General features: G+C 38.4%; 2 protein-coding genes and 1 non-coding gene across 4 annotated transcripts; 2 read left to right on the top strand and 1 right to left on the bottom strand.

Annotated features, from left to right (window-relative positions):
• Positions 1 to 6,650: 6,650 nt before the first annotated feature.
• SPDYA (speedy/RINGO cell cycle regulator family member A) lies at positions 6,651 to 42,013 on the top strand. Its single transcript, XM_029232657.1, has 7 exons — positions 6,651 to 6,730; positions 10,690 to 10,942; positions 12,954 to 13,012; positions 15,338 to 15,423; positions 19,917 to 20,088; positions 27,979 to 28,276; positions 41,702 to 42,013. The coding sequence occupies exons 2-7, from the start codon at positions 10,708 to 10,710 to the stop codon at positions 41,788 to 41,790; spliced, it is 939 nt and encodes a 312-aa protein (XP_029088490.1). The 5' UTR covers positions 6,651 to 6,730; positions 10,690 to 10,707; the 3' UTR covers positions 41,791 to 42,013.
• TRMT61B (tRNA methyltransferase 61B) lies at positions 41,670 to 60,394 on the bottom strand. Of its 2 annotated transcripts, XM_029232656.1 has the most exons (7): positions 59,621 to 60,353; positions 54,937 to 55,039; positions 51,741 to 51,931; positions 43,897 to 43,988; positions 42,962 to 43,188; positions 42,179 to 42,256; positions 41,670 to 42,099 (listed from the first exon to the last, which is right to left on the bottom strand). In XM_029232656.1, the coding sequence occupies exons 1-7, from the start codon at positions 60,332 to 60,334 to the stop codon at positions 42,056 to 42,058; spliced, it is 1,449 nt and encodes a 482-aa protein (XP_029088489.1). In that variant the 5' UTR covers positions 60,335 to 60,353; the 3' UTR covers positions 41,670 to 42,055. The 2 variants fall into 2 exon arrangements, with proteins under 2 accessions (XP_029088489.1, XP_029088488.1); XM_029232655.1 differs by having other exon boundaries at positions 41,966 to 42,256; positions 59,621 to 60,394.
• Positions 57,239 to 57,311, top strand: TRNAG-UCC. The gene has a single exon. It is a non-coding gene; the product is annotated as a tRNA-Gly (tRNA).
• Positions 60,395 to 61,183: the final 789 nt, after the last annotated feature.

Below are 61,183 nucleotides of genomic sequence, written 5' to 3'. Positions count from 1 at the left end.
ACCCAGATTGTTCTGGGTATCAATAGAGTGGAAGATTACAAATGTGTTGTGAGGTGTGTGTTGTATGTATGTGAAAGGGAGCGAGAACAAACTGCCTGAAGCTCACAGATTCAGCATTTCTTTTTTTTTATTTTTATTTTTTTAATTTTTCTAAAATGATTTTATTTAAATAATTTTGACTCAAACTTTTAGCATTCATGGTAATTTGTATTTTGCCTTCGAATCTTTTTTTTAACATCTTTATTCGAGTATAATTGCTTTACAATGGTGTGTTAGTTTCTGCTTTATAACAAAGTGAATCAGTTATATATATACATATGTTCCCATCTCTTCCCTCTTGCGTCTCCCTCCCTCCCACCCTCCCTATCCCACCCCTCTAGGTGGTCACAAAGCACCCAGCTGATCTCCCTGTGCTATGCGGCTGCTTCCCACTAGCTATCTATTTTACGTTTGGTAGTGTATATATGTCCATGCCACTCTCTCACTTTGTCACAGCTTACCCTTCGCCCTCCCCATATCCTGAAGTCCATTCTCTAGTAGGTCTGTGTCTATATTCCCATCTTGCCCCTAGGTTCTTCATGACCTTTTTTTTTTTTCCTTAGATTCCATATATATGTGTTAGCATGCATATACACTGGAATATTACTCAGCCATAAAAAGAAACGAAATGGAGTTATTTGTAGTGACGTGGCTGGACCTAGAGTCTGTCATACAGAGTGAAGTAAGTCAGAAAGAAAATCAGCATTTCTTTGATACTGCGTGCAAAAAGGTGGGAACCTAAGATCTATCCCTGGAGGTTTTCAGTCAAGCCTGGCCTGGGCTCACCAAGTAAGATGTGTTTTAATTTTTGCAGCTTCTTAAATCTGAGTTATTCAGTAGATGTACAGGCCAGAATTCTTCCCGAGAGAGCAATGACACCACAACTAAACATGTGAAGCTATCAGACTTTTACACCAACTATAATTATTATTACAATAGTGTGCCTTTTAGCACACTATAGTCTATCATGTATAAACATGATTATTGACAAAGTCACAAAGACAGAATACAGTACAACAGGAAAGAAGTAGTCCAGAGGAGTCCTTAATGTATGTAATACGTTTAACTGGAATAACTTAAGTCTTAAATCTCCTAGTGTATTTCTTAGGAAAAAAGAGCCGAGGAAACAAAAGCGGGGTGATGAAACTTTTTTTATCCGACTGCCTCCAATATGTGATTCTCAAACTGATACTGGGGGCTTCCCTGGTGGCGTAGTGGTTGAGAATCTGCCTGCCAATGCAGGGGACACAGGTTCGAGCCCTGGTCTGGGAAGATCCCACATGCCGCGGAGCGGCTGGGCCCGTGAGCCACAACCGCTGAACCTGCGCGTCTGGAGCCTGTGCTCCGCAACAAGAGAGGCCGCGATAGTGAGAGGCCCGCGCACCGCGATGGGGAGTGGCCCCCACTTGCCACAACTAGAGAAAGCCCTCCCACAGAAACGAAGACCCAACATAGCCATAAATTAATTAATTAATTAATTAAAAAAAGAAATTGAATACAATATTTTTTTAAAAATTGATATTGGCATAGTTTCTGAAAATGCTGTCACTTACCAACAGATTATTAACAGACTGATACCTACCCCACCATTCTTGGGGTAAACATGAGCTCTGTCTCTAGCTCTCTTAGTGTAATAAGGATTATTGAGAATGCAGGCGTGAGGGGCGGAATCACTTGAAAAATCGTATTCCGGTCAAACTCAGGAAACTACTCAACTTACCAAATTAAAAATTAATAACCTACTTCAATACCTCAGAAGAACTTATGTGAGGCCGAGGGTCCCATTCTCTGTTACACATCTGTTATGCAGTATATGCCTTAAGTTTTAGAAACAAATCCCTGTCTCCTGGGATAATTGCCCCAGGTTTTTGTAGCCCATCTCTAGCTGGGGCCTGGTAACACCACTGAAATTAATTTGATAATATCAAAAATCTAGGTTAAAAGCTTTCTATTTAATAGGGCTTCCCTGGTGGCGCAGTGGTTAAGAATCCACCTGCCAATGCAGGGGACACGGGTTTGAGCCCTGGTCCGGGAAGATCCCACATGCTGTGGAACAACTAATCTCGTGTGCCACAACTACTGAGCCTATGATCTAGAGTCCGCGAGCCGCAACTACTGAAGCCCATGCGCCTAGAGCCCGTGCTCCGCAACAAGAAAAGCCATTGTAATGAGAAGCCCACACACCGCAACGAAGAGTAGCCCCTGCTCGCCGCAACTAGAGAAAGCCCACAAGTAGCAACAAAGACCAAACGCAGCCAAAAATAAATAAATAAATTTAAAAAAGAAAACACCACTTTATAGCAGTACACCATATATACTCAATAAATATGTTTAAAAAAACAGCTTTCTATTACTGTACTGTACAGCCTGTTTTTCGTGGGGTGCCCTAATCTTTTATTAAGTGAGTATCCTAAACTATTTGGGTATCCTCACTGACAGGTTAACACAAATTGTGATCTATTCCATTTTTGAAAGAAAATCAATTATTTGCTGTACAGATCCGTTAATATGTTGGGCGTTCCTTCAAAAAGTTGTTCCATTTGGTCCTTAGAAGCCTTTGGGTCTAGATCAGTCTAATTTTGACTAGAATGTATGGACAGAGATTTTTTGTCTCTTTTGTTCGCTGATGTGTCTCCAGCTTCTAGAGTAGTGCCTAGCACATAGTACGTATGCAAATGTTGGTTTAATGAATGGCAAATGAGTTTCAAAAATCACTATTACTACCACTATTTTGACACTGTGACCTTTTGGAGAAATTAGCAAAAAATAATATAGTTGCAGTTTTTATTTATCTTCATCTAACTGCTTTTTGTCTCGTACAAGAATGCTGGAATAGTCTCAGGAGAAAATTGATCTGGGTCTATATGGCAAAAATAGTTTGTTGTCAAACCTGTAATCCTTATTTGGTAAAATATTGGTAAGTATGAGAAGTCAGTGTTCAGTTAGTTGAAGGAACGTTTCTCAGCTAGCTGCTGACAGGCACACTGAGGAAGTTGCCTCTTGTTCAGAATCAAACTTTCCAAGATCCTTATGGGTACTTTCTTGCCTCCCCTTTGCTATAGTTTATTTAGGTTCTGTTTTATTGACCTTAAAGTCATCTTTGTTGTGAGCCACTTCGAATATTTTTAGGAAAGTGATATAGTTTTGTGTAACATTTTGTGTTTCAGAAGTCACTTAGTACATATGAACACTTAAAACCAGGAATCAAAACTTGAAAGTGGAGAGGCTATTGCCTCATTTTAACAAATAAGGATTATGTCATAGGCAGCAGCAAGAATGGGGAGAAATCAAGAAAGATATTTTCATTAATGAGCAAAAAAATGAGGTACAGTGGAGAAAACTATTCTAGAGAGAAATTTTATAAAGTCCTTCTATCTAACTATTGTTCTATCCTAATACTTCTGAAGACTTTATCTCTACCATATAAAAGAGCAGTCAGCCAGGCTGCATTCTTGGTCATAGTGCAAAATTCCAGGAAGGGAATTTTGCCCAGCTTGAATCAAGGGCCGGCCCTTATGACTCCAGTGAGTGAGGAAGGAGAGAGATGATATTGCATGAATATAGCTGCTATCTCTACACCCAAGTGGTTTGGGAGGTTCAGTAGAACATTTCCTAGAAAAGGGGTGCTGAAAATAAAGCTGTCCTCTACAATACACCTTAAAAGATAATCTAGTCACAAAAAGACTGAAAATATGACATTGGCAAGATGTCGACTAATGGAAACTCTTACTTAAAACTGGTAAAACTACCTGGGAAATGAATTTAGCATTGATAATCTTGTATAGTTGAAACTGTGCATACTCTAAAACCCATCAGTTTCACTTTAAAGCATTTATGGAAAAACTACATGAGTGCACCATGGGGCATACATATATAAACAGAAGTATTGTAGTATTCAAAATATTTGACTTTAATACATGGGCACTGACCAGACACCAACTCATCAGAGCCTGTGCAAGCTATAAATAACTAATTTGGCTTTACAGAGGCATAGCAGCTGATAACCAGGTCTGTGCATGGGAATACTCAGAGCATTCATAGCAAAAAATAACACAAGTGACTTGACAGAAGCATTGATTCATTATGGTATATTTACAGAATAATCCTACACAGGAATGAAAATGATTTACTGTCATTCATTAGTGTGTCTAAATCTTGAAACTATGAAGAATACAAAGAGTATTAAATTTTCAAACAAGATTTGTGTTTAAGAATACGGTAAATCTAAAAAGAAAATGGAATGGGGGAATTAATTCCCTGGCGGTCCAGTGACTAGGACTCGGCACTTTCAATCCCTGGTGGGGGAACTAAGATCCTGTGAGTTGGGGAGGGGGGGATGGGAAAAACAAAAGCCACCTCTGCTGAGAAGTAAGGGGAGGAGGAGGAGCATACAGAATCTCAACAGTATTGTTTAATGTTCTATTCCTTGGATCTTAGGTTCATGCTTTTTGGGTGGGCAGTGGCTTCTTGAGGTTTTGTTTTATGCTAAGCTTGCATATATGTTACTAATATTCTTTTGTACATATCAAATATTTCATTTTTTATAAATTTATATGCAATCCCATTTATGGAAAAGAGGCCTAGCTTTTTTTTTTTTTTTTTTTGCGGTACGCGGGCCTCTCACTGTTGTGGCCTCTCCCGTTGCGGAGCACGGGCTCCGGACGCGCAGGGCCAGCGGCCATGGCTCACAGACCCAGCCGCTCTGCAGCATGTGGGATCTTCCCGGACCGGGGCACGAACCTGTGTCCCCTGCATCGGCAGGCGGACTCTCAACCACTGCGCCACCAGGGAAGCCCAAGGCCTAACTTTTGATTTAAAGTGAGAGACATGCAACTCTTCCTTTCACTTGAACCCTTAGGAGCCACTGTAAGGTTACTAATTGGCCTGATTTCAATTTCATTGTGTCTCAGGGAATAGGCCTGAGGAAAGGGAGTGAGACAAGAGAATGGCCAGTTAGTGGAGCAATCAAAACACACATTTATAGATGCATTAAGTTTGCTTTTATGGCCTCCGTTTGTGGTACCCCAAAATAATTACAATAGTAACATCAAAGATCACTGATCATGGATCACCATAACAAATATAATAATAATGAAAATGTGTGTAATGTTGCAAGAATTAGCCAAATGTGACAGACATGAAGTGAGAAAATGCTGCTGGAAAAGTGGCGCTAATAGACTTGCTCTACGCAGGATTGCCATAAACCTTCAATTTGTAAAAAATGTAGTATCTGCGAAGCACAGTAAAACAAAGCAGTATGCCTGTAGTAGTCATTCATTGTTCAGTAAACATTCTGTGTACTCAAGGCTGGAAATTAGTAATCACAATAAACCCTGATACCTTGTGGAAAAGAGAACCACCAGGGAAAGAGAGAATGAGGCTCAAAGCAGTGTTTTCCTAGGAGAATCAGTATTTAAGGTTTTCACAACCAGTTTATGCTTCTTGGTTCATTCCCCCATTTAAGGGCCATGGGGAAAATATCCAAAATGCTTATAAGGAAAAATGAGTTTGCAGATTGTGTCCTCTTTCACGTAGGTGATTTTTTGCCATCATCTAGCTGTGTGAGAGCCCGAGAAAGAAGGGAACTAAATATTCATTCTTCAGAGTTGCTGACTGAGGAACTAATTGCTAGGAAGTGCCACAAATACGCAAGGCCAAATTGCTTTTTAAGTGTGATAGTTGTGGTAACTGAAAAATCTAGAAGCAATGCAAATATCAAAATGATTTACATTTGGTCCATCCACTCTGGACTATTATGCAGTCGTTAAGAATACTCAGAAAGACTGTAGCAACATGAAAAAAGGCCATGATACGTTAACAGGGGAAAAAAAGCAGGTTATACATTAGATAGAAGAGAAGTGAAGAGTAAAAGACGTCACGTACAAAATTTAAAAGCTATGAAGAATCCTTTTACTTATTCATTGAACAAACATTTATTAAGCACCTTACATCCCAGGCACCAGGTCAAAAAGAAAAGGTTCCTGTAGAAGAAATTAGTTTGGAACAACAGATTTAACAGGATAGAATAACATTACCCTTTCTCACAAAGAGCCACGGTGCTCACACCTTTCTTTTTTGGTTTAGGTTGTCTCTTCCTCTGTTTCTACAGTTATTTTAACGTAGCAGTAATTTACAATTGCTGCTGCGAAGTTCACCTCTGATTCTTCGTCCTCCTGCTGTTGACGTCTCCGTTTACCGCGTTCCTGCCAGTGTGTGTGTCCGGTGCGGTGGAGGAGGGGTAAGACCTGACGTCCCAGCCCGGCAGGGCCTCTCCATCTCGCAGCAGGGAAGATAAATGGCTCTAATCCAAGCCTGACTTTGGTAAGTGTCCAAGGGTAAGGCGTTACATTAGAAGGCAAGAAGCGGTCCGGGAGTGTCGAGGCGTTTTACCAGGACCTTGCCGGGAAGGAAAGCAAGGCCGGGTAACGAGACAAGGTGGGCAGGCGGCTGAGGCAGCGAGTGCAGCGCGAGGTGGGAGGGGAGGCGCGCGCGCCTTGGGCTGGCCCCGCCCCCCGGAGGCGGGCTTTGCGCGCTGATTGGCCCGCGCCGGCCTCGCTCCGGGTTGGCGGGAGGTCTCCGAGCCCGCAGTGCCGCGGTGGAGTAACCTGAGAGCAACCGTCTGAGGCCTGGGGCGTCTGGGGAAGGCTGCGCGCCGGCCCGGCCCCGGCTCACTAGCCTCGGTTTTCCGCAGGTACTCTCCGCTCGCGCCCTGGCTTCGGGCCTCGCCGGCAACTCTCCAGTTTTGGTTGTGCCTGGTTCCTCCGTCCCCTCTCTCCCCCAACGACGCCACCCTCAGTGTGTGAGGTAGCGGCGGCGTCTTGGCCCCTTCCGCCCGTGAGTTCCCTGCCTCAGGTGCCGGCGGGGAGGAGGGGCGTCGCGGTCGTACGGCGCCTGCCGGCGCAGGGCCGTGGGGCCGGGGACGGAGGCGAGGTAGAAAGAGGGAGGCGGGGCGCCCCCCTCGGCCGGGTTTGTCGTGCTTCGCCGGCACAGTGCTCTTTGGCTCAGTTGGTCGTGCTCACTAGTGGGCGGGGGAGGGGAGGGGACAAAGGGGTTGGGGGGAGATGCGTCCCCAAGTACTAGCCGTGCCCTCTCCTCAGCGGGCGCTCCCCTCCTCGGGAAGGAAGGCCCTTAGGAAAGGGCTCGTGCCTTCCCGCAGCACGCCCGCCCACCTGCCTGTTCCCTGCTGGGCGCCGGATAGTGGTATTTTGAGTTCGTCCTGCCTCTTCTCGCGTCCCATTAAACACATCTTTTTTTCGCAGGAGCATCTGCACCAGAATCCTGAGACCTGAGCTGCTGTATCTCGGTGCTATGCCCTTGGCCCATTTATCAAAATTTACTAATGTCCCTTTCTTACATTTCCAGTACGACTGGAGGCCAACTAGCTTCTATTAAAAAATAAATAAATAAAAAAACTTTAGAAGTAATTTAACATTTAAAGACTGATAAACCCATGCTATGTTAAAATTGAGATCCTGTCTCTACAAATTTTATTCTTTATCATGAGCACATTAAAAAAATACCTATGGTCTCTGTTACCAATAAAATTTTAACATTTAAGTTACATGTACTAGTTGAGGTGAAATTTGGTTTTCTGTCATATTGGGACTCTTCTTTCTTTCGAAGACACCCATCCTGTAAAAAAGATACAATAATAGTGCTGCCATGTATTGAGATTTTGCTAAGCATTCAGCACTGTGTATTATCCATATAGTTCCTTTCCTCACTAAGCCTACAAAATATGTATTATTAACAATGCCTAGTAAGTAACTTTAATTGAATACTTACTATGTACCAGGTTCTAAAAAAAAAATAGCTGCTTTTATTATCTCAATATCACAAGTGAGAAAATGGAGGCTCCCAGAAGTTAAATAGCCTAAGACCCAATCGCTAGTGAGAATCAGGTCTTAATCCAGGTCTATTCTCCAGTATTTTAACGTATATTCTCAGGTGGCTCTGTCCCTCTGCCTTCTGTTGTGCTGAAAAATCCTCTGTCTTAAAAAAAAAATTCTTGGGAATTCTCCTGCGGTCCAATGGTTAGGAATCGTCGCTTTCACTGCCAGGGCCCGTGTTGGATCCCTGGTCGGGGAAATAGGATCGGCAAGCCGCGCGGCCGGCCAAACTCAAAAAATACTACTAATAATTTGACTGTTGTCATTCTTTTAGTATGTCTAAATGAAGAGCAAAAATAGAAGTTACCTCAAGTTGGAATTTGACCAAAATGTTGCATTGATAGCTTCTCTCCTTAAGGTCCTTCTCCATAACCCTCCTGCCAGTGTTTGGTTATTAATCTCAGTGAATCTCTATTTGAGGAATTTCCTCCTCTTTCTGTTTTCTCAAATTTTATATGAAGCAGAATAATGTAAAACATATTTATTTTTTTGATTGATAGAAAATTTGCATTCTATTTCATGATATATCCAAGGTTGTTTTAACAAAGCAACACTTTTAAGTTACTTAACATTAAGTAACGTTAAGTAAAACTGACATCCTGGGAGATATGCCACAACTATTCTATATTCTGGCACATCTGTCCCGCACTCCCCCAAGCCTGCCCCCACACCCCAATGTGAGAAGCCTGACTATTTAGTTTTTTCCATCTAGATTTGTACGGTTGCTCTTTCTTTGAGGGGAAAAAAAAAAAAAAAGATGCAGATGAGACCTCCAGCTGTCTCCCAGATGAGGTGGGCAGGAAGTAGCAAAACGTTCTTAACTCAAGTCTCAAGGCACAATTAATCACCCATTCCTTTTTCTATGGAGTTTGTAGCACTCCCCCACCCTCAACTCCATAATTGCCTTCTACTTGCTTGGACCTTAGGATCTAGGAAGAAAGATGAGAGGAGAGGAGGGAAGCAAAATAGAGGGAGGAGAAGCAATTATAGAATTAATTTAATATAATTTACTCTGCCTAGCTCTTCATAATCTAGCCCTGTACTGTCTAATATGTGGCTGTTGAGCAGTTGAAATGTGGCTGGTGCAACTGAAGAATTTTTACTGCAACTGAAGAATTGAATTTTTACTTTTATTTAATTCAAAATTAAATACTGAAGGAGTGTAAAATATTTTTCCCTTATGTATACATCATTGTTTTGGTAAGACTACATTTCACTTTAACTGTTGGAAATTTAGCATCCAAAATTCAGATACACTGTAAGTGTAAACACCAGATTTCAAAGACTTAGTATGAAAAAAAGAATGTAAAGTATCTCATTAGTTTTTATATTGATTACACGTTAAAATGATATTTTGGACATACTAGGTTACATAAAATACATTCCTAAAATTAAATTCACTTGCTTATTTGTACTTTTTAAATGTAGCTTTAGAAATATAAAGTGACTCACATTATATTGGACAGTGCTGATCTAGCCCCACTATATCCAATCTTATTTTCCATTCCTTCCTTCAGCAGGGAAGTTGCTGAGGGTCAGGAAGGAGAATCTGTACCTGACTCCTTGAACATCAAGGGAGGCATGGCTGCCTGGGTCACTGTGAGTTATGGATTCAGAGGTTCTCATTAGGGTCTTAGAGTAGTTTCCTGCTTTGGCTATTCATAACTACATTTCCTATTACCCTATAAGTACTTTGACCGTAAAAGTAATGCTAACTAGTAATCACGTGAACTAATTACCACCAAACATGGTAATGATTATGCATATTGTTACATATTGATGGATTAACTTTGTTTCAATTTTTATTAGTCTATAACAGTTTACATTCATTCACACTGGTAATTGGCCACTCAAATAGCATAGTCATATACTCACAACTTTAGAAATTAAAGTGACCCTACCAAATGTAAAATAGATAGCTAGGGGGAAGCAGCCACATAGCACAGGGAGATGAGCTCGGTGCTTTGTGACCACCTAGAGGGGTGGGATAGGGAAGGTGGGAGGGAGACGCAAGAGGGAGGAGATATGGGGATATATGTATATGTATAGCTGATTCACTTTGTTATAAAGCAGAAACTAACACACCACTGTAAAGCAATTATACTCCAATAAAGATGGTAAAAAAAGAAGATATTAAAGTGACCAATTTATGAGAATCCCTCAATGCACTTTATACCATGCATTTCTTTGCTAGAATTGTATTTAACTTTTCAATAAATAACAATCAATGCTTGTTGAATCAGTGAGTGCTATAACATATCAAGGAATTAACCAGTTAGAAAATATGCTTTTTTGTGTGTGAGATTGCTTTTTAATATAATAATTGATGTTGATAATAATTTAGTTCTGGAAGTAGTTTGCCTTATTGTATAAAAACTTTGACCTAATAATATGATAAAATTGTCAATACAAGCAGAATAAAAATTATCAGGGAAAAAGAATACCACAAATAGATTATAAACTCAGCATAGTTTCTATAATTTAAAATTTGGTTTTGAGTTCTCTAGTATTCAAAGCAAAATAGTATGCAGGGTCTTATTATTTGGGAAGAGAAGGCATATCAGTTACCCAAAGGAAGCATAGCTTTTCTTGGTACTAAATTCTAAAAGCAGTTTCTCATGTGAGTCATTGTCATAACTAACATTTTAGTAGCAAGTTCAGTAACATTTCCTATGACTGCATCTGATAGTGTCATCCAATCTGTTGTTTTTATATAGAAGTGAACAAGAGTGTGATAAATAACTGTGTTTTATTTTTACAGGAATTGTGGGAAACCAAAATGAGGCATAATCAGCTATGTTGTGAGACACCACCTACTGTCACTGTACATGTAAAATCAGAGTCAAATAGATCACATCAGCCTAAAAAACCCATTAACCTGAAGCGTCCTATTTTTAAAGATTGTTGGCCAGCATCTGAAAAAAATGCACATAATAGCGACAAGTCTAAACGCCCCAAAGGACCCTGTCTAGTTATACAGCGTCAGGAAATGACTGCTTTCTTTAAATTATTTGGTAGGTTTAAAATATTGTAATAGGGGTAATTATAGAGTACTTAAAAATAAGAATATAAGATCTATTTTATCATTTTTATAATAAAGAGGATACTGTTATTTTCTATGTCAGGTTTTCTATCTCCAACCAAATCTGCCTTTTGTTTTCCTTAGTCCTTTTTTTTTTCCCCCTCAATGCTGGATTTTTGTTTGTTTTGATTACTTTTAGAGTAGAAATTCATCATCTAGCTTTTAGACTACTTAAATTCAAGTGTCAAATGTAAATTCTGGGCAGTTCAAGGTCATAGCATGAGTTTTGTTTGACCTAAAGTATAAATACTACATAAAGTCTCAGGTGAGCCAACTGACCCAGTGTCACTGGGCCTGAGGGGTTTCCCAGGACTTTCAGTGCTGAAACTGAGCAAACTGGCAAGGTTAGTCAACCTAGAGCAGTTTCAGTATTATATCTGGGGAATATTATTAAAAATTAACTATGCTTTATCATCATGCTCATATAATGAAATTGAGTTTGAATTTGTTCAGATCATGAAACAGTGCTACTTTGCTAATAAGCTTCTTAAACATAGCCAAAAAGAAACTTCTTTATAGTACTTCTACTGGCCAAGAAAGAGGATTGGTTTTTGTTTTTTGAGGTAAGGCAGTAAGGTAGATGGAATAAAGGGTTGGATAGATGGATTCTGGTAAGTATCTGCGGGACTGAATCAAATCAAGTAGCTATCACAGTCTGGTAGATACAGGTAACAGCCTTCCTTGCTTATAGAGGAAAGCATATGCATAAAGGAGGAGAGAGTTGGGGACAAGAGTGTTTGCCCTGCTGAGAGGACAGAAATCTTTAAAAAAAAAAAAGGGCAAGCTGGTTAAGATTTAAAGAAAAGCAAAATAAGATAATAGAAGACAAAATGTAAATAATACAGGTAGAAAATGTTGAACTATAAAGATGTTCCTTGTCAGGATCTAGAATGCTGTTAATAAAAGTTTCCCTCTCTCTTTATTAAGAGTAGAGTGAAGTTATTACCCACAAACTTTATTATTATTCGTAACTGAATGTGAGAAATAAGAGAAAATACATGGCTTTACCATTTTAGGTAATTTAAGAAATAGAAATGGAATTAACAAGGCAGAAATTAATTATTCTCAAAAAAGCAGTACTTATACTTGGAACTTTCCATTTATTTGACTACATTGATGATATTTCTAGGATATAACAAGAAGTTATGCTTATTTAACTTAAAATGCAGGGGGAAATGGAAAAAAGTAGATCTTTCTCAAATTATATTCTGACAGCTACCCATATATTTTAGCCTTTTAAAATTGAAATGAGTGTTTCTGACCTATTTTTTGGATGTTATTCATTTTTTAACAGTATGTTTGTTGATCTTTTTGTCATACTCAGTTTTTTCCAAAATTAAATGTTAGTTATAAATAACTAATGAATTATGAATCTCCTTTACATAGATATTTTCATGTGTATTTGGATAATAGATAATTGGACAGAGATAAGTAGGAGAAGAGAAAACTCAAAACTAAAAATACCCCGTACCTAAAAGGAGAAAGTAGTTAAAAAAAAAAAAAAAGTAAAACATATTTAGAAAACAGAGTATTCATTGAGTCATTATGTCTTAAAGACTTATCTTTTATCAGATTCCATTTCCACCTGTTAAAGATTGATTTTGGAAAACAACAAAGGCTCATCTAGAGCTACCCAAGACATATTTCTAAAAGAGCTATAGAAATATTCAATAAATCAAACAGTTCTATCATTCTTCCTCCAGTCTGGGCTATATATTAAGGCAAATCAGATGGGAAGCCAAAGAATAAAGCAGTAGCTTTTTGTACAGCGCTTGCAATGGCAAACACACTAAAGAACTGAAAACTACACCTTGGACAACCCTGGTCCTGCCATTTTTGTTTGATTTCTAAGCATCATTTGTCATCTTCTTATGTAAAAATTAATTCTTCAAAAGGAAAGCACCTGTTTTCAAAAGACAAGTCATAGCTATCTTTTGTTGTAGATGACGACTTAATTCAAGATTTCTTGTGGATGGACTGCTGCTGTAAAATTGCAGACAAGGTAAATTTGTTAACAGTATAATCATTAACCAGCATTATTATGTTACTAGGCTATCAGGACTTTAATGAACCTTATTAGGATTTTCTATCTTATTAATTAAGGTTAGGAAAAGAACTAGCCTACATTGCTCCTTCAAAGTGGAATCCATTAGCATACAACATAGATTCATTCTATCTATACTTGAGGCATTGTGAAATATTATTGATGAAATGACCTTAAACCCATATCTGTTTGATTTAAAACAAGAATCAATATAGACTTAATATGTTCTTTGTTTGGGTGGTTGGGGGGTTTTTTGTTTTGGTTTGGTTTTTTTTTTAATTGAAATTTAGTTGATGCATATCAGTTACAGGTGTACACTAGAATGAAAATTTTTAAAGGTTATACTCCATTTATAGTTATAAAATATTGGCTATATTAGGCTTAATATGTTTTGATCAGAATTATTACTTTTTATCAGGTAATAATATCTGAGATTCATTCCACTAAGGCAGTGTGTTACACATTTTAATATTTTGTAGATAATTTAGATAAAACAGATCCCAATAATCTTGTAAAGTAAAATTAGTTTATCATGTTCTTTATTTAGGAATCAGTGTTTCATAAAAGAACATCATGATGCTGACTTATATACTAGGGATTGTGATGTTTCTATACTATTTATGTTTAGCTGATCAGTTAGAATTTCAGCTTTATAAATGTCATCTTAGACCAGTTAGTCATATCAGAAAATTCAGCATGACTTCGTATTACATTTAAAATAACATGCTATGGGACTTCCCTGGTGCCACAGTGGTTAAGAATCGCCTGCCGATGCAGGAGACATGGGTTTGATCCCTGGTCCGGGAAGATCCCACATGCTGCGGAGCATCTGGGCCCATGTGCCACAACTGCTGGGCCTGCGCTCTGGAGCCCGCGAGACACAACTACTGAGCCTGCATGCTGCAACTGCTGAGGCCTGCATGCCTGGAGCCCGTGCTCTGCAACGGGAGGGGCCCCCGCAGTGAGAGGCCCGCGCACCACAATGAAGCGTAGCCCCCCCACGCTGCAACTAGAGAAAGCCGGCACGCAGCAACGAAGACCCAAAGCAGCCATAAATAAATAAATAAAGTGCCAACCAACAGAAAAGGGAATGAACAGAAGACTAGCTCATGATTAAATACCCACTAATTTCATATTGATGTGAACTCTTATTTTAAGCTTAAGATAAAAATAAAATCAGAGGGTTTTTTTAATTTTGAAAATTTTTAGAAAATTTCAAACATACAACTTATAGTAGAGAGAATAGAACAAAGACCCTCCATGTGCCTGTCATCCAGCTAAAACAATGATCAACTCATGGCCATTCTTATTTCTTCTAATCTCTCTCCCCAAACGTGGATTATTTTGAAGCAAATCCCAGACATCCTAACATTTTATCCATAAATATTTAAAGATGTACTTCTAAAAGGTGAGATCTTTTTAAACATAATCAGTGTCACTGATGCTTTTAAAAATTGACAGTAATGCCTTAATGTAAAATATCCAGTTCATGTGGAGTTCTAAAGTTTAAAATTTTACAATTTTAAGCACCTTACAGTAATTAAAGTTGTTGGACAGCAGGGGGCAGTGCCTTTAAAGTAGCCAGGAGTACTGTATCTTAACACTCAATATATCAAGAATCCTCTACTGAAAGTTACCTTGAAAATTTGGAATCACCTTTGTGGCCAAACCTGTGAAGGTAGCATGAATTAGGCATTTTATGAAAGGGAGTCTATTATCAATATATCAGTATCATAACTTGTTTTTAACTTGAACAGGCAGAACCTGGCATGGGTCCTCATAGCAGGCTAGACATATGTCTTCCTAATAGTACATTTAAAACACTTTTATTCCAGTGAAAATAGAGCCATGTTGTTCTAATTTCTGGTTAGAAGTTATTTTTCAAAAATTATTTTCAAAAGTGAGTATGGATGTCTGCAACTAACTCAAAGGGTTGAGGGGAAAAATTTTTGCATATACACATACATCAAGCCAGTGAAGGATGTATGGTTATTCACTTGATTATTATTTCAGCTTCTCTATAGGTCTGAATAGATGGTAATAATAAAATTTAGAGGTTAAAATTATAATTATAAAATTATAATTTAATCATAAATGATCCAGAACTATTTCTCACTGTTCATATGGATTAAAGAAAGCCAAAAAATAAGGACTCAAATAAATAGCTAATTCTATAATAAGGATAAATAATGCTTTATTTTAGCTTATAAACATAACTATTTTAAAGCAGTTTTACTATGAAAGCAAAACATTAATATTAACTTTTAACTTTTTTCCCTATAGTATCTTTTGGCTATGACCTTTGTTTATTTCAAGAGAGCTAAATTTACTATAAATGAGCATACCAGGATAAATTTCTTTATTGCTCTGTAAGTATGCTTTCTACTAAGTGATTTTTGTGCTAGTTATTTATAATATATACAATACCTTATTTAAAATAGAGGCTGTTTAAAACCTGATGTATATCTTTGAATAGGCCTTCCTGTTTAAAAGCTATATGTTTTTTTACTTTAATAGGATATTCTTATGTTCTTTTCACTGGTCTTATCCTGCCATATGCCTAACATTTATTATTCAGTATTCCACTTGAGTTTGTATTGTACCTTTCACATTTCCATAATTTATATAGTGTTCCACATAAATTATCCCAAATTTTCCTCTTTTGGACTTAGAGATTTTTTTAAAAGCCAGAATATTCTCTTTGAAATTTAATGTATAGTAAAAATTATCATTATTGCCCTTTTACACTGAACGGCTTGTGGGAAATGCTCTAGACATCTCAATATCAAAACCTTTTCTACCTAGTACCTGGATATAATGCTGCAGTTTGGAATATATGAATATAATTTTAAGTACCTAACTAGGGAACTACATATAAAAATATTTAAGTTGAATACCACAACAACCGTTAGCACTGAAGAATTTATTTAAAGTCTGTTTAATTCAGAATCAAAGAGTGATTCAAGAAATAGGACTAGAAGAAATTATCTCTGCATGTTTTCAGCAAACACATTCCCCCATGCATAGGAAAATATGAACTCAATATAAAATTTGAGTTGATGATTGCTAAATGGGGGGGAATATAATAGTATTAGCTAATATTGATATCATGTGCAAGGTACCACAAAAATGTTTTCTATAAACTCGTCTAATCTTCCCTATAAGATACATTTTTTTTAATTATCTCCATTTTACAGATGGGGAAATTGAAACTGAGGAAGATTAAGTACTTTCCAAGGTCACAAAAGTTAATCAGCAAATTCAGGTGTGACTTGCCAATGGCCAAATTCAGCCATTTAACACTAAGCTGCTGTTTACATGTCTCTTAGTATTATATCTGTATGTTGATGCAATATCTATTTTATAGTTTTTTTCTCACGTGAAAATTGAAAACAAACCAAAAGAAACTTTATTTAAATCTTACCAGGTGCCCCAAATTGGATTTGACAAGTTTTGTAATGTTATTACCAGCAAAGCACTGTGTTAGCTTACACTGTGTAGTAGCATGTCAGGTTGCGTTGCATGTTGTATTATAAGCTCCATATGAAAAGTAGCATGAATTATAATTTACATTTTTATATCTAATCATTCTTTTGATACAACCTCACTCAATAGTTCTCATTAAATATTTTCTCAGCCATGGTTCTAACTCAACTCCTTTTCCTTTCTATATATTCTTATAACACTCTGAACTTCTATTATCATTTTCCTTTATTCTCTTTCAGTTATGTATTTATTTCATACTTGATTGCCTTTTCTACTTGACTGTAGACTCCTTAAGGGCAAGGAATGTGTATCTTACTTTTTTTGCATACTTCAGTGGCTGACATAGGAGGTTCTTAATTCTTTATTTGAATAAACATAATTAACCCTATGCAAAAGAAATGGACTCTGCTCCAAGAAAAATCTATTTCAAATTAGAAGACAACTTACATGTGTAAGAGACAGATATTTCATTACCTTGAGGCTGAAAAATTGTTAATATAGAGTAGAATAATAATGTGGTCCTGATACTGGAGTACCATAGTCCATTATAGATTTTTCATAATCTGCAAGCATGAAAGGGGCCAACCTCCAGCTCTATCTACAGTTTACTAAGAACTCTCAGGGATACTTAAGTGAGAAATTACTTTATGTAATTTCACAAAGGACATGATTTGACTCATAAAACTGAATGGGTTTAACAATGAGGTGCTTTATAATAAGGTAATATATATATATAATGTAATATAAGGTAATATTAAAATAGTTATTTTAAGGGAGGATAAAAATATGTACGTACTCATTTTATATTAATGTAACTAAATATGAATATGCACATGGTTAAAAAAATATATAGGAGGGTATACAATTAAAAGTAAGTCTTGGGGGCTTCCCTGGTGGCGCGGTGGTTGAGAGTCCGCCTGCCGATGCAGGGGACACGGGTTCGTGCCCCAGTCCGGGAGGATCCCACATGCTGCGGAGTGGCTGGGCGCGTGAGCCATGGCCACTGAGCCTGCGCGTCCGGAGCCTGTGCTCCGCAACGGGAGAGGCCACAACAGTGAAAGGCCCGCCTACCGCAAAAAAAAAAAAAAAAAAGTAAGTCTTCCTCATATCTCAAGACCTTGACCTCCCTCCTCAAGGACAGTTAACAGTTTCATATGTATGTGTCTAGAATAATTTTCTATATATGAACCAGTGTGTATATTACATGAATAGAGATGTACTATACACTTCTGTGCCTTTAAAATTTTTTTAATGTGAAATATTTACAAAAGAGTATATGGAATGTATACGTATGTGTGTGTAAAAGAATAGAAGCAAAACAAATACTCATGTACCCATGACTCAAGAATAGAACATTGCCAGAATCTTAGAAACTCCCAGCACACAGTTTCCCAATTAGAGCCCCCTCCCTTCCACAAGTAATCATTTTCTTACTTTTCTTTATTCTACGTATATACCTCTAAATAATATATTATTTGGTTATTCCTATTTGGGGGCTATATAATAATTATACACCATAATTGCCATTATCATTCTTCTGTAACTTTCTTCTTTTGCTTTTTAATATTATTTTGAGATTCATTTCTATTGATACATGTAGCTATAGTTCATTTCATTTTCACTGCAGAATAATATTCTATTGTTTCTTATATATTTGCATTTTTTCCTACCATCTTGTTGTGTATTTTGTGTATGTCCCATTTTTTTCTTTCTTCTTTCCCCTCCATTTTAATCTTCTTTTTTGATTGAGATTTTAATATTTTTACTTTTGACACCTTTTTTTCCTCTACACGTTTGGAAATCTCACATTCTATATCTATTCTTTTAGCAATTGCCCTAGTTATTTTTAATTACAAGACCCTTAAGCATTTTAACTCTAATCACTCTTCCCAACTTCTGTTCTCTTGTTTTGCAATTCTATTAGTTCTACCTGATGCCCTCCAAAATGTTAGACATTATTATTGTTGTTTTATAAATTCAACATTTGTTTAGATTTGCCCATATATCTATATATCTTTGATTACTATTCCTTCTTGCATCTCAAACCTTCCACTTGGGATCATTTGCCTTCCTTTCTGATTGCTTTTAAGACCCCCTTTTCTTGGGTGTTTGTCTCTTAATTCCAGTATCTTCACGCTTCAGGGACTGTTTCTGTTCATGGTGCCTTGTTCCCTTGTATGTTTTGTAATTTTTTTTTATTGTGAGTCGCCTGTTTTTCTTAGAAAGTCATCTATGGAGCTTGCATTGTTTCCAGTGGGAAATCTGCTCCATCCTTATCTCTGTTCCTGTGTTATCTAACATGTCTTATTTTTTTTCTCTGACTGCTTTTAAGATTTTCTCTTTATTACTGGTCCTAAGTAATTAATTATGATATGCCTTAGTATAATTTTCTTCATGTTTTGTGCTTTGGAGTTCACTGAGATTCTTTGTGGGTTTATAGTTTTCATCAAATTTTGAAAATTTTCAGTCATTATTTCTTCAAATGTTTTTTCTGTCCAGCCACCACCCTTTACGGATTGCAATTTCACCTTTATTAGGCTGCTTAAAGTTGTCTCACAGCTTATTGATGCTCTGTTCATTATTTTTGTTTCCTTTTCTCTGTGTTTCATTTTAGATAGTTTATATTTGCTATGTCTTCAATGCACAATTCTTTTCCTCTGCAAAATTTAATCTGCTGTTAACCCCACTCAATGTAGTTTTCATTGTACACATAGTTTTCGTCTCTAGAGGTATACTTTCAATGTGTCTAATCTTTTTGAACATCTGGAATAATTATAACTGTTTTAGTATCCTTGTCTGTTACTTCTATCATGTGGGTCAGTTTTGATTGACTGATGATTCTTCTTATCTGTCCAGTTTTCCTGCTTTTTATGCATGCCTGATTCCCCCTCAGGTATTTGACTGTAGGGAAACACCGTAAGAATAGAGGGAACACAGTGACTAACATTCACCCAGGGCTGGAAATAGTGCCTGTTCCCACCAGCCAGACTGAAAAAACTTATAATTCACACTGAGTAATTAAGTACTGAGTACAGTACTCAGGAACATCTTGCCTTAGTGGGGAGAAATTAGCCCTAGACTGAACATTGCTCCAGATCCACCTAACAAATCATGAAAGCAAGACTTGAAAGGATCAGACCGTTTCCATATAACTGCATCCCAGAGCAAAGCTCAAGATTGATAGGAATATAAAAGTATCCAGAACTCAACAAGGTAAAATTCACTGTATCTCTATTTTTGATCTACCTTTCTTTAATCATGCATAAGGTTGAACATCTTTTTTGTGTTTATAAAAAGTTGGTGTGTGTGTGTGTGTGAACTGTCTGTTCCTGTCCTTTACCCATTTCTTTTTTGAGTTGTTGGTCTTCTTTGCTAGGTATCTGGCCAATACAGTTGAAGAAGATGAAGAAGAATCCAAATATGAAATTTTTCCATGGGCTTTAGGGAAAAACTGGAGAAAATTATTCCCTGATTTCTTAAAGTTAAGGGACAAACTCTGGGATAGAATTGACTATAGGGCTATTGTAAGCCGGCGATGCTGTGAGGAGGTAAGAGTTTTACATGCGTTATATATATAATCTCTGTCTTCTCTTTATGTAGTTTTCCTTTTATGTTTTTTAATGTGCTTCTAATGTTTCACTTTTTTTTGTATATGAAGGGTAAACCATTAACCTTGATGATTACCATGAGTACAACTTTTATATTACAATGTTGATATTTTAATTTTATACCACAATAATTAAAAATTGTCATTTCTGTTTTTCAGAGCAGCCTACTTCTGTAGAAAGTATTTTTATTTTAGAGTGTTTCTCTAAAAAGATCACCAGTATATTGGGAAAGAATAGCGTGCACATTCCAAAATACATCATGGTAATAACACTGGAGCTGAATAATAATTTCCATTAAATAATTTCTGTTAAAGTATCAAAATTTCAAGCTCCCAAGGTTAAATGTGAACTACATGGTATAAAATAAGTTTAAAAACTATACCTCTTTTCATAAAGCATACATAAAGTTTCCTTGATGCTAGATTCTATTAATATAAAGCAGAAAGACACTAAAAGTTAAAAGATTATTTTATCTAATGTTCTGGTTTTCAGTGAAGAAAGTTAATGTTTCAAACTAAAAAAATTTGGAGTAGAAAATTAAATGGAAGGCAATGATAACTATAAGGCAGTACTAGTTCAAAGAAGTTTGGTAAATGTGGGCTAGATAATGCTGTAATTAAATGAAGTCATATGGGACTTCCCTGGTGGCGCAGTGGTTAAGAATCCGCCTGCCACTGCAGGGGACACAGGTTCAATACCTGGTCCGGGAAGATCCCACATGCTGTGGAGCAACTAAGCCCATGTGCCACAACTACTGAGCCTGCGCTCTAGAGCAGGGGTCGCCAACCCCTGGTACTGGTCCACAGCCTGTTAGGAACTGAGCAACACAGCAGTAGGTGAGCAGTGGGGGAGTGAGCGAAGCTTTGTCTGCCACTCCCCATTGCTCGCATTACCACCTGAACCATCCACCCCCACCAGTGGAAAAATTGTCTTCCATGAAACCAGTGCCTGGTGCCAAAAAGGTTGGGGACCTCTGCTCTAGAGCCCACGAGCCACAACTACCGAGCCCACACGCTACAACTACTGAAGTCTGCGTGCTCTAGGGCCCGTGTAGCCACAACTACCGAGCCTGCATGCTGCAACTATTGAAGCCTGCGCACCTAGAGCCCGTGCTCCGCAACAAGAGAAGCCACCGCAATGACAAGCCCGCGCACCGCAAAGAAGAGTAGTCCCCACTCACTGCAACTAGAGAAAGCCCGCGTGCAGCAACAAAGACCCAAAGCAGCCAAAAAAAAAAAATGAAGTCATATCTAGTTTAATGACTACAGGCCAAAGGAACCAATTAATGGATTAGTAGTGTCAGACCTGAGGGGAGGCTTCAGAGGTGTATCACAGAACTCTGCCCAGAATTAACCTTGTTAATTATATTTATTAATGAGATGAAGATATTGCAGTTATGCATATTTGTGGATTAGGATTGTTGAATGTTGGGGGAAATGCAAGGATTCAGAAATAACTTAGAGGACTGTGCAGCAGGCCAAGTCTTTACAAGATTATATTCAATAGAAAAATATGAAAAGTTAGGTATGTATGACCCACCTCCCCAGATTAATGGATCCTCATTAAGGAATTTAAAGGACTCATTCCAATTACAGGGCATTGAAAAAGTCCTGTCTTGTTATTTTTTTGTCACTACCTCCCTAGGTGAGGAGTGGGTAATTTGCGCACCTGTTGCCATCCTTGATGTGATAGCGGGCCTTATTTGAACGCTCTGATTTTTTCAAAGTAAATGCTTCAAGCCCTGTAGAACACTCAGCTAAGTACATGGAGGGGGCACTGGAGGCAGAAGAGGCCGGGATAGGCAATGCTTCCTCATGGCAGGTTGCTTACCCACTCCTAAAATACAATGACTAGCATTTTAACTGCAACAACTTTATTCTGCTGGAGCTGGAATTACCTCAGTTGCTGGCACCAGACAAAGAGACAGAGAGTTATGTGGCTTAATGGTGTATGTATAAGAGACTACAAAGTTTTAGACACCTGGAAAGTCAGTTGTGTAATGGGATTTACAGAAAAGTTTAGTCTCTCAAGGCTTCAACACTGAGAACTAACAGATCTCTCTCCTGATTCCAGATCTGCATATCCAATTTTTAATTTACATTTCATTATCTAGTAGATACCTCAAACTTAACATGCTGAAAATTGAGTTTTTGATTCCCCCACATAGACCTCTACACTTGCTCCTCCTGCAATCTTCCACATGTTAATAAATAGTAACTTCATCAGTCTAGTTGTTCAGGCCAAAAAACTGTCACCCTAGACTTTTTTTTTCCACATCTATACCTTAAAGAAAATCCAGCATCCTACCACTTCTCACCACCTCCACCACTAAACCCTACTTTAATTGTCATCTCTTGCCTCAACTATTGTCATAACTTTCCAAATAGTCTCCCTTACAATCTTTCTTCCCTATAGTCTATTCTTCATAGCAGATTTAAAGAGTTAATCTTTTAGAAAATCAAATCATGTCTCCTTTACTCAAAAGCCTCCAGAGGCTTCCCATCTCACATAGAGTAAAAGACACAAAGTACTTATCCTGGATCCACATGGTCTGCCAACTCTCCTCCTTTATCTCTTTCACTTCATCTCCCATCCTTGTTCATTTCACTGCAACCACTCTGGCCTACTTGCTATTCTTCAAATGCACAAAGGACACTCCCACCTCAGGGTCTTTGCATTTGCCATTCATATTACCTGGAATGCTTTCCCCCAGAAATTCATATGCTTCACTTCCTCACTTCATTCAGGACTCTGCTTAAATGTCACGTCAGAGAAACCGTTCTTTACCACCCTATACTGAGTAGTAACTCCCTCGATGGAATAAAAATTGAAGAGTCCAGTTGACTTTTGGCAGTACCAAGAAAATTAAGTGGGGAATGAATCATCTTTTCAACAAATTGTGCTGGAACAACTGGATGTCCACGTGCGAAAGAAAGCACTTGGACCCCTACTCTATATTATATATAAAAAGCTAACTCAAAATTTATCAAAGACCTAAATTTAAGAGCTAAAAACTATAAAAATCTTAAAACATAGGGGTTACATCTTCATGACCTTGGATTAGGTTTCTTAGATATAATAACAGAAGCACAAGCAAGAATAGGAAATATAGATAAAATGGACATCATCAAAATTTTAAACTTTTGTTCTTCAAAGGACACCATTAAGAAAGTGAAGAGACAACCCACAAACTGGAAGAAAAATTTTGCAAATCATCTGTTTTATAAGGCACTTATATCTAAAATATATAAACAGCTCTTACAACTCAGTATTAAAGAGACAACCCAATTTTTTAAAGGGCAAAGGATCTGAATATGTATTTCTTCAAAAAAGATATTCAGATGGGCATAAAAGCACATGAAAAGATGCTCAACATCATTAGCCATCAGAAAAATGCAAACTCAAAAACACAAGGAGATATCACTTTACACCCACTAGGATGACTATAATTTTTTTTTAAAAAAGACAGACAATAACAAGTATTGATAAGGATGTGGAGAAATTGGAATCCTTATACACTTCTGGTGGGATTGTAAAATCATGTAGTTGCTTTGGAAAACAGTCTGGCGTTTCCTCAAAATGCTAAACAGAGTTACCACATGACCCAGCAATTCCGCTCCTAGTTTTATACTCAATAGAAATGAAAACTATGTCCACACAAAAACTTGTGCATGAATGTTCATAGCAAGCAGCCTTATTCATAATAGTCAATAGTTGTGAAAACAGTCGAAATGTCCAGCAGCTAATTAATGGATCGACAAAATATCTATACAATGATATATTACTTGACAATTAAAAGGAATAAAGTACTGATACATGTTACAAAGTGGATGAACCCTGAAAACATTATGCTAAATGAAAGAAGCCAGTCCCCAAAGGACCACATATTGTATGGTTTCATTTATATCAACTGTGAAGAATATATAATCCAAAGTGACAGAAAGTGGTTGCCTGAGGATGAAGGGAGAGAGGAATGCAGTAACAGTGCCTGACTTGTAGGCGCTCAGTAAATATAGCTGACTGACAGAATGAATGGAACTTAAAGCTTCTGATTCTTTTTCATACCTTCTTATCTATGAAGACAACAACAAGGACCTAATGTATAGCACAGGGAACTATATTCAATATCTTGTAGTAACCAATAATGGAAGAGAATCTGAAAAAATATATAAACTGAATCACTTTGCTGTAAACCTGAAACATTGTAGATCAACTATACTTGATTAAAAACTTTTTTTAAATAAACAAAACTATAAAACAATTCTTGGGCTTCCCTGGTGGTGCAGTGGTTAAGAATCCGCCTGCCAATGTGGGGGACATGGGTTCGAGCCCTAGTCTGGGAAGATCCCACATGCCGCGGAGCAACTAAGCCCATGTGCCACAACTACTGAAGCCCACATGCCTGTAGCCCGTGCTCTGCAGCAAAGAAAAGCCACCGCAATGAGAAGCCTGTGCACCACAATGAAGAGTAGCCCCCACTCGCCGCAACTAGAGAAAGCCCGTTTGCAGCAACAACGCAGCCAAAAATAAATAAATTTTAAAAAAACAATTATTTTGTGGATGTTGGGGGTAGGAATTTATTAATTTATTTATTTTTGCTGTGTTAGGTCTTCGTTTCTGTGCAAAGGCTTTCTCTAGTTGTGGCAAGCGGGGGCCACTCTTCATCGCGGTGCGCGGGCCTCTAACTATCGCGGCCTCTCTTGTGGAGCACAGGCTCCAGACGCCCAGGCTCAGTACTTGTGGCTCATAGGCCTAGCTGCTCCGCGGCATGTGGGATCCTCCCAGACCAGGGCTCGAACCCGTGTCCCCTGCATTAGCAGGCAGATTCTCAACCACTGCGCCACCAGGGAAGCCCTCCAAAAAATAATTCTTTACCGAGTTCACCTAGCACTGACCCTTATCCAGATAGATAAGCTAGATAAAGATAAGATCTTTTTTATTTGGTTGTTCCAACCAGGTACATTTGAATCATGTTGGTGTACAGAAAAAGAAATTACCTAGTAGATTTTATCCTGTTCTCTTTATTCATTTAACAGCTAATTTATGAGTAAGACACTAAGTTCAGTGTTGTGGAGGTTTATTATAAAGAAGTATTACATCATCCTTGCCCTGAAGTTTGCTGCATTATAGTAGCAAGACATGCTGTTAGAAATTTAGTTTTCTATGCATTTGTTATTAAGAGTCCAGTACTGGCATACTGTCAACCCATTTTTTAGTCACATATCCTAAAATAAACTCAAGTTATGATAGTAGCCACAAACTGGCTTACAGTAATTATACACTTGCATTGTGTTTTACAAATTTATATTTTCATATAAATTATCTTCTTATCCTTACAAAACTACTTGTGAGGACCAAGGAGGTTGAGATTTACTCAAGATCATATATCAGTTAAGTGGCAGAGCCAGAACTTGACTTCACATCTAATGGCTTCCCAGTGTTCTGTTTTCTCTGACATCTAGCCTCCATCTCTTATGTTGGTTAGTTTAGAAAATGCACTTATATCTATTATGTTATCTCAGGAATTAAATAGCATAATAGGTAAGTGTGCATGCATTTTTGTAGGTGGGTTAACATGTGGAGAGACTATGATGCCTAGCTTATTGCAGAAAGAACAGTACCAAATCTTCTATATTGTGCCCTTCATATTTCCCTCTGCTCTTTTCACTAGACTTTGCTATATAGGATTCCTACAAAAATCATATTGCTGAAGGCTCATAATGTTAGTGGCCTCTAATTCTTAAATATTTTCATCTATCATTAAAAATATTTAATGACTGCATAATATTGTGGAGAAGGCATTTGAAAGTGGTGTATGAGAAACTATTCCTGTCCAGAAGGGGCTTTCGGCAGAATAGGTTACATGCATAAAAAGGTACATCTGGGGCTTCCCTGGTGGCGCAGTGGTTGAGAGTCCGCCTGCCGATGCAGGGAACATGGGTTCATGCCCCGGTCCGGGAAGATCCCACATGCCGCGGAGCAGCTGGGCCTGTGAGCCATGGCCGCTGAGCCTGCGCGTCCGGAGCCTGTGCTCCGCAATGGGAGAGGCCACAACAGTGAGAGGCCCGCGTACCGCAAAAAAAAAGGTACATCTGAGTGCTAACATTTATATGCTGAGTCCTAATATAGCATTAATAATAAAACAAGAAAATCTGAAAGCTGGAGTTTCTAGAAAGGTGGGACTTATGTTGGGCATTGAAGGAAAAGAAATACTAAGACAAATAAGGGAAAGGATATTCCAGACATGAGCAATAAAAACAGAAATACTGAGAAAAATAGTAGATAAATATGGAAGGAATAAGAAAATTTGATATTCTACTTCCTCACCTTGGGTATCTCTGCGCCTAGTTTTACATTGGCATAGAAATGTGTATATTTAGAGTTAATATCTTTATTTACTTCTACCTTTTAAAAGATATATAACTTTATTACATGTCTTTGCTTGAAAACTGTTTTGAAGGATTTAAGAAGTAGATTATAAAATAAATCCAATCCTAAAGTACACTTTAAAAATTAGGGTTGCTAGTATTCTTTATGCATTGTCTTGGGGGAGGCACAATAACCCTATTTTCTGAGGGAATCAGCTTTAGTCTGGGGGTTTTAAGGTTTTCATTCTTCACAGCAAAAGCCTTCTTTCCAAACAAAATTTCACACACAATCCCCCAAATTGAGGTCCTCCACCTGCTGTGTCTTCCCTTAACCCCTCCTGCGACCCCTAATGTTGTCTGTGAAACCTAGGGCTCCTCAAACCAGTTTGAAAAGCACTCGTCTAGGCAATTAATAAAGCACTGTCTGTCTTTTTTGAATAATAATTTTGTCTAGATACTTGAATAAAATAATTTTTTTAAAAGCACTGTCTAGCTCTCAAATTCTACAATTCTCATTTACCTTGGGTCACTGATAACCGCAACTAAACATTTTTGCTTAGAAGTAACTAACATTCTGTTTAGAAGTTTTAGACACCATGAGGTCAGCAGGTAGGTACACTTCGCTAGCTTGTCTTAAATGGCTATCGTTCGCCAGATGTTTACTATGTGATAAGGATTTTACACGTATTTAACCTTCAGGACAATCCTATGAGGCAGATGGTATCCCCAGTTTTCCATATGAAGATATTGAGGCTCAGAAAGGTTAAGTAACTTGCAAAGTATCACACAACTAGGAAGTGGCAGAGCCAGAAAAAGAAACTAAGTCTATCCTGACTCTAAAGGCAGTGTGTTCTCTAACCGACCTTAGAGAACAGTGCCTGAGAGGTAGTGTGGAATCTTGAGTACTTTCTGAATAATCCCTCATCCAATCCTTGCAACAACCCTCTGCAATAGACATCATTATTCTCTCCATACCACAGACAAGAGAATAGGAACCGAGAGGTTAAGCACCTTACCTGTGTTTTCATTCACCATATCTCTTGCTGTGATTGCAAACATGTTAAGATTAGCCTAACATACATAGCTGGAAACCTCAATTAAAAATATTGTTTTCAACCGAGTACATTCCAGAGAATTATGTATTGTTTTGGACTAACTGTATTATTTTTCCCAAACCTATAATATCCAGAATTGAAAAACCTGGAAGGTTGCTTCAGTTCTATTTCCTGTTTGAAATAATTTAAATACTTTGTCAATTATTATCTTACGGATCCAAGCAATGAATCACTTTATAGGTAATATAGCCTTATCTGGAAATGCTTTTTTTCTAAAAAAAAAAATCGGTGACAGATTTTTAGCTCTAGTTTTACAGGTAGCTTGTTCTTGATTTATAATTTTTGTTCTTAATTTTACTAAATTTTAAAATCTTATTAAAATTCTAAAAGAAAGCTTTCCACCATAGGTTATGGCCATTGCTCCAACCCATTATATATGGCAACGAGAACGCTCTGTGCATCACAGTGGAGCTGTTAGAAACTACCACAGAGATGAAGTTCAACTGCCCCGGGGACCTAGTGCCACACCGGTAGATTGTTCACTCTGTGGTAGAAAAGGAAGATACGTTAGACTGGGATTGTCTTCATCATCATCTTCATCCAGTGATACAGTAGAGGTGGTGGAGAAACATTCTCAGGAATCACACAACTCATTCCCAATGGACATAATAGTTGATCCTTCTCAAGCTTATAGCTGTTCTCAAGGTATGACTTAAGAGATATGTCAGAATTAGGATATGTCAGAATTAGAGCTATGAATGTTATTAATAAATCCAAGTTATCTATTGACCAGTAGTCAGTCCTTATAGGCAGGAGTACATAATTATTTATATACTACAACAATATGAGCTAAAGTAGTATTGAAAGTTTTCCCCTTCTCAAGTACTACTTTTTGTCTTGGTATTGTTTTGTGGTAGCTTACCTAAACTAAGAGATTTTTAATGTGATTTTTGTTAAACTGAAACCTAATTCACCATAGATCTCAAGTATTTTAAGAGCCTGAAGCATTTTCTCTGAAATGTTTATTTTATTCAAAAGAAGTTTTAAGAAGAGAATAAATTTACTTGTAATCTCACCATGCAGCTTTATCAGTAATTAACTATTGGTTTCTTTTACACACTTTTTAAAATTGGGATAAAATTGACATATAACACTGTATTAGTTTTAGGTGTATAACATAATGATTAACACAATAAATTTAGTTAACATCCATCACCACACAGTTACGGTTTTTTTTCTTGTGATGAGAACTTTTAAGATACACTCTCTTAGCAACTCTCAAATACACAATCTTGTTAACTTACACAATCTTGTTAACTACAGTCACCATGCTGTAGATTATATCCCCAGAATTTATTTATCTTATTACTGGAAATTTGTACTTTCCACTACCTTCACCCACTCCCCCCGCTCTCCCCGCCTCCTCTGGCAACCACCATTTGGTGGTGTATCTATGAGTTCAGGTTTTTAAATTTATTTTTAATTTTTATTTAATATTTATTTAGGCTGTGTCGGGTCTTAGTTGCAGCGTGCGGGCTCTTCGTTGCGGCGGGCAGGCTTCTCTCTAGTTGTGGTGCACAGGCTCCAGAGCGCGCAGGCTCAGTCGCCCCGTGGCATGTGGGATCTTAGTTCCCTGACCAGGGATCGAACCCACGTCCCCTGCATTGGAAGGTGGATTTGTAACCACTGGACCACCAGGGAAGTCCTGAGTTCAGCTTTTTTTAGATTTCACATATTATAAGTGAGATCACACAGTATTTGCCTTTCTCTGTCTCACTTATTTCACTTAGCACAATGCCCTCAAGTTCCATCTGTGTTGTCACAAATGGCAGGATTTCCTTCTTTTTTAAGATATATATATATAGATATAGATATATAGATATAGATAGATAGAAAGATAGTCACATTTTCTTTATCCATTCATCCACTGATGGACACTTAAGTTGTTTCCATTTCATGTCTTGACTATTGCAAATAATGCTGCACTGAACATAGGTGTGGGTGTGCAGGTATATTTTCAAGATAGTGATTTTGTTTCCTTCAGATAATACCCAGAAGTGGAATTGCTAGAACATATGGTAGTTCTATTTTTAACTTTTTTAGGAACCGCCATACTGTTGTACATAGTGGCTGCATCCAACAGTGCACAAGTGTTCCCTTTTCTCCACATCCTCACCAACACTTGTTATTTCTTGTTTACAGCCATTCTAACAGGTGGGAGATGATATCTCATTGTGGTTTTAATTTGTATTTCCCTACTAATTAGTGATGTTGAACACCTTTTCATGTACCTGTTGGCCACTTGTATGTCTTCTTTGGAAAAATGTCTATTCATTTCCTCTGCCCATTTTTTTTTTTTCTTTTTTTTTTGCGGTACATGGGCCTCTCACTGTTGTGGCCTCTCCCATTGCAGAGCACAGGCTCCGGACGCGCAGGCTCAGCAGCCATGGCTCACGGGCCTAGCCGCTCCGTGGCATGTGGGATCTTCCCGGACCAGGGCACGAACCCGTGTCCCCTGCATCAGCAGGCAGACTCTCAACCACTGCGCCACCAGGGAAGCCCTGACCATTTTTTAATTGGATTTTTTTTTCTGTTGAGTTGTATGAGTTCTTTATATATTTTGGATATTAACCCCCTTGTCAGATACATGATTTGCAAATATTTTCTCCCATTTGGTAGGTTGCCTTTTCATTTTGTTGATGGTTTCCTATACTGTACAGAAGCTTTTTAGTTTGATGTAGTCCCACTGTTTATTTTTGCATTTGTTGCCTTTGCTTTTGGTGTGAAATCCAAACAACAGTTGCCAAGACCAATGTCAAGGACCTTACCCACTGTTTCTTCTAGGAGTTTTGTGGTTTCAGGTCTTACATTCAAGTCTTTAATCCATTTTGAATTAATTTTTGTGCATGGTGAAAGACAGTGGTCCAGTTTCATTCTTTCACATGTGGCTGTCCAGTTTTTCCAACCCCATTTATTGAAGAGACTATCTTTTCCCAATATATTTTTGACTTCTTTGTCATAAATTAACCATATGTGTGCGTTTATCTCTGGGCTTTCCATTCTGTTCCACTGACCTACGTGTCTGTTTTTATGCCAATACCATACTGTTTTGGTTACTATAGCTTTGTAATACTATACACTTTTCTATTTCTATTTTAAAAAATAGAACCATACTATATCTATGCTTGCTTTTTTTTTCACTTACCATAAAGCATTTCCCGATGTCATTATTTAGTCTTTGAAAACCTGATTTTTAGTTATGACATGCTATAAGTGCCACAATTTATTTGCATATTTCTTTTTTGTTGGGATTTAAGTGGTTTTGAACAATGGTATTTTATACTAATTTGAAAATAATCGCATGAACTGGAAATACTTTGTCAACCACACCCTAATTTTCATTTAAATTATTATTTATAAAGGTTGAGTACTTCTCTGACATTTCTCGATTTGAAACAGAACTAGAATGACATTCTACCAGCAGTGATCCTTTTTACTTCTTTTTTTCTTTTTCTTTTTTTTTCTTCTTTTTTTTCTTTTTACTTCTTATAATGCCTGTGTCCCAGATTTTCACCCATCTGAAGATGGGACTGGCAGATTTCTTATGGTTCTCTGTAATTCTATAATGAGACTCACATTATTTCAGAGTTTCACCTATTTATTTTTACCACATTCTTACGAGATTAGCAGTCGCTACTGAAGTTTTACTGAGAAACTAGACTCTTAAGACTCCTGAAGGTAGGGGTCTTGCCTATTTCTGTTCCATTCCCTGGCCATAGTAATCACTGAACAAATTTGACTGACAGTATAGTCTCTTCCCTTGTAACACCTCCAAGCATTTTTATTTGTTCACTCATATTTGAAAGTAAATAGGGTCTATCATAGGCTAAATGATAAGAACTTCCTTTTAGCATCCTTCCCCTCTCTCCTAGCCCCTTTGCCTACAGTCTTTGATCCTCATAACAGGTAAGATTTACTAGATATTTAAAATGTTCCATGCAATGTGTTAAGGATTTTACATTCATAACTTCACTTAATATTCACAGCCAACCCCAAGGTAAATACTAGTATCTCCACTTTGTACATAAGGAAACAGAGGCTTAGAGAGGTTAAATCATTTGCCCAAGATGACTGAGAGAGTGACACTTGAACCCAGGTTTCACTCTACTACAACCTGAATTCCTGTGATGCTTTGCTACCCCCTTTGATGAAATCCTGCCTTCAGTAGTGAAAATAAGCTGCCACAGAAGTCTTCTAGCAGATTGCTAAGGACTAAAGAATTGGTGAAAGCATTAAGAACAAAGTCCCTGGCCCTGAACCAAGATGGCGGAGTAGAAGGACGTGCTCTCACTCCCTCTTGTGAGAACACCAGAATCACAACTAGCTGCTGGACAATCATCGACAGGAAGACACTGGAACTCACCAAAAAAGATACCCCACATCCAAAGACAAAGGAGAACCCACAATGAGACAGTAGGAGGGGCGCAATCACAGTAAAATCAAACCCCATAACTGCTGGGTGGGTGACTCACAGACTGGAGAACACTCATACTACAGAAGTCCACCCACTGGAGTGAAGGATCTGAGCCCCACGTCAGGCTTCCCAACCTGGGGGTCCGGCAACGGGAGGAGGAATTCCTAGAGAATCAGACTTTGAAGGCTAGCGGGATTTGATTGCAGGACTTCAACAGGACTGGGGGAGAAAGAGACTCCACTTTGGAGGGCACACACAAAGTAGTGTGCGCATTGGGACCCAGGGGAAGGAGCAGTGACCCCAGGGGAGACTGAACCAGACCTACCTGCTAGTGTTGGAGGGTCTCCTGCAGAGGTGGGGGGTGGCTGTGGCTCACCATGGGGACAAGGACACTGGCAGCAGAAGTTCTGGGAAGAACTCCTTGGAGTGAGCCCTCCCAGAGTCTGCCATTAGCCCCACCAAAGAGCCCAGGTAGGCTCCAGGGTTGGGTTGCCTCAGGCCAAACAACCAACAGGGAGGGAACCCAGCCCCACCCATCAGCAGTCAAGTGGATTAAAGTTTTACTGAGCTCTGCCCACCAGAGCAACAGTCAGCTCTACCCACCACCAGTCCCTCCCATCAGGAAACTTGCACAAGCCTCTTAGATAACCTCATCCACCAGAGGGCAGACAGCAGAAGTAAGAAGAACTACAATCCTGCAGCCTGTGGAACAAAAACCACATTCAGAGAGAGACAGACAAGGTGAAAAGGCAGAGGGCTATGTACCACATGAAGGAACAAGATAAAACCCCAGAAAAACAACTAAATGAAGTGGAGATAAGCAACCTTCCAGAAAAAGAATTCAGAATAATGATAGTGAAGATGATCCAGGACCACGGAAAGAGAATGGAGGCAAAGATGGAGAAGATGCACGAAAGGTTTAACAAAGACCTAGAAGAATTAAAGAACAGAGATGAACAATACAATAACTGAAATGAAAAATACACTAGAAGAAATCAGTAGCAGAATAACTGAGGCAGAAGAACGGATAACTGACCTGGAAGACAGAATGGTGGAATTCACTGCTGTGGAACAGAAAAAAGAAAAAAGAATGAAAGGAAATGAAGACAGCCTAAGAGACCTCTGCAACAACATTAAACACAACAACATTTGCATTATAGGGGTCCCAGAAGGAGAAGAGAGAGAAAAAATACCAGAGAAAATATTTGAAGACATTATAGTCGAAAACTTCCCTAACACAGGAAAGGAAATAGCCACCCAAGTCCAGGAAGTGCAGCGAGTCCCATACAGGATAAACCCAAGGAGGAACACACCGAGACACATAGTAATCAAATTGGCAAAAATTAAAGACAAAGAAAAATTATTGAAAGCAGCAAGGGAAAAACGACAAATAACATACAAGGGAACTCCCATAAGGTTAACAGCTGATTTCTCAGCAGAAGCTCTACAAGCCAGAAGGGAGTGGCATGATATACTTAGAGTAATGAAAGGGAAGAACCTGCAGCCAAGATTACTCTACCCAGCAAGGATCTCATTCAGATTCTATGGAGAAATCAAAAGCTTTACAGACAAGCAAAAGCTAAGAGAATTCAGCACCACCAAACCAGCTCTACAACAAATGCTAAAGGAACTTTTCTAAGTGGGAAACACAAGAGAAGAAAAGGACCTACAAAAACAAGCCTAAAACAATTAAGAAAATGGTTATATGAACATACATATCAATAATTACCTTAAACGTGAATGGATTAAATGTGCCAATCAAAAGACACAGGCTGGCTGAATGGATACAAAAACAAGACCCATATATATGCTGTCCACAAGATACCCACTTCAGACCTAGGGACACATACGAATGAAAGTGAGGGGATGGAAAAAGATAGTCCATGCAACTGGAAATCAAAAGAAAGCTGAAGTAGCAATACTCATATCAGATAAAATAGACTTTAAAATAAAGAATGTTACAAGAGACAAGGAAGGACACTACATAATGATCAAAGGATCAATCAAAGAAGAAGATATAACAATTATAAATGTATATGCACCCAACATAGGAGCACCTCAATACATAAGGCAACTGCTAACAGCTATAAAATAGGAAATCGACAGTAACACAGTACTAGTGGGGGACTGTAACACCTCACTTACACCAATGGACAGATCGTCCAAAATGAAAGTAAATAAGGAAACACAAGCTTTAAATGACACAATAGACCAGATAGATTTAACTGATATTTATAGGACATTCCATCCAAAAACAGCAGATTACACTTTCTTCTCAAGTGTGCACGGAACATTCTCCAGGATAGATCACATCTTGGGTCACAAATCAAGCCTCAGTTAATTTAAGAAAATTGAAATCATATCAAGCATCTTTTCTGACCACAACGCTATGAGATTAGAAATGAATTACAGGGAAAAAAACGTAAAAAAGACACACAAACATAGAGGCTAAACAATACGTTACTAAATAACCAAGAGATCACTGAAGAAATCAAAGAAGAAATCAAAAAATACCTAGGGACAAATGACAATGAAAACACGACGATCCACAACCTATGGGATGCAGCAAAAGCAGTTCTAAGAGGGAAGTTTATAGCTATACAAGCCTACCTCAAGAAACAAGAAAAATCTCAAACAATCTAACCTTACACCTAAAGGAAGTAGAGAAAGAAGAACAAACAAAACCCAAAGTTAGCAGAAGGAAAGAAATCATAAAGATCAGAGCAGAAATAAATGAAATGGAAACAAAGAAACCAAGAGCAAAGATCAATAAAACTAAAACCTGGTTCTTTGAGAAGATAAACAAAATTGATAAACCATTAGTCAGACTCATCAAGAAAAAGAGGGAGAGGACTCAAATCAATAAAATTAGAAATGAAAAAGGAGAAGTTACAACAGACACCACAGAAATACAAAGCATCCTAAGAGACTACTACAAGCAACTCTATGCCAATAAAATGGACAACCTGGAAGAAATGTACAAATTCTTAGAAAGATATAACTTCCCAAGACTGAACCAGGAAGAAATAGAAAATATGAACAGACCAATCACAAGTCACGAAATTGAAACTGTGATTAAAAATCTTCCAACAAACAAAAGTCTAGGACCAGATGGCTTCACAGGTGAATTCTATGAAACATTTACAGAAGAGCTAACACACATCCTTCTCAAACTCTTCCAAAGAATTGAGGAGGAAGGAACACTCCCAAACTCATTCTATGAGGCCACCATCACCCCGACACCAAACCCAGAAAAAGATACTACAAAAAAAGAAAATTATAGACCAATATCACTGATGAATATAGATGCAAAATTCCTCAACAAAATACTAGCAAGCAGAATCCAACAACACATTAAAAGGATCATACACCATGATCAAGTGGGATTTATCCCAGGGATGCAAGGATTCTTCAATATATGCTAATCAATCAATGTGATACACCATATTAACAAATTGAAGATTAAAAACCATAGGATCATCTCAATAGATGCAGAAAAAGCTTTTGAGAAATTTAACACCCATTTATAATAAAAACCCTCCAGAAAGTGGGCATAGAGGGAACCTACCTCAACATAATAAAGGCCATCTATGACAAACCCACAGCAAACATCATTCTCAATGGTGAAAAACTGAAAGCATTTCCTCTAAGATCAGGAACAAGACAAGGATGTCCACTCTTGCCACTCTTATTCAACATAGTTTTGGAAGTCCTAGCCATGGCAATCAGAGAAGAAAAAGAAATAAAAGGAATACAAATTGGAAAAAAAGAAGTAAAACTGACACTGTTTGCAGATGACATGATACTATACACAGAGAATCCTAAAGATGCCACCAGAAAACTACTAGAACTAATCAATGAATTTGGTAAAATTGCAGCATACAAAATGAATGCACAGAAATCTCTTGCATTCCTCTACACTAATGATGAAAAATCTGAAAGAGAAATTAAGGGAACACTCCCATTTACCATAGCAACAAAAAGAATAAAATACCTAGGAATAAACCTACCTAGGGAGACAAAAGACCTGTATGCAGAAAACTATAGGACACTGATGAAAGAAATTAAAGATGATACCAACAGATGGAGAGATATACCATGTTCTTGGATTGGAAGAATCAGTATTGTGAAAATGACTATACTACCCAAAGCAATCTACAGATTCAATGCAATCGCTTTCAAATTACCAATGGCATTTTTTACAGAACTAGAACAAAAAAATCTTAAAATTTGTATGGAGACACAAAAGACCCCGAATAGCCAAAGCAGTCTTGAGGGAAAAAAACGGAGCTGGAGGAATCAGACTCCCTGACTTCAGACTATACCACAAAGCTACAGTAATCAAGACAATATGGTACTGGCACAGAAACAGAAACACAGATCAATGGAACAAGATAGAAAGCCCAGAGATAAACCCACGCACCTATGGTCAACTAATCTATGACAAAGGAGGCAAAGATATACAATGGAGAAAGGACAGCCTCTTCAATAAGTCGTGCTGGGATAACTGGAGAGCTATATGTAAAAGAATGAAATTAGAACACTACCTAACACCATACACAAAAATAAACTCCAAATGGATTAAAGACTTATAAATGTAAGACCAGACACTATAAAACTCTTAGCGGAAAACATAGGAAGAACACTCTTTGACATAAATCACAGCAAGATCTTTTTTGATCCACCTCCTAGAGTAATGGAAATGAAAACAAAAATAAACAAATGGGACCTAATGAAACTTCAAAGCTTTTGCACAGCAAAGGAAACCATAAAGAAGACAAAAACACAACCCTCAGAAAGGGAGAAAACATTTGCAAACGAATCAACAAAAGATTAATCTCCAAAACATATAAACAGCTCATGCAGCTCAATACTAAAGAAACAACCCAACCCAAAAATGGGCAGAAGACCTAAATAGACATTTCTCAAAAGAAGACATACAGATGGCCAAGAAGCACATGAAAAGCTGCTCAAGATCACTAATTATTACAGAAATGCAAATGAAAACTACAATGAGGTATCACCTCACACCAGTTAGAATGGGCATCATCAGAAAATCTACAAACAAATGCTGGAGAGGGTGTGGAGAAAAGGGAACCCTCTTGCACTGTTGGTAGGAATGTAAATTGATACAGCCACTATGGAGAACAGTATGGAGGTTCCTTAAGAAACTAAAAGTAGAATTACCATATGATCCAGCAATCCCACTACTGGGCATATACCCAGAGAAAACCATAATTCAAAAAGACACATGCACCCCAATGTTCATTGCAGCACTATTTACAATAGCCAGGTCATGGAAGCAACCTAAATGCCCACTGACAGACGAATGGATAAAGAAGATGTGGTACATATATACAATGGAATATTACTCAGCCATAAAAAGGAACGAAATTGGGTCACTTGTTGAGACGTGGATGGATCTAGAGACTGTCATACAGAGTGAAGTAAGTCAGAAAGAGAAAAACAAATATCGTATATTAATGCATATATGTGGAACCCAGAAAAATGGTACAGATGAACCGGTTTGCAGGGCAGAAATTGAGACACAGATGTAGAGAACAAACGTATGGACACCAAGGAGGGAAAGCCGCAGGGGAGTGGTGGTGGTCGTGGGATGAATTGGGCGATTGGGATTCACATGTATCCACTTATGTGTAGAAAATTGATGACTAATAAGAACCTGCTGTATAAAAAAATAGATTAGATTAAACAAACAAAAAAAAGAACAAAGTCCCTGATGAAAGGTTGTATGGAGTGAACTGGGAGAGAATTCCAACCATAATTTGAACACATATTTAACTAAAGCAGAACAGAAGCACTTATATTTTATTCAAACTAGTGCCTTAGATATCAAAAGTAGTCACACCCTATGTTTAGGCTTTGATATTTCAATGGGAAATCAGAGTGCACCCAGGGGGTAAGGGGCTCTGCTAGTCAGCTTGCTTCGAGGAAAAATAGGAAAGCAGGTCTTTGAGGGATTTTGGATGAAAAGTGGGGCACTTGACTTAGGGCAGTTGTAAATGGAACTGTGCTTTCTTCCTGTCCCTGGATGAAAGCCCTGACACCCTGGTTTAGGATATATAGGTCCTATATAGGAAGAAATAAGTATTTACTCATTTGTGTTTTGTTCTGAGTGGGAATTCAAGGTTAAATGTAAAACCTGTTGTTTCAGGATGACAGAGGGTAGGCAATACAAAGAAAAATTATTGGTCATACATGCACTTGACCAATAAACGTTTACATTCATTTTCCCTCAGTAGGCTTAACAAGTCAGTGGGCTAACGGGGGGTGGAGAGGATTAAGGGTAACATGGTATTATCAGGAACAGTGGTCTCTTACTACCTCAGAAGCTGTTTTGATGCCCAGTAAATGGCCTCTACCAGCAAAACTTTCTTCCTCCAGTCTATATAAGGTGGTTGGTTGGAATCACCTAAGGTTTGTGGCTACAGACAACTCAATTCATTCTCCAGGAGAGACACAAAGAGCTGATGCTCTGCTTAGGCTTTTATGATAAAACTTACCAATAGCTGGTATCGATGCTTCCATCCTTCTTTCAAACGCAAGCAACTTCTTGCTTTTCAGGTTAAAAACATGTTTTTCTGCCTTAAGATTTTTTTCTCAAAACAACACGTTCAACGAACAAGTTTTACATAAACATGTTTATGACATTTACTAAGAATAAAATAGTTGATTTTGATAAGGTTGTGGGAGATAGATGAAGCATTCTTTACAAACTTACATGCATCACAATCACCAATCACGTGCTAGCAACCTTATAAAGGTAGTCTCATTTAACACCTGACCCCCCACAAGAAATCCTGAAGTGCCACTATGACATTCATTTTACTGATGAAGAAACAAACTCAGAAAAGTCACAGCTGCAAAGTAAAACAGCAACAATGAAAACAGCAAGATGAGGACCCAGTTCTATCTGAATAGAGAGCACATTTTTATACTTACTGAACTATATTGTTTCTCTTTACCTTATGCTGTCTTAACCTAGGCTAGTATATCTGAGACATGGGTACATATTATTATGTATTATCTGAGGACTCCCCAGATTTTAGAGTGAAGCCAAGGGAAAAAAGCAGTATACCAAACCTTAGTCCTGGGTCACGTAGGCAGGCACAAGACATTCCATTATGCAATCTAAAACCAAATAATTTTTCCTCAGAAATAAATCCTTCTCTGAACTTCCTTATTTACTTTTGTCATTACCACTGTTCTAGTCATCCCAATTTAAAATCCTTAACGAAGGCATAATCAGGGCTTATAAATTAATGATGTGATAAGGGCAATGCTAACTATATGGTCAACATTTATGAGCACAAAAGATTTCAGAATCAATTCTGTAGGGTGAGAGACATAGTGAAGGCTGTTCCAAGGAAGTTATTTATGAGCTGGGCTGAATCCTGTTTGCCCAGAGAAATAAGGCAAACAGTAGATGTTTGCCTGAACAGTAGATGAAAGTTTGAATATATATAGCTTCTCTCCCTCTACATCCAATGAACCACCAGCTTATCTGGTTCTTCCTTCACAATATTTTTTTACACTTGCCCCTTTTCCACCCCTGATAGTTGTATATTAATACAGATCACCTCATAGTTGTATACTATGTATTACTATGACATTTCTGATTTAATAGTTTTTTCCTTCCTTTAAATACTCAGACACCACTAACAGACTAACTTTTAAAAAGTATCTGCTTTTACATGACCATGGAAACTTCAGAAGTTCCCTACTGACTCTGAAGTATAAAGTTCAAACTCAAAGTCTTCCACAATCTGCGAGCTATATACTTAAATTTCCCCCTAGAACAACCAAGTCAACAGATGAAATAACACCTGATCCAGTGTAGGCTTCAAGCCATCAGCAAACTTTTACTGATTTACTGGGTGGAAAAGTCAGGGCCTTTGGAAGTTACTGGGAAGACAGCTGTGAACCACTCACAAATCTCTAGGAGTTTATATTATGGTAAATGAGAACCAGACATGAACATAGAAAGCTAACTTTAGAAGAAGGCACCTGTCCCACAAGCCAGATTATAAACATGCTTAGTGTTCAATGGAGAGATGGATAAAGGGCTTAAGCTGGACTTTGATTAACTATATAAATAAATGTTTATTTGCTTATATAGTTTGGTTTTCAACTCATTATTAGAATGGACACTGTTAGCTCTTGTTCAGTTCAGCATCTACTGAGCATAGTGTACTGAACAGAAGCCATTCTACATGACATAGGAGAAGGCACAACTTTTCTTTGCTCTTAAGTCAGCCCTTTCTCCAAGAAGTACAATTAGGGCCTGCATTCAAAACAATAAATGAAGGACAGAATTCCACTAGTAGTTAAATAGAAAGGCAGAAGAAAGGGGAGTATTCCATGATGGAATCTAAAAATATACATCAGAGCGTCTATAGATCTGGAAATGTTATGAAAACTTTAAAGCCATTATTATTGTATGAGTGTTCGGATACCTACCATTTAGAAATGGTACCAGAAGACTACTCCGCTTATGATTCAATCAGTTCTCCAAATGCAACCAGAGTGACTTTTTTCCAAAACACAGATCTAAGCATGTTACCACTTACTTCATGAAATCTTTCAATAGCACCCCATTTTTCTTAGGATAGACAAACTCCTTAACAGGTCTACAAGATCCTCCATGGCCTGACCCCTACCTATCTTTCAGTCAACCCCATCACTGGCCTTTTTTGTTCTCATTTTCCCTGCTGTAGTTAACTCTTACCTGCCCTTCAGGTCTCAGCTCAACTGACACTTGCACAGGTAATTACCTGATCAGAGCAAAACCTCTACTAAATCCTGTACTTCTCTGAAGTATTTATAACAGTTTTAGTTTTATATTTGTGTGATTATTTAATGTCTATCTCTAAAGTCTAAAAAGGCAGAGATTTTAGACTAAATTTTTCCACAGAACGAAAAATATGTAAAATGTTATTTAGAATATGTACATTATTTTAAGTAGTTCTAGCCTAAGGGATAAGTAGCATATATCCTCCCAGGCACTACTACTTCAAAACCTATAAAACATCTATATTTAAATAATAACTATAAGCTTATGTTTATCTGTAAAATATGGATAATCTTAAGGATGAGCTACACATATTAAATGAAAAGATATTATAACGTTCTTAAAACAATGTAAGGCACATGGTAAATGTAAGGCACATGGTAAATAACATTATTCATAGTGCCTATGAATAATAATAAGCCCTAGTCCTAATTAATTCATATGTATAAAAAGTGTATCTCTCCAAACATTATCTTTGGCTACGCCGTGCAGCTTGCAGGATCTTAGTTCTCCGACCAGGGATTGAACCTGGGCCACAGCAGTGAAAGCGCCGAGTCCTAACAACTGGACCACCAGGGAACTCCCCAAACATTTGATTTATATAACAGAATAATTCTGATGTTCTTTCAAACTGTTAAAATGATTCTGAGAAAGATAAGAGATTCAAGAATTGCTACATCTTTTGTTACAATTTTTAAGATAGTTATTCTTATCAGTTTTCCCCCTATTATTTACTATAGCCCAGATTTGTTATTTTTTAAGACACATACAAGCCATTAAAATATGTACTTAAAATACACAGATACCTAAAATTTATCTCAAAATGCATATTTTATTTTGGTAGCCAATGACCATCAATCAAACAAAGAAAAGAAAACTAATTTCATGAAGGAAGACAAATCTATGGAGTGGTTTACAGGAAGTGAAGAATGAGATGGCTCAACTAAACAAACTTGGAATCATTAACTACAAAATGTCAAACTAACTGCAAGACAAGTGTCAAAATGGGACATTTAAGCAGTTTCGAAATGTTACACATCTTTCTCTAGCTTTTGTTACTTTTCAAAATTACATGTAAAAGTTATACAAATCATAGTAGTAGCTAAGAATACCAATCTATGAAAGTAGTGATTTGCAATACAAAGTTCTATTTTGATATTTTTCTTCACATCTTCAAATCAGTTGTCATCTGAGGTACTCAGTTAAGTTGTGGTTTGCACTTCCTCAACTTGACAAGAAAAGCTAATTTGAAGGGAGGAAAAGGTAAGGTCATTGCAATTTTGAGAAGAAAACACCATATAATATAGCATGAAAAACTTACCTGTATGACCAGTTTGCCAGTGTATAGGTCTAGCAATATAGGGAAATGATCCATAGGGAAAATCAGAATGTGATTCTTCTGTTATAGAACAAAATATGTATTGTAAGCTACATAAAATATTTTATAATTTGTTCACAAAACTGTTAAAAAACAAATTACTGTCTTTTTCCTCTCAGACTTTTTTTTTTTTTTTTAGCATTTGTCTTGGAGCTATTCTGACAGTTATCTTACAGAAACAACTTGTCAAGGATGACATGATAAACCTATATATGGTTTTATAACCAAATGGATAAGCTCATATCATAAATCAATGGATGTCTGAAAACTTGTTTATGGCCTAAGTAATGTGTACATACAACAAGGACCTAAATTTAGTTCTTTGAAAAATTCCTAGAAGTTGCTTTTTGGAATATTAGCTATTTGCATATCGGGTCCTATTAAATTCTTTCCCTTCAGTGATAATCACTGATATAAATTTACAACATTCTTTACTATATTTAAAGTATTTCATAAGCCAATCCCCTTGTCACAAGTAAAATATGAATATTATAAGAAGTTCGGTTCTTCAAAGGTATCAGAGTTTTACATAAAAGGCAGGAAAAGTCATGATTCTGTCGCTTAAAAAATTTTAATTTAACAGAATAAATACCACATTTCAATTTCTATAGGAAAAACATAATAAATCCCTGAGAAATATTTTTATAATGTATTGCCCAATACATTCAGGAATGTATTCTCCATTTATTATTGCAAACACATGCATAAAATAAAACTGAAGCTCACCATGGTCATCTTCTTGAAACATCTCACCTTCAATTCTAATTTTCTTTTGAGAATGTAATTGTAAATCTCTGTTGATTTTAGGTTCCACTTTTTGAGGTAAAATTCCATTTTTCTGTTTTGCAAGGCAAACCAACCAATCTCTGACAATAACTTCACTTATCTTTTCACATGAGAGGGCAAGTTCACAGATGCGAATTCCATCTAAAAGTTCAATAACCTGTGTGATGCTTTCAAAAAAGTGAAAAATATAGTTTAAATTTCTACTACAACAATAACTTTATATTTAAGTTCACTATACCTCTTACGCCAATTTAAATGCTATGCTTAAATCAAAAGGGAAAAAATGTAAAAATGCAAGTTAGGGCACATAAGAGGAGAATACTAAGTAAAAACAATAAAGAGACTATAACATCATTGTTCACATTACACTTTTAAAAACTTTTCTTCTAAATTGTCAGAAGAAATATGCATCTTATATTACCATTTATGTAAAGGATGATTTAAACAGCAATATAACTGAATTTGGGACATATGCTGTTTCATAACAGTTTTTTTTTTTACTTTTTTAAAAATTTATTTATTTATTTTGGGCTGCACTGGGTGTTCATTGCTGCACGCAGGCTTTCTCTAGTTGTGGCGAGAGGGGGCTACTCTTCGTTGCGGTGCGCGGGCTTCTCATTGTGGTGGCTTCTCTTGTTGTGGCACATGGGCTTAGTTGCTCCACAGCATGTGAGATCTTCCCAGACCAGGGCTTGAACCCATGTCCCTTGTGTTGGGAGGCAGATTTTTAACCACTGTGCCACCAGGGAAGCCCTTCATAACAGTTTTACGAGATAACATATACACTTAACTCAGTTACAAAATGAACACTTTAGCCTAGTACTTAAAACAAAGCTGTGTTTAAAATAACATTACCAAAAAGTCACATTACTCACTTTGCTAGATATACAGCACATACACCACCCTGTTTAAGATTTGGGTATAAAACAGGCAAAGCAACTTGAGGATTCAGCATATCCAAAGCTACCTGTAGTGGGGGAAAGAGAATCAGACTGAGTTTTGTTTAAATAAAGCATGTGTTTTCTTTTCTTATTGAGGTGAAATGATACACTTTGGGAAAGCAATTACCCAGTTAAAGTATTTCATTTTTTAGAATGTAATACTAATGACTGTCATTTTACCCCTCTCAAAAAGGCATACTTATAATTATACAATTTGTCATAGTACTTGACTACATAAAAATTGTAATGGCATGTCTTGTACTTGGCAATATTGATAATACAGGAATCTTTAGCTATATTTTATACACATACCTAGATACACACAGACACACACACACACACACACACACACACACACACAGTTGCCCCTTGAACAACATGTGTTTGAACTGCGCGGGTCCACTTAATGCAAGGATTTTTTTCAATAGTAAACACTACAGTACTACACAATCTGTGGTTGGTTGAATCTGAAGATGTGGAACCCTGGATATGTTGGAACCATGGATAGGGAGGGCCGACTATAAGTTATACTCAGATTTTTGACTGCACATAGGAGTGGTGCCCCTAAACCCCATGTTGTTCAAAGGTCAACTGTGGGCTTCCCTGGTGGTGCAGTGGTTGAGAGTCCGCCTGCCGATGCAGGGGACACGGGTTCGTGTCCTGGTCCGGGAAGATCCCACATGCCGCGGAGTGTCTGGGCCTGTGAGCCATGGCCGCTGAGCCTGCGCGTCCGGAGCCTGTGCTCCGCAACGGGAGAGGCCACAACAGTGAGAGGCCCACGTACCGTGAAAAAAAAAAACAAAGGTCAAACTGTATATGTAAAGTTTCAATGCTTTAGTTCAGCTTTTGGCAATAGAAATTCACATTATCTCAAATATGTATTTTTATGTTCAAAAGTGTTGAATATTAATTTTAGAGATTCTAAAATTCAAGAATCATGTCCCTTGTTTCTTTACTCTTCATTCAGTTGCAGAATACAGGGCTGTATTCAAAAGATGTTGAATGAATGCAGAGTAAATGAAATTACAAAAAAATTCACTGAAAACAAAAATACAGTCAAATAGAAAATAAAGTGACTTACTGATAGATAGCTCTAGAAATCTAATGTAGTTGGCACATCATTATATTTACTAAATTAGAAATTATTCTGTTTATGTGTTTTAAAAAAACAGTAATAATGGGTCATCATTCATTATTAATTTATTCACCAAATATTTACTGAGCATCTACCATGTGCCAAGTATTTTGCTAAGTGGTAAAAGTATAATGGGAGCTTATATTCTATTTTGTTTCACAGGAACTTATATTCTAATTAAGGAATAGGCAGTAAACAAAAATCTAATAAATATGTAATTCAGAGGGTAATGAGTGACATGAAGAACTACAGGATTATAAAGGAGGACATGAAGGATAGAATGACAGGGCAGGGGAAGGAAGTACTATTTTATACATAGGCTGATCAGTGACGATACCTAAAGAAAATGATTAAGGTTACCCTGTGGAAATTGAGGGGGGAAGTGTGCTCCAGATTCAGAGGACAGCAAATACAAATGCTCTGAGGCTGTAGGATACTTGGTGAGTCTGAGAAGGCCACAGTCGCTGCAGTGGAGACAAAAGGGGGAAAGTGGTAAGAGAAGAGTTCTCAGATGGTGGGGATGTGGTGGGGATGGGGAGGGACAGATTATGCAGAATCTTACAGACTTTAACTTTACTCAGGAAGCGAAAAGTCACTGGAGAGTTTGAGACATGGTCTGACTTTTTAAACTTTTTTGAATGTGATAAACATAACATAAAAGTTGCCATTTCAAGTGTACAATTCAGTGGCATTAAGTACATGCTGACTTGGGCAAGGAAAGATGATGGTGACTTGCAATAGCAAATAGCATTGGATGTGATGAGAACACAGAGCCAATTAGAATGAGAACTGGCTGTCAGATGTGAGAGAAAGACGTGAGAGTGAATCCGGTGTTTGCATCCTAAGCTACAGAAAGGATGGAGATGTCATCTACTGTTGAGGAAGATAACTTAAGACAATGGGAAGAATAAGCTTGGGGAGAAATATTCGAGAATTCAAGATTTGGACACAAGTTTAAGATGCCTATTAGGGCTTCCCTGGTGGCACAGTGGTTGAGAATCCGCCTGCCAGTGCAGGGGACACGGGTTCAATCCCTGGTCCGGGAGGATCCCACATGCCGCAGAGCAACTAAGCCCGTGAGCCACAACTACTGAAACCCGTGTACCACAGCTGCTGGGAGCAACTAAGCCTGCTCTCCACAGCTGCTGAGGCCCACGCGCCTGGAGCCCGTGCTCCGTAATGGGAGAAGCCACCGTGATGGGAGGCCCACGCACCACAGCAAGGAGTGGCCCCCACTCGCCACAGCTGGGAAAAGTCCACGTGCAGCAAAAGGGACCCAATGCAGCCATAAATAAATGAATGAATAAATAAATAAATACTTAAAAAAAAAGATGCCTATTAGATATCCAAGTAAAGATCTCAATGACTAATCAAATGGCCAACGGTGTGGACATATTGGTCTCTGTGACTGTAGTTTTAGTATAGTATCAACAAGGACCAAAATAAGACTACCAAGAAGGCTGCCATTCCAAAGCTCCATGGCTCAGCTAACAACATTACCATTCATTAGCCACTCAAATCAGGAAATTACAGTCACTATTTCTTTACCTTGAATTCTTTTTTGAGAATCTGTGGGGTTTTGATGCTTTTATTTGGATTAAAATTATCCAGTCCTACAAATCTACCTCTTAGTATTTCTCAAATTCATCCTACTGCTAATGCTTTAGGTCAGGACCTCATCATACCTTGTTGAAACATTACAATAGCTTTCTACATAGACTATGTAAATTCCATTCTTTCACCAGAATTATTCTGAAACAGGAATCTGGACATTCTACTCCCCTACTTAAGAACTCATCAATAGTTTTCCATTATCTAAAAGATAATGTCCACATGTCCTAGCTTGATATACACACAAGTGTTCTTCACTATCTAGTCCCTCATGACTGTATTTGCATCTTCATCTCATTAGACCCAATTCTACAGCCATAATGTTTCATGCTTCTGAGTCTTTCTATAAATGTTTATATGTCTACCTTTTCTTCTATATCGAAACCTCCTTTAAATGTATAATTCATTTTTGTCTTAGCATAGTACACGGCACACAGCAGGTCTCTAATACATATTTGTTGAATCAAGAAAGTGGTTCAGTAATTCAGAGAAAGATGATAATCCTCCACTTAGATGATTAAGGTATATTCCATGGAGGAGACAACCTTTTATCTAAGCTTTGAAGGAAGAGTAGAATTTAAACAGGTAGGGACTTCCCTGGTGGTGCAGTGGTTAAGAATCCGCCTGCCAATGCAGGGGACATGGGTTCGAGCCCTGGTCCGGGAAGATCCCACATGCCGTGGAGCAACTATGCCCATGCGCCACAACTACTGAGCCTGCACTCTAGAGCCCGCAAGCCACAACTACTAAGCCCATGTGCCACAACTACTGAAGCCCACACGCCTAGAGCCGGTACTCCACAACAAGCGAAGCCACTGCAGTGAGAAGCCCGCACACTGCAAAGAAGAGTAGCCCCCGCTCGCCGCAACTAGAGAGAGCCTGCGCTCAGCAATGATCCAATGCAGCCAAATAAATAAATTAAATAAATAAATTTATTTTAAAAAATAAAATAAACAGGTAGAGAAAAGGGAAAAGGAGAAAACTAATAATGATGAAAATCATAGCTAATACTAATTTAATGCTTACTATATATCAGGTACTGTTCTACGCACTTTACAGAAACACCTCATTTAATCCTCAACAACACTATGAAATAGGTATTATTATTGATTACTATTCCTGTTTAATACATGAGGTGACTGAGGCACAGAAAGATTAAGTAATTTACCCAAGGTCATATTGGCTGTTATGGAGCCTAAGTGAACCAGGATGAATAAACTCCAAAACTTACTTCCCTCTATTCACTCCCTCCTTTTCTCTCCTCAGAGATAATCATTGTCCTGAAGTTGGTAATGTTGCCAAATAATTTTATGCTTCTACAACATACGTATATAGCTACAAACAATACATGGTACTGTTTTTAAAATTTTACATATATGTAGCCATTCCATACTTATTCTTGAATAATTCATTTTTCACTAAGTTCTATGAGATTTTTTTTTATTGGAGTGTAATTGCTTTACAATGTTGTGTTAGTTTCTGCTGTACAGTGAAGTGAATCAGCTATATGTATACATATATCTCCTCCCTCTTGGACCTCCCTCCCATCCCCCACCCATCCCACCCATCTAGGTCATCACAGAACATGGAGCTGAGCTCCCTGTGCTATACCGCAGGTTCTAACTAGCTATCTTACACATGGTAGTGTATCTATGTCAAATCTAATCTCCCAATTCATCCCACCCTCCCCTTTCCCTCCATGTCCACACGTCTGTTCTCTACATCTGCATTTCTATTCCTGCCCTGGAAATAGGTTCATCTGTACTATTTTTCTAGATTCCACATATATGCATTAATATACGATATTTGTTTTTCTCTTTCTGACTTACTTCACTCTGTGTGACAAACTCTAGGTCCATCCACATCTCTACAAGTGACCCAATTACGTTCCTTTTTATGGATGAGTAATATTCCATTGTCTATATGTACCACATAGTCTTTATCCATTCATCTGTCAATGGACATTTAGGTTGTTTCCATGTCCTGGCTATTGTAAATAGTGCTGCATTGAACATTGGGACATATGTGTCTTTTTGAATTATGGTTTTCTCAGGGAGATTTATTGATGTAGATACAGTACATTTATTTCACTATGTTAAATAATACCATTGTTAGTATTCCACCATGTCCATTCCTCTTTTGATGGTTAGGTTGTTTACAAAATGTATTAAAATTTGTTTAAAATCTTTTATTAGCCATTTTTTTCTTGTTCTGTTCTCTTTGTCTTTGTGGTTCAACACCTTTTTTTATTCATCTACCCTCATTTGAGATGGCAGGAGTATAGGCAGGTTATATAAAAAAGCTAAAGAAAGGAAGGTTGAGATCAGATTCTGAAGGACACCATAAATCTTTGAATAAAAAGTTCCTAATTGGTTTCTCAGCAGGAGAGTGACAGTATGAGAACTAGATTAGTCTAAAGATGAGGAGAATGGATTGGAAGTGTGAAGGCCCAGGAGGTGAGATGGCAGCTAGGAGAGGAATTAAGTAGTCAAGGAAGCAATAATCAACTAGGATAACAATAACCAGAAATCAAGTGGTGGGAACATGCATAGAAATTTATGTTTACTAGTATGGAGGTTCCTTAAAAAACTAAAAGTAGAGTTTCCATTCAAAAAGATACATGCACCCCCATATTCACAGCAGCCGAGATATGGAAGCAACCTAAATGTCCACTGATAGATGAATGGATAAAGAAGATGTGGTACATATACACAATGGAATACTACTCAGCCATAAAAAAGAATGAAATAATGCCATTTGCAGCAACATGGATGGACCTAGAGATTATCATACTAAGTGAAGTAAGTCAGAAAGAGAAAGATAAATACCATACGATATCACTTATATGTGGAATCTAAAATACAGCACAAATGAACTTATTTATGAAACAGAAACAGACTCATAGACATAGAAAACAAACTTCTGGTTACCAAAGGGGAAAGGGGGTGGGGGAGGGATGAAGTAAGAATTTGGGATTAACAGATACAAACTACTATATATAAAATATCAATAGATGAATAAGGTCCTACTGTATGAACTATATTCCATATCCTGTAATAAACCACAATGGAAAGGAATATGAAAAAGAATATGTATATATGTGTACAACTGAATCACTTTGCTGTACACCAGAAAATAACACAACATTGTAAATCGACTATACTTCAATAAAATAAATAAACAAACATCCTCTCCCCAAAGATATTTATGTTTACTATACACCTCTTGAGTTTTGGTCAAGCGCTACCTTCAAGCAGGACTTTCACCGACTGACAATTTTTAGAGACTTTCTTAAAGAAAGGAAAATTCTTCATGATCTAGCTTTAACTTAATAATTCTATATTATGAGTAATTTATTTATGAACACCAACTATAATTCTTTGCCCCAATAGTATATGACTCTTCCCCAGCAGCTGACAGTTCTCCTCCTTCTATATGCTCTGAGTATTCATCTGACACTATTATTCAAGAGAGATTCAATTGAAAAAATCTAGTAAGGAGTATTCTTTCCTTTGGAACAGGAATGGATGTTTCAGCAGGTTTCCACAAGGCTGTAACAATACTGTTAAAATCCTTTGTTGTGTTTCATGCTCATCAAGCAGAATTCTGATGACCAATTAAACTCCCATGTATCTGTGACGTTCCTATGGATGGCCCACATAGAACAAGTCCTCTTTCTGCCCTTATTGAGCTATATAATGTGCAAGCCAAACAAGGATGAGGAAAAAAAAACACAAACTGTGGTCCTTGTGTCCAGGAAGCTGTGCCACTGTAGCTATTGGCTTTAGTTATATCAGAGATAGGAAGCAGTCCTGATAAAAATCACCTCTTTGAACTTTACTTCATTTCTCACCTAGTTTCCCTTATAAAGTTCCTAAAATAAGCTTCCAATAGCCAATTAAGAAAAGTGAAGAAGGGACTTCCCTGGTGGCACAGTGGTTAAGAATCCACCTGCCAATGTAGGGGACACGGGTTCGAGTGCTAGTCCAGAAGATCCCACATGCTGCGGAGCAACTAAGCCCATGTGCCACAACTACTGAGCCTGCGCTCTGGAGCCCATGAGCCACAACTACTGAGCTCGTGTGCTACAACTACTGAAGCCCACGCACCCAGAGCCCATGCTCCGCAACAAGAGAAGCCACCACAATGAGAAGCACGTGCAACGCAATGAAGAGTAGCCCCTGCTCGCTGCAACTAGAGAAAGCCCGTGCGCAGCAACAAAGACCCAACACAGCCAAAAATAAATAAATAAAATAAATAAATTTATTTAAAAAAAAAAAAGAAAGAAAAGCGAAGAAGACTTCTTACCCAGACCTCAGTCCATAGTGTCAAGCCATGAACTGATAATGGCATCATCAAGGGTAAGGCAACTTAAACTAGAATTGTGAAACTCTGAGGTCATCTAATAGCACTATGGCCCATATCTCCACCATCACTGTTCACAGCTTAAAATGGCATTCTCTCGTCGTCTATCCTTTTATCTTCATACTACTCTGCTTCTCCTCCCCTAACTCAACCTCCCACTCCTCCCTCTCCTCACAAATCCCTCCACTCCACTTTCTGGAGCTTTGTTCACAATAAATATGCCTCTATCCTCAACATCTTTGACACTCCTCTACATCCTGACTTTAACTGTCTAAAGATGCCTCTTGCCTCTTCCCTCAAAACTGAAGGCTATTTATTCCCCCAAATCTCACAATATGAGGTCAGGTGCGGGGCTCAGTATGCTCCCAATGCTGCTTCCAAATTATTATTCCTTTATCCTAGAAACGTTGAAGTTCATGATGCTCAACTACTCCTCCTAGTATTTCATCGTTACCCCACATTTATTAACAACTTTGGCACCTAATTCAGTATATCTCTCTGCTCTGAATCCCACCATGATATTAAAGGAAAATATTCCTCCCACTCTTAGAGATAGAAATGGGGCAAATAATGAAGGAAGATCCTTTTCCATATAAAAGAAGCATGGTCCTTGTTTTCTTTGTACTCAGTATTAGGTAATATCATAGGACTACTTTAGAAAACTTACCGCATCAAATGTTAAAGATTTTATGTCTTCAGTTGCTCCTAAAATATCCTTATGAATAAAATCCACGTTGTCTGGCCACTCTTCTACATGACTCATTTTCCATGAATCACGCCAGTGTTTGTAATTCTTCTTAGCCAGTTCATGGTGGTCTTTTCTAATTTCAAAACTTATGACTCGTCCTTGTGATCCAACTTAATTTAAAAAAAAATCACGACATTACACAGTATTAATCGGTACATAAAGAATGTCAAAATTTTATTTTGCAAAGATATTACATGGATGTGAAAAAATAATTCAAATAGTTCAAGGTTACAAAAGTCTCTGCCCTATCCCAAATACCCAATCAATCTCCCTCATCAGAGACAATCATTCCACCATAGTTATTTACCCTTCCCGAGAAAGTCGCTGCCTATAGTACAAGTGTACAAGTATCTTTCTCTGTTTTTAACACACGTTGTTACCTATCATATATACTGTCCTGTACCTTCCTTCTTATTTACCAATGCCATTTCAGTGATTAATGATCTACTGCATTTTTTAAAACAGCTATTATGTTCCACTGTATGACTATGCCACAGTTTATTTAACCAGTCACCTACTGATGAACATTTAGCTTGTTTCTAGTCTTATGCTATAACAAACAATATTGCAATAAAAATTATTTTGCCTAAGTCTTTGTACACATGAGCCAGTATATCTATAGGATAAGTCCTAAAAATGGAATTGCTGACTCAAGGGATATGTGAATATTTTTATTTTGAAAATTATTACCAAATTGTCCTCCAAAAAAACAATGATACCAATTTACACTCGACCAACAATGTATTAGAGTGCCTATTTCTCCATATTCTCTCCAACAAAGAGTTATCAAACTTTTTACCTGTGTCAATCTAAAAACTGCATATAGTTTATCATTGTAGTTTTAATTTGCATGTCTTTTGGATGTCATATGGATGAAGTTAGGCCTTTCAGATACTTAAAAGATACTTGTTTGTTTGTTTTTTTAAATTTATTTATTTTTGGCTGTGTTGGGTCTTCGTTGCGGTGCTTGGGCTTCTCTTGTTCCAGAGCATGGGCTCTAGGTGCATGGGCTTCAGTAGTTGTGGCATGTGGGCTCAGTAGTTGTGGCTCGCAGGCTCTAGAGCACAGGCTCAGTAGTTGTGGCGCACAGACTTAGTTGCTCCGTGGCATGTGGGATCTTCCCAGACCAGGACTCGAACCCATGTCCCCTGCATTGGCAGGCGGATTCTCAGCCACTGCGCCATCAGGGAAGCCCCAATACTTGTATTTTTGTGTGTATCTGAAAAACTTTCAAACTATTTATCATAGTAATACTGCAGTTTCACAGAAAACTACTACATTTTAACTTACGGCAATTAATTTTCTACCCACCTCTATATGAGGTGATTTGATACCATTTGGAGGCTGTCCCAGATCAATCAGTCTATAGTTAAAATGAAGGGTTTAAATTGCAGCATGTCTCTTTAAAATGTAAGTCCAGCTGTAAGTCATCATGTTCTCAAGGGATAAAAATTAATGTTAATAGTAGCATAAGCTAAACACTTAGAAAATTATGGTGAAAATAAATCCATCCTGAAAGTAAAGAGCAATAATTTCTTGATCACTCATAGTTTGGGATTATTTATGCCATGACACTCCTCCAACACTATAGATATTACAAATACAAACATTCCTCTTGTTTCACAAATTTTTTATAAATTCACTTTGTCAAATGCATTTAGGAATCTGTCACAGATTGTGAAGAAATGGCTGCCTTTAACTATGCACAGAAAAGAGTCCAACAAAAGATGTGAGGAGCCCAAAATGAATTTCCTGACCCAGTATAAGATGGATTATGTTTGTATGTGATGACATTAGGTCAAAAAACAAAAGGTTTAAGTTTAATTCAGTATATGTCTATCTGTAATCTTTATAAAATCTACCCACATACACCTACAACTGCTCTAACAATGTTTATTAGCTAAAAAAGAATGCATTTATAAAACCAACATGAATGATTAAAAAAAAAAATCTACCAAAAGAGAATGCTGTCTATTACTAGGTGAGAAAGGGAACACTGCAGAGGCAGCCAAACAAGCCAAAGCCATCCTGACAATCAGAGGAATTAAGTGGTCAAAGGGAGCAATAATCAACTACAATAACAGTAACCAGAAATCAAGTGGTGGGAACATGAACAGATATATATGTTTACTATATACCTCGAGTTTTGATTAGGTGCTACCTTCAAGCAGTACTTTTACCGACTGACAATATTTAGAGACTTTGTTAAAGAAAGGAAAATTCTTCGTGATCTAGCTTTAGCTTAATAGTTCTATATTACGTATTAATTTATTCATGAACAGCAAAAATAATTCTTTGCCCCTGATAGTATATGACTCTTCTCCAGCAGCTGACAGCCCTCCTCCTTCTATATTCTCTCATACTGAGTATTCACTTGGCACTATTATCAACAAACACATGTACATGTGTGCAAGTACAAGAATGTTCAGAGAAGCACTATTCACAACGTTCAACTCAAATGCCCATCAACAGCAGAATGGATAAACTGTGCTCTACTTACAAAAATGGCAACTAACATGAAATAACCATCGCTGCATGCAATGGCTGAATCTCACAAACAGAACGTTGAATGAAAGCAACCAGATTCAAAAGAGTACAATACTACAGGATTCCTTTTATGTAAGATTCAAAACAGGCAAAACTAATCAATGGTGATAAAAGTCAGAGTGGTGGCTACCTTCTACCTTTGGGTAGGATAAGGACTGGGAAGGGATTTGAGGAGGTTTCAGTGGTACAATAACATTCCCTGTCTTGATCTGGGTAATAACTACGTGAGTGTGGTCACGATATAAAAATTCATTGAGGTATACACTTATGATCTGTGTACTTTTCTGTAGCTATGATATGTTCTAAAAAAAAATTTAGTTAAAAAAAAGCGTGGAGGGAGCAACAGAAAGCAAACAGAGAGAGGGTTAGACAGAGAATGACTTGAATAAATGCACAAAATGGAAAGAAAAACAGTTGCTTACATTTGATTTCAAGGAGAATGCTCTCTATCACAAAGTTATGTGAATATTTTCTGAAACATCTGTATCTATTTAACTTCCTGTTATTATGGACAGATTGAATGTTTTCTTTGTCATCTAAATTCAACTCATTTATCCCAATCTCTTACCTGCTTTGGATAAAAACAAGCTCATTCCACCAGAGCCTGAGCCAGCTTCCAAAACAGTATCACCTGGGTGGATATTCATCATCAACAGTATCATATTCATATCCTATGATTGAAACACAGCATGGGTGACTCTGTGACCAATAAATATGTACTAAGCACCTAGGCTTACAAACACTATGTTGGACTTGGAGAAAAGAAGTGAAAAAAAAAAAAAAAGGATTAAACTCTGGCCCTGCCTACCAAAAGTTTATATTTTACTTGATGAAATGAGAGATTCAAGAATCAGGTAGCAAATACAGAAGCACTTCAGTATAATATTGAAATTACAGAAAATAAGTAAGAATAGGAGCTCAGAGAAAGGAGAAATCAGCAGACTGCCCTACCTTAAAGACATAGAGAATTTAAGGAAACAGTCACAAAGTAGAAACAGTTTTAAACAAAAAAGAGGTAGAGTAATAAACACAGTTTGCCCATCTCAGGAGGAGCGGTAAGGAGAGACCTGAATCCATGCTAACGCATCTGAACTTAACCTGGTAAGTAACTGGGGCATGTCACTGAGGTAATATTAATGGCATTTTATAAAGATTAATCTGTAAGACGAATACAGGATGTACTAGAATAGAAAAAAATTAGAGGTATAAAAACAAGTTAGGAAGTTATTACATAATCTCTGCATGAAATGGTGAATGCTCATTTAGAATTAGGATACCAGGAATAGACAGGAGGACTCATTTGCCAAACTTTATAACTAAAGAATTGTTTTGTTAACAGGAATATCATGCATGATAGTAGTAATAGCTGTTTATTGAAACTTCACCAGGTGCCAGGCTTCTGTTAACTATGCAAACTGCTTTCAAACATTATCTTGTTTAATCAGAATGCTAATATGAGAAAAGTATCACCATCCCCATTATAAGGATGAGAAATCAAAAAAGTAATTTGCCCAAAGTCACACAGCCAGGAATCAAGTGGGCAAGTCAGGGGTAGACCTGATGTTGAACTCCCAAACAACTCCTAACCACGCTGTTGATCATTTCACTATATATTACAAATGCTATAGAGAGAGAAAATTTTAAATGTTAGCATTTATTTCAACAGCCCCCCAATAACAAACCTTTCGAAGTTGCTAATAGGCAGCACATCTGATAAGGTTTTACTATCTTTTCCTTCTCTGGCAAAAGCTGCTGTGAAAATTCTAAAAGAAACAGGAGGTTTTCTAGGATCCTCTGTTGAGTCACAACAAAGTTGTGTATTAAATATAGGTTTGGATGCATAAGAAACTATTTAACAGGTACAGTTATCTAATTAAAAGCCAAAATGTATTTTCTTTTTTTTTTTTCTTTTGCGGTACGCGGGCCTCTCACGGTTGTGGCCTCTCCCGTCGCGGAGCACAGGCTCCGGACGCGCAGGCCCAGCGTCCATGGCTCACGGGCCCAGCCGCTCCGCGGCATGTGGGATCCTCCCGGACCGGGGCACGAACCCGTGTCCCCTGCATCGGCAGGCGGACTCCCAACCACCGCGCCACCAGGGAAGGGAAGCCCTCAAAATGTATTTTCTGAAATGATGGACTAAGGCTTGAACCAAATGATACTTAGACACATAATTCTTAAGGTGTATTAGTCAAAAAGTTTCATTAACAAATTCAAAGTCTTTCAGACATACATATCCTCTCCCATCTGCCAGGCACGTGGGAGTAGAGGTGGGAGGGGGCACAGATAACTTCACACAGGAGTGGGAGGCAGCTCCAGTAGCCATTTCAGTGAAATGCCCTGGAGAAGGCCGTTCTATTTCCTTGGCTATTTCATATAAGACTAGAATTATAAAATTAAAAAAAAAAAAACGTTAGCACACTTTAACTTTTGCTTCCTGCCATTCAGGTTACCTGGTCTCCATGGAATGAGGTTGGAGCCCATTTTACACATCCTAGCGATTTCAGTCCAAAACTGGGGTGGGAATAGCATTTATTCATTTCCTTGCCTCTTTTCAAAAGGGATTTGAAGCTTCTGGGAGACTCCTCTGAAGTTATGAAATATCACTCTGAGTTTTCTTTACATTTTAAAACTTTAGGCTTTCAAACAATCTTTTCAGACTTTTTCCTTTTTTTCCTTGGCAGGAATTTTAATCTCTTCCCTAACTAATTCAACAACATAAACCTAATCCTCAGCAGAAGGTTTTAATAACTGGGCTGCACGTTAGTCTTAAGTGGCAACAATTCCTCCTCTCCCATGGTTCTTATATAAGTATTCCAAACACGCAAATCAGCAGAAAAGATTAATTTAAAAATTTAGGGAGTGTTGGGAATTCCCTGGCGGTCCAGTGGTTAGGACTTGGCACTTCCACTGCTATGGTCCCAGGTTCAAACCCTGGTTGGGGAACTAAAATCCCGCAAGCCACAGGGTGTGGCCTAAATAAATAAATAAATAAAAATAAAATAAAAATAAAAATTTAGGGAGTGTTGCCATTTATACTTCTACTCCAAACCTAAAAGTGCTTGATATTGACCCCTGTGAAATGTTCACACTTTACACGTAACTATTAGGAAGTTTATCCAAAATTGCTCCCTCAGGCCAACTTTTAATATTAAGATAAAACTACATAATTCTACGGAGGAGACCAGCTTTCAAAAGTCAGTGGAGGGACTTCCCTGGTGGCACAGTGGTTAAGAATCCTCCTGCCAATGCAGGGGACGTGGGTTCGAGCCCTAGTCCCGGAAGATCCCACATGCTGCAGAGCAACTAAGCCCGTGCACCACAACTACTGAGCCTGCGCTCTAGAGCCCGTGAGCCACAACTACGGAAGCCCGCGCGCCTAGAGCCTGTGCTCCACAACAAGAGAAGCCGCCGCAATGAGAAGCCCTTGCAGTGCAAAGAAGAGTAGCCCCCACTCGTTGTAACCAGAGAAAGCCCGTGCGCAGCAGTGAAGATGCAAAGCAGCCAAAAATAAATAAAATAAATAAATTTATTAAAAAATATACATATATATAGACTGGATTCCTACTTAGAACCTTCCAACAGTCACCCAATGCACATGGAATAAAATACTCATATCTCCAACCACAGCACATCTCATACCATTCTCTCCCTCACCTAACCCACTCAGCCCGCAGCAGGAACTCTGCAATACTCTTCCCTTTGCAAGCACTCTGCTTCTAGATCTTTGCAAGGCTGGCTCTTCCTTAATTAGTTTATCAGATGTACCTCCTCAGAGACCTTCTCTAACCACCTGACATAAAGTATTCTCCTCCCCCAGGTTACCCAACACAATGTTATTGTTAATCTACTTGTCTTCATGGCACTTAGCACTACCTGAAATTATCGAATTCTTTCATTTACTTGTTTGTTCCTTGTCACCTCCTCTAGTACATAAGGTCTATGTTGAGAGCAAGGACTGTGGTTCACCGCTTCACCTCCCTAAAATAGTGCCCTGAATATATAAGGTAGGCGAGTATTTACTAAAGAAATAATGAATGATTCCTCATCTAGGACTAGGAGGAGGAGTTGTTACAAAGGAACATTCTGCTCAATGGTCTGACTGTGACTAATGATTAAAATAAACCACTAGCAATGGATGATTAGGGTAAGATCGTAACAAGAAACTAGGTAGGTAATTTACTTATAAATAATATTCCTTTTATGTTTAGTGTCTAATTTTAGCTGTTTTCATATAAAATTTTTTTTTCTAATGGGAAAAGCATAGTGAGGGCTTCCCTAGCAGCGCAGTGGTTAAGAATCCGCCTGCCAATGCAAGGGACACGGGTTCGAGCATTGGTCCGGGAAGATCCCACATGCCACGGAGCAACTAAGCCCATGCGCCACAACTACTAAGCCCGCGTGACACAACTACTAGACCCCGTGTTCCGCAACAAGAGAAGCCACCGCAATGAGAAGCCCGCGCACCACGACGAAGAGTAGCCCCCACTCTCCGCAACTAGAGAAAGCCCGTGCGCAGCAAAGACCAAATGCAGCCAAAAATAAAATAAAATTTAAAATATATTTAGGGCTTCCCTGGTGGCACAGTGGTTGAGAGTCCGCCTGCCGATGCAGGGGACACGGGTTCGTGTCCCAGTCCGGGAAGATCCCACATGCCGCGGAGCGGCTAGGCCCGTGAGCCATGGCAAATGAACCTGTGCGTCCGGAGCCCGTGCTCCGCAACGGGAGAGGCCACAACAGTGAGAGGGCCCGCGTACCGAAAAACAACAACAACAACAACAAAAATATATATATATATATTTTTAAAAGCATAGTTTAATATCTATTGTTGACAAAATATACCTCTAACAACATGCCTGATTAAATATGATGCTTAAAATATCGCCACAGTGGTACTAAAAAATTGTCCCCAAGAGTTCAACGTTCTCTTGAATGCTGAACTCGCAAACTTAAGAATTATGGGGAATAAATACACATTCTTACTGCCTAGTGAGTCCACATCACTCTATATAGTAAATCACTTTACAGATCCGAGAATCGAGGCTCCCAAGTTAAAATTAAAATCTGGCTATTTCTTCCTAAAATTAGTAATCATAAAATATGTAAAAGTCATAGCCATTGGTTAAAAAAGAAAGTGAGAACAATAAAAACTTGAAACGTGTTGAGATGTGCTTTAAGTACATTAATCAGGTCTGTAGTACTGCATCCGTTTTGCTCTTGGTGGAACCAAATGAACCTAACTCCCATCGCATTACCTTAGGACATGTTATGGCAGGCCCTCTTTGCATCAGTAATACATAGTCTTCCAACGCTGGCCTCCTCAGCATGAAGTGCTTACCAGAGGAACTCCTCAGTATCTGGCCGGGGAACTTCCCCACGATCTCGCTGAACGGGACTGCCCCCCAGATACTATTTAAGTGTCCGGCATTGCTCAACCTAAATAATTTTTTAAATTGTGTTTCTCTCTTCCCAGTCTCAGCTAAAATCAGCTCCCCAGCCCGAAAAGGCACCTCTCGGGTAGCTGACCGGGAAGAGGAGACGTGAAGTTCGTCATCCTTGGTGGCAGGCTGGGCCAAGGCAGGCAGTGAGGGACCCCCGGATCCCTGTTGTGCGGGACCCGACTGGCCCTGGTCTTCACTCGAGCCCTCGCGCTCTCGAGGGGGTGACTCCTTTCGCGGCGTCGGTAGTCTGAGGCTTTCCAGTGACGAAAGACATCTGGTCCCAAGTCCCCGGACGAGCGGAGGGAGAGATGGAGGCGACTCTGCGTCTGGGGCTTTCCTCTGTGCCGCCTCGCGCTCTCCTTCTTCATCTCGCGCGTCTCTAAACGAGAATTTGCAACACAATAACCGGGCTCTCTCGAAGGCCTCTTGCCCAAGGCAGCGCAGGAATGGACAGGTCCCGAACCCTGGCCACCTCCGGAGACGCCTCAGCGGTAGCAAGACCAGACCCAGGCGCCTGGTTGACAGCATGACGACCCGCGCTGGCGACTGTCGCAGGGCCGAGGCTCCGCCTCTCGCTGCGCGCAGCATTGACGCAGCTGCCTGGGGGATGGACAGCTATTTCGCCGGAAGAACTCCGCTACAGCGCGTGCGTCCCGAGGAGGCGCGCAGCGGCCGAGTTGGCAGCCTGGAGTTCCGTGAGGTAGTTGCTGAGTAACTGTCCCGGGAGCGGGCCTCTTTCCCGCGCAGGGGCCCATTTTCCTCTTTGGAATGTGTGCAGAGTAAACAGTTTACTGCTGACAAATCTCCACCAGCCTCGTCCGGGGACGAGAGGATTAAGAGAGACACAGCCTGTCAAAGCGTTGTCTAAGCTGAAGTCCTGTACCAGGGTTAGTTAGCTCGCTGGTAATCAGGAGCAGGAACGTCAGTCGGTCACCATAAGTAAAACTGGCCCCGAGATGCGTTTTTATAGACTGCAGCTGGACGTGCCACCCGCTGACTGGAGCTTGTTTCCCAGCTGACCGCCTCCTTCCCCCAGTCCGAGCGAGTCCCTTTTGACTGGGCTCTGACCACCTGCATGCCCTCCCCAGGCCCAGAGAGTCGGCGACCCTAGATTAAAGTGACTATTCGCTGTGTGCTCATTTTACAGAATTGTTTTTAATCATTAAAATATAATAGTTAACTAAGTGTTTTACCCTCCCCAAAACTAAGTAAAATTATCTTAAAATGGGAAAAGGCCAATGTTAAAACAGGGGTGGCGGGGTAGAGGGGTGTTATAGGCTCCATTTCATCCCTCCCAAGTTCATGTATCGAAGTCCTAACCTTCAGTACCTCAGAATGGGACTGTATTTGGAGATAGGGTCTTTAAAGAGGTAATTA

The sequence above is a fragment of the Monodon monoceros genome, unplaced genomic scaffold (genome assembly GCF_005190385.1).
Source record: "Monodon monoceros isolate NGI ecotype Baffin Bay Population unplaced genomic scaffold, NGI_Narwhal_1 Super_Scaffold_19, whole genome shotgun sequence".
Taxonomy (NCBI): domain Eukaryota; kingdom Metazoa; phylum Chordata; class Mammalia; order Artiodactyla; family Monodontidae; genus Monodon; species Monodon monoceros.
Note: the sequence above shows the minus strand (reverse complement) of the source record. Positions and strands in the feature narration are given on the sequence as shown.

Excerpts from the sequence above, each read along its gene's own strand:
- SPDYA (XM_029232657.1), top strand. The coding sequence starts at position 10,708 with ATGAGGCATAATCAGCTATGTTGTGAGACACCACCTACTGTCACTGTA. Across the intron at positions 13,013-15,337 it reads GCTGTAAAATTGCAGACAAG|TATCTTTTGGCTATGACCTT; the intron begins GTAAATTTGTTA and ends TTTTCCCTATAG. Across the intron at positions 15,424-19,916 it reads ATAAATTTCTTTATTGCTCT|GTATCTGGCCAATACAGTTG; the intron begins GTAAGTATGCTT and ends CTTCTTTGCTAG.
- TRMT61B (XM_029232655.1), bottom strand. The coding sequence starts at position 60,394 with ATGCTGCGCGCAGCGAGAGGCGGAGCCTCGGCCCTGCGACAGTCGCCA. Across the intron at positions 55,040-59,620 it reads CTGCCATAACATGTCCTAAG|GATATGAATATGATACTGTT; the intron begins GTAATGCGATGG and ends TTTCAATCATAG. Across the intron at positions 42,257-42,961 it reads GTTTCAAGAAGATGACCATG|AAGAATCACATTCTGATTTT; the intron begins GTGAGCTTCAGT and ends GTTCTATAACAG.